This window comes from Sturnira hondurensis, unplaced genomic scaffold (assembly GCF_014824575.4).
Source record: "Sturnira hondurensis isolate 20B ecotype Veracruz unplaced genomic scaffold, ASM1482457v3 Scaffold0006213, whole genome shotgun sequence".
Lineage (NCBI taxonomy): Eukaryota > Metazoa > Chordata > Mammalia > Chiroptera > Phyllostomidae > Sturnira > Sturnira hondurensis.
Genome location: NW_028078844.1, coordinates 442,975 through 515,063, shown reverse-complemented (window position 1 = coordinate 515,063; position 72,089 = coordinate 442,975). Strand labels below are relative to the sequence as shown.

Genomic DNA, 72,089 nt, shown 5'->3' with positions numbered 1-72,089 from the left:
TGAGAGGTAAGAAGTGAGATTAGAGAGGAAGAAAATGTCAGAACACGTGGGGTTTTGTAAGCCATTTCAAGGATTTTACGGTACTTCTGCACTGAATAAGATGGGAAGGCATTTTGATATAGAGAGATCTGATCAGATCACTGGGGAGAAGTAGGGAGGGGCCATAGTAGGACGGTGCTGGGGGTGCTGGTAAACAGCCAAGGACAGCATTGGCTGAGAAGCTGAATGCCTCTGGAGTGCATGGAATTACGGGCCAGAATATTTAAAATGAGACGAGGACATAGACTAGCTCTGGGGCAGGCACTGTTCCTAGAGGATGCCTGGATGAACATGCTGCACCTGCCTGTGTTTCCCAAAGGATGATATTTGGGAGGGACGTGGGATGGGAGAAGAAACTCTAGGTGCCCCCTAGGATCAGGCTGGCGTGGCAGAGGGTGGCGAGGTCATTTTTCTTTGGATGTTCTAGAGGGGTCAGGCTCTGAGGCAGAAGCCTGCCATGCTTCCAATAATTGTGTATCTTTTGTATCTTATATTTTTTAATTTGTAAACTAACCTGATAGAAATAAGATAAATAACAGAAAAGATTAAATTAAAGATTTTAGCCTTAACTGATAGGTTTCAGTGATTACAGCTAGAACTCAGGAGTTGAAAAGATTTCAGCCTTAGCTGATAGGCTTGAGTGATGAATGCAGGTGGAAAGCTGTTATTCCAAAATTGTGTAGCTTTGAATAAAGATGACTTTCCTTTTCCACCAAACCTCTGCCAAGACTGTGGCAGTGGGCAGCAGGCCCCACTTGCTGTTCGTTAACAGTTTAAGTATTTTGAGCCGAGAAATGACATGATTTGACTGAAATTTTAATAAAATTAGTGTTTAGAAGAAACTATAGGGAGAAAAAAATGCAGAAGCAGAGAAACTGTTGGGAAGGGGAGAATCCCCCCACCCCATTAGTTCTTATGGCAACACTAATAATAAAATAATAAAATGGCATAAGGCCAGAGTAACAGGAGGAAAATACAATCTAGTGCATGCCCAAAGGAGAATCCAGATACGATGTTCAGACAATAAGATGAAGCTCAAAGAAATTATCAAACCAGGCACTTTTTAAAACTTATTAGACAAAGAAACAATAAATTTGCAAGAAATTGACAGGACAAAGAAAGTTAGTCCTCATTAGAAAGGAATCTAGGCAAGGTTTTATCTTATCTAGCACATTAGTAAAAGAGTTACAAGGTTTGTTTACACAGGGCTTTTCAACTCTGGATTTTATAATGCTTGACATAAGGTCGTCTCAGTCCTTCACCAGTGGGGAGGGCACCTATCTTGGGAGAACTAGTTTCTGCATTTAGAGAGACAAAGGGATTGTCTCTACCCTCCCACTCCCATTGCTTCTCAAGGGATTTTAATTCAAACGAATCTATATGCCATTGTTGGGATATCTTGGGGTGACCTGTCTCAGGCCTCAGTAAGATGGTAGGGGACTATTGCAATAATTCAGTCAAGAAATAACAGTACCTTGCTACCAGAGTAATAGCAGATGGAGGGTAAGAAATGGTCCAATTTTAATAGAACTTAAGGATAGAATCGATAGGATTTGCTGATGAATTGGTTGGATATTAGCCGAGATAAAGGAAGGCTTCAAGCATGACTGCGAGATTTCTAACCTGAGAAAACCAGAGCATAGTGGTGTAATTAGCTGACATAGAGAAGAGGTTAAGGGAGGAAAGTTCTTCATGGGGGATGATTCCTGACATCAGTCATTCCATTTAGCATGTGTTGTTAATTTGAGAGGACTAGTAGACATTCAAGTGGAGATGTTGAGTAGGTAGTTGGAAAAAACCACTTTGGAATTCAGGCTTGCTGTCCTAAGAAATGTCCAAACCAACAGCAACAGCAACAAAAACAAAACAAAAAGAAAAGAAACATCCAAACCTGTAGAAACTTTTATTTGAGTTTATTTGAGCCAAAATGATGACACACCAGGAAGCAAGATTTCAAATACTCTGGCCAATTAAAATTTTGCAATTTTTTATACCTTCGAAATTAAGGGGGGAAACATAAACAAGATTCTATGGATGTGGGAAAAGGCAAGGCAGGGAAATTCCTATGATTATAGGACAGTTAACAAGATTAGGTACCTTTTTGAGGGCGGTTCCTAGGGGTTTGGAAAAGGGTATTACTTCTGGCATTTCAAAGGTGTACAGATGCACAAGAACAATAGACTGGGTTTGCTCAAAAACTTTCTAGTAAAGAAGTTGTAGGCCTGGGGTGTGACTACCTACCATGACCTTCCCACTTTGGATCTTATGATCAGTTCACCCTTGGAGGTTACTTTCAGTCACGGACCTTGTGTATATACTCCTGCTTTCATCCACGGGCTAGAGGCCTCAACTGGAGATATGAATTTGTGCCTCAGCAGCATACAGTTATATAGATATAATTTCAAGTCAGGAGTCTGTGTCAGATCCTGGAGCAGAAAGAGGGAAAATAGGTTTGAGGACTGATCCCTGGACATTCCAACATTTAGAAGTGGGGAACGAGGACAAACCAGCAAAGGAGACTGAGAAAAAGCATAACCAAGAAATGTGTCTTCGAAGGCAATAGAAGGAAGCATTTGTAGAAGGAAAGAGTAATATTGACAAGAAAGCACTGCTGATGGATCAAGTAAGAAGAGGACTGAAAATCGACCAGAACATTTAGCCACAGGGAAGTTATGGATGATCCCGACTCATGGATTTTCAGTGAAGTAATGAAGTGAAAGTCTGTAATGGTTTATAGAGAGAATGTGATGAGAGAAATGGGAGACAGAGTATGCATAACTCTTTCAGATCTTTTTCTGCAAATGAGAACAGACAAGTAGAACAGTAGCTGGTGGAGGAGGGATGTATTTTTTTTTCTTTTCAGGAATGCTAGAATAGTTTAATATTTGTAAATTGATAAATATTATTCAGTATGCCAATACTGTAGAAAAGCCATATAATACTATTAATTCATATAAAAAGTATATGACATAATTCAGTAATCACTATATTGATAATAAAAACTGAAAATAGCAATGAAAGGAAACATAAGAAAGTCCAAATCTCTATAAAAATTTATTTCAGCCAAACAGAGGATATACCTGGAAGCAAGATCTCAACAAACTGAGATAAATGCTCCTAAAAATAAGTTTGGAGTTCCTTTTATGCATTTGAGATTAAGGAGGTAGTGAAAGGAAGATTACCAGAAGGTGGGAGAAAGCAAGGTAAGGAGTGGATCACAAGACAGTCAAACTCTTGAGGGCAGTCACTTGAAGACCAGCTTACAGGCGCTGTCTTGAGGATGGTATTAGAAGGAGACGTTTCAAAGGGGGCATTGCAAAGGTTTGCTAGGCTTGGTGCATAAAAACAATGAACAGGGCTTGTGTAAGGCAAAATAAGCTTTTTAGTGAAGTAGTTAGAGGTCTAGTTGTGACAACCCACAATGACCTGCCTCGTTGGGAATTTATGATCAGATCACCTTGTGAGGTAATTTTTCATGGTAACACACTACTCAAAATTGACAAAACCATTTTCTAAAAATTTCCAGAAGTTTTTCTGAATGGTGAATGGTAAAATGTCTAAGTGATTTTCATTAAAATTGGTAACAAAGTAGTGATGCTCTCTTGCACATCTATTTTATTTATTAAAATAAACTACTTTATTATTGTTCGATTACAGTTGTCTGCATTTTCTCCCCATCACTTCCCCCACCCCAGCCAAACCCACCTCCCTCCCTTGCTTCTACCCTCCCCCTTCGTTTTGTCCATGTGTCCTTTATAGTAAGTACTGTTCCTGAAAATCCTTCACCCCACTGTCCCCCACCCTGGCTATTATTAGATTGTTCTTAATATCAATCTCTCTGGTTATATTTTGCTTGCTTTTTTTCTTTTGTTGATTATGTTCTGGCTAAAGGTGACATCATATGGTATTTGTCCCTCACTGCCTGGCTTATTTCATTTAGCATAATGCTCTCCAGTCCCATCCACCTTTTGCTGTCTCAAAGGGTAGGTGCTCCTTCTTTCTCTCTCCTGCATAGAATTCCATTGTGTAAATGTACCATAGTTTTTTGATACACTCATTTACTGATGGGCACTTAGGTTGCTTTGAGCACTTGGCTATTGTAAATTGTGCTGCTATAAACATTGGGGTACATACGTTCTTCTGGATTGGTGTTTCAGGGCTCTTAGGGTGTAATCCCAGCAGTGGAATTGCTGGATCAAAAGGCAGTTCCATTTTTAGTTTTCTGAGGAAATTCCATACAGTTTTCTTCAGTGGCTGCACCAGTCTGTAATCCCACCAACAGTGTACTAGGTTTCCCTCTTCTCCGCATCCTCTCCAACATTTGTTTGTTGATTTATTTATGATGGCCATTCTGACTGGTGGTGAGATGGCATCTCATTGCAGTTTTAATTTGCATTTCTCTGATGGATAGTGATGCTGGGTATCTTTTCATATGTTTCTAGGCCCTTTATACGTCTTCCTTGGAGACTTGTCTGTTCAAGTCTTTTGCTTGTTTTTTAATTGGGTTGTTTGTGTTCCTGGAGGGGAGTCGTGTGAATTCTTTATATATTTTGGAGATCAAACCCTTGTCTGAGGTATCATTGAGAAATATGTTTTCCCATATAGTTGGTTTTCTTTTCCTTTTCTTTTTATTATATTTTATTTTATTTTTTGGAGAATCTTTTTTTTAAATAATTTTTTAATTTAATTCTTGTTCAAGTACAGGTTTCTGTCTTATATTCCCAACCCTGCCCGCCCCCCGCCCCATGCTTCCCACCTCCCTCCCATTTCCGCCCCCCACCCTTAGTTATTGTCCATGTGTCCTTTATACTTGTTCATGTGAGTCCATCCCTTTTTCCCCTGTGATTCTCTCCCCTCTTCCCTCTGGACCCTGTCAGCCTGTTCCATATTTGACTGTCATTGGTCGTATTTTGCTTGCATGTTTGGTTTGTTTAGAATCCTGTTAACGGTGAGATCATATGGCATTTGTCTTTCACCGCCTGGCTTATTTCGCTCAGCATAATGCTTTCCAGTTCCATCCATGATGTTGCAAAGGGTAGGAGTTCCTTCTTCCTTTCTGCAGCATAGAATTCCATTGTGTAAATGTACCATGTTTTTTGATCCAGTCATTTACCGATGGGCATCTAGGTTGCTTCCAAATCTGGGCTATTGTGAATTGTGCTGCTATGAACATCGGGATGCAGAGGTTCTTTTGGATTGGTGTTTCAGGGTTCTTAGGATATACTCCTAATAGTGGAATTCCTGGATCAAAAGGCACATCCATTTTTAGTTTTCTTAGAAAATTCCATATTGCTTTCCATAGTGGTTGTACCAGTCTGCAATCCCACCAACAGTGAACTAGGGTCCCCTTTTCCCCACAACCTCTCCAGCACTTGTTTGTTTCTTTGTTTATGATAGCCATTCTGACTGGTGTTAAGTGGTATATCATTGTGGTTTTAATTTGCATCTCTCTGATAGCTAGTGATATAGAGCATCTTTTCCTGTGTGTCTGGATCCTCTGTATGTCCTCCTTGGAGAAGTGTCTGTTCAAGTCCTTTGCCCATTTTTTAATCGGGTTACTTGTCTTCTTTGAGTGGAGTTGAGTGAGTTCTTTGTATATTTTGGAGATTAAACCTTTGTCTGAGGTATCATTGGGAAATATGTTTTCCCAAGCTGTTGCTTCTCTTTGTATCTTGATGCTGTTTTCCTTAGTCATGCAGAAGCTTTTAATTTTGATGAGATCCCATTTGTTTATTCTTTCCTTTATATCCCTTGCTCTAGGGGACATATCAGTAAAAATATTGCTGCATGGAATATCTGAGATTTTCTTGCCAATGCTCTCCTCTAGGGCTTTAATGGTTTCACGGCTTATATTTAAGTCTTTTATCCACCTTGAATTTATTTTGGTGGATGGTGTAAGTTGGTGCTCAAGTTTCATTTTTTTGCATGTAGCTGTCCAGTTCTCCCAACACCATTTGTTGAAAACTCTTTTCCTTTTAATGCATTTTCTTAGCCATACAGATGCTTTTTAATTTGATGAGGCCCTATTTGTTTATACTTTCCTTTATTCTCTTGCTTTAGGGGACCTATCAGTGAAGAGGTTGCTACATGGAATGTCTGAGATTTTCCTGCCTATGTTTTCTTCTAGGATTTTAATGGTATGATGACTTATATATAAATGTTTTATCCACCTTGAATATATTTTTGTGAATGGTGTAAATTGGTGATTGAGTTTAATTTTTTTTTGCATGTAGCTGTCCAGCTCTTTCAACACCATTTGTTGAAGATGCTATTTTTACTCCATTTTATGCTTCTTCCCCTTTTGTCAAATATTAATTGACTGTAGAGACTTGGGTTTATTTCTGGGCTCTCTGTTCTGTTCCATTGGTCTATGTGCCTGTTTTTCTGCCAGTACCAGGCTGTTTTGATTACAGTTCCCTGAGATACAGTTTGATATCAGGTATTATGATCCCTCCTACTTTGCTCTTCTTTCTCAAAATTGCAGAAGCTATTCATGGTTGATTATGGATCCATATAAATTTTTGAAGTGTTTGTTCTATATCTGTGAAATATGTCATTGGTACTTTAATAGGGATTGCACTGAATCTATAAATTGCTTTGGGTAGTATGGCCATTTTGTTGAAGTTAATTCGTCCAATCCATGAGCATGGTATATGCTCCCATTTGTTTGGGTCTTCCTTAATTGCTTTCTTCAGTGTTGTGTACTTTTCTGCATACAGGTCTTTTACCTCCTTGGTTAGGTTTATTCCTAGGTACTTTATTTTTCTTGTTGCTATATTGAATGGGACTTTTTTCCCCCTGATTTCTGTTTTTGATATTTCATTGTTGGTGTAGAAAAATGTCTTTGATCTCTGAGTATTGATTTTGTATCCCCGCTGTTTTGCCAAATTCATTTATTAGGTCAAGTAGTTTTTTGGTGGAGTCTACAGGGTTTTCTATGTACACTATCTTGTCATCTGCAAACAATAACTGTTTTACTTCCTCCTTTCCAATTTAAATGTCTTTTATTTCTTTTTCTTGTCTGATTGCTGTGGCTAAAACTTCCAACACTATGTTGAATAGAAGTGGTGAAAGTAGGCATCCTTATCTTGTTCTTGATCATAGTGGGAAAGCTCTAAGTTTTTCTCTATTGAGTATGATACTGGCTGTAGGCCTCTCATATATGGCCCTTATTATGTTGAGAAATGCTCCTTTTATTTCCATTTTGCTAAGTGTTTTTATCATAAATGGGTGCTGTATCTTATCAAATACTTTTTCTGTATCTATTGATATGATCATGTGATTTTTGTCTCTTGTTTTGTTTAGATACTGTGTTGTGCTTATTGATTTATGAATATTGTACCATCCTTGCATCTCTGGGATGAATTCCAGTTGATCTTGGTGTATGATCTATTTAACATATTGCTGGATATGGTTTGCCAGTATTTTATTGAGGATTTTAGCATCTATGTTCATCAGCGATAATGGCCTGAAGTTTTCTTTCTTCATTATGTCTTTATCTGGTTTTGAGATTAGGGTGATGCTGATTTCATAAAAAGAGTTTAGGAGTTTTCCATCTTCTTAAAATTTTTGGTATAATCTGTGGAAGATGGGTGGTTAGCTCTCCCTTAGATGCTTTGTGAAATTCTCCTGTGAAACTGTTGGTCCAGAGCTTTTCTGTGTCAGGAGCTTTTTGATTACTATTTAAATTTCATCAGCTGTTATTTGTCTGTTCAAGCTTTCTGCTGCTTCTTCACTGAGTTTTGGAAGATTATATTTTTCTAGAAATTTGTCCATTTCATCTGGGTTTTCAAATTTCTTGCCATATAATTATTCATTGTAATTTCTTACAATCCTTTCTTTTTCTGTGGTATCAGTTGTAATCTCTCTTCTTTCATTTCTGATTGTGTTTATTTGGGTCCTGTCCCTTTTTTTCTTGATGAGCCTCCTTAAAGTCTTGTCAATTTTGTTTATCTTTTCAAAGAACCAGCTCCTGGGTTCATTGATCCTTAGAATTGTGCTTTTAGTCTCTATGTCATTTAATTCTGCTCTGATCTTGGTTATTTCCTTCCTTCTACTTGCTCTGGGTTGTCTTTGTTGTTGTTCCTTGAGTTCTTGTAGGTATAGGGTTAAGTTATTTATTTGAAATATTTCTATCTTTTTTAGGTAAGCCTGTATTGATTGCTATAATTTCCCTCTCAGGGCTGCCTTCGCTGTGTCCCATAAGTTTTGGATTGTTGTGAGTTCATTTCCATTTGTTTCCAGAAACTTTTTGATTTCTTCCCTAATTTCATTCTTGACCCATTCATTGTTTAATAGCATGGTATTCAATCTCCATGATTTTGAGTGTTGAGGGTCTTTTCCCTTGAGGTTGGTTTCTAGTTTCAGTCCCTGTGGTCATAGAAAATGCTTGATACGATTTCAATTTTCTTAAATTTTTTGAGGCTTGTTTTGTGTTCTATCACATGAGCTATCTTTGAAAATATTCCATATGCATTTGAAAAAATGTGTATTTTGTTTCTTTGGGATAAAAGGCTTTCTATATATCAGTTAAGTCCATTTGATCTTTGGCATTGTTCAATTCCACAATATTTTTGTTCATATTTTGTTTGGAAGATCTTCCCATTTTTGACAATGGGGTGTTAAAATCTCCTACTATAGTAATGTTGCTGTCAATATCTTTCTTGTGTCCTCCAAGATTTTCTTTATGTATTTGGGTGATCCCATGTTGGGTGCATATATATTTACAATGTTTATGTCTTCTTGATGGATTCTTCCTGTGAGTATTATGAAGTGACCTTCTCAGTCCCTCTTTACGACTCTTTTTTTGAAGTCTCTTTTGATTGATATGAGTATTGCTACCCCAGATTTTTTTCCTGTCCACTTTCTTGGAATTTTTTTTTCCAGCCCTGCATTTTCAGTCTGTGTAGGTCTTTTGTTCTGAGGTGTGTCTCTGGTAAGCAGCAAATGTGTGGGTCATACCTTCTTATCTATTCTGCTATTCTGTGTCTTTTGATTGGGGCATTTAATCCATTTATGTTTAAGGTTATTATTGATAGGTACTTATTCATTGCCATTTTTTTGTATCTGTGTTTCTCTTTCTTTCACTGTTTTTTTTTTCAAGTTCTTAAAGCAAACCCTTTAGTATTTCTTGCAGAGCTAGTTTGGAGGAGGTATATTCTTTGAGGCTTCTTTTGTCCAGGAGCTCTGTATTTGGCTTTCCATTTTAATTGAGAGCCTTGCTTGATAAAGTAGTCTTAGTTGCAGGCCTCTGGTTCTCATTACTTGGAATATTTCTTGCCATTCTCTTTTGGTTTGGAACATTTTCATTGAGAAGTCAGCTGCTAGTCTTTTGGGGGCTCCCTTGTATGTTACTTCCTGTTTCTCCCTTGCTACCTTTAAGATTCTCTCTTTGTCTTGGACTTTTGCCATTTTAATTATGATGTGTCTTGAAGTAGGTCTCTTTGGGTTCCTCTTTTTTGGGACTATCTGTGTTTCCTGGATTTGTGTCACTTTTTCTCTCATTAAATCAGGGAAGTTTTCCATCATTACTTTTTCAAACAGGTTTTCTATCCCTTGACCTTCTTCTTCTCCTTCTGGTATCCCTATTATATGGGCATTATTATACTTCATGTTGTCCTGAATTTCCCTTAATCTCTCTTCATTCTTTCTGAGCCTCTTTTCCTTTTCTTGCTCATTCTGGGTGTTTTTTTCCTACCTTGTCCTCCAGCTTGCTGATCCCATCCTCTGCTTCATCGATTCTGCTTTTGATTCCTTCTACTGTGTTCTTCAGTTCAGAAATTATATTCTTCATTTCCTCTTGTCCCTTGCTGACAGTTTCTATTTTCATGTTGATATAGTTTTCAGTGAGTTCATTGTAGTTTTCCTGTAGATTTTGGTAATTTTATGTGAGCTCACTGAGCTTCCATTGAGATGACCATTGCTTTGAACTCAGTATCTGATAGCTGAGTTACCTCTATTTCCTTTAGCATTCTTTCAGAGGCTGCCTCCTTTGCTTTCATTTGGGGATTGTTTCTTTGTCTTCCCATTGTTTGTGATGCTCTTCTTGTTAACCTCTGCTTCTTAAATTGATCTATTCTGACTCCCTGGGTTTATGGTGTGAACTTCTATGGTAGAAGACCTGTGAGATTCAGTGGTGCAGTCTCCTTGATCTCCTGAGCTTACTCGTCTTGGGAGTCATTTATGTTGGCTCTGTGTTTGTCTTTGTGTTTTGATTGTTGTTGGTCTTTCTTTGGTGGGTCCTTTCTTCCAGCTGATTAACTGAGGGTCACTCTGTCCACCACCTCTTGTATTCTGTTTTGCTGGTGTGGGCAGGTTGTGTTGAAGCTTGTTCTTCTGTGTGTACAAGGTTTTGAGGATTTTCATTTGTTCTTGTTCAGTTGTTTGTTCTGAAATAGTTGTATTTCCAGATAGGTCCTGGGTTGATTTAGTGTGGCTTCCACTCCTTCCTTCACTTTCTTTTTGTTATCTCTTGGTGGTTCCTTTGTTGGTGGGTTTCCTCTTTCAGCATGTATACTGGTGTTCACAACTGCCACCTACTCTTTCTTGTGATTTGTGGGAGGGGGAAGGCAAAATGATTTAAGATAGCAGGAATGTATTCTATGATATTTAAAGTATCAACCCATAGAGAAGAGATAGGTGATCCTTTGACTATATATAGTGTTAACCATGATATTCCACCCAGCTAGCCACTTTTTAGAAAGGGTGGAAAAAAGATACGACTTTTGTTGGGGGGAAGGATTGTGACTTGGATCTGGAAAGCAGTAAGCTTGTGGAAGGTTAGATTATGAGGTAAAGTGAGAGCAAAGGATAGAAAACAGGTGTGGTGTGTAAGAGAATAGAATTAACCACAACAGTCATAAAGTTCAGGAAACAGAGATGTGGGCTAAGATCTGGGAGAGGTGCTGTGTAGCATTTACAATTGTTTGGAATAGCAATTATTTACAATAATATTAGAGCAACAATTATATGACAGAATCTATGTGATCTTGATAACAATAATAGGAAGAATAGGACCTAGAGTGGTGTGCTAATGAAACACAAATGAAGTAAAAGACTGTAAATTAAAAATACACTATGAAAAAGAGAACAAGGGAAACCAGTCTTGCAATTTAAGCAGCCAAGCGAAGAAGACTAAACCTAATGAAGAGAAATACAAAAATACTAATGAAATGAAAGATGTAAGAATAATAAAAATAATAATGCAAATATACAATAACTTTCAAGTTCTCTGTAGTAGCAAAGTGAAATTTGTCTCATTGTGTCAGCTGTTGGGATGCCCTTGCTTTGGGTCCAACTCTGCACTTTTTACAACTCCAGGTTTAATTGTCTCTCTTGTGGGAATTAAAGGAAGAAGGAAGGCAGAAGAGATAAAAAATGAAGGAAAGGAAGAAGGAATAAAAAAAGAAAAAAGGAAAAAGAGGAAGAAGGAATTAAAAGAAAAAAGTTACTTAAAAAAAATAAAAAGCCTTCTGCTGGCTTCAAACTAGCCAAGCCAGTTCTGTTGGTCTTCCTGGCTGCAGCAGGCTGAGGGGGAATTAGTTTTGCTTTTCTCTCTTCCTTAGTGGAACTTTCCCAGTCCCCAGCCCAGTTCCTCAGTTCACTGCCGGGTCCTAGTGCCCTTCTGTGCCCAGTCTAGGCCTTCAGTCCACCAGTTGCGCTGTTCTTGAGGTGCACCAATTAGGGGCAATTCACACCTCTCCCTCTCTCACTCTTTGCTGTCCTAGATGCTAAGGACTCTCAGTACCCTTCAGGCTAGTTCAGCCTCTCCACTGAGTTAAGTCTTTCTGGGGATTTCTGACTCCCTGAGTCCTGCAGTTCTCCTCTGTGGGGGTGTCTCTGCCTTCCTTTTAGAGAGCCAGTTGGCCCTGCAGGGCAGGGGTGCCACTATGGCTGCCACTGTGGATGCAGGTGCATGACTCCTCTGCTGCTTCCCAGGGGGTATAGGGGTTGGGTGTGTGGTGCCTCTGGGTGGTGGTGTCAGGCATGCTCTGTCCCTGGCCTGAGGGTGTGGCAGGAGGAGCAGCCGCCAGTCCTGCAGGTCTGGGTGTGCACTTTCCCTGGGGCTGTGGACCTGTGCCCTCGGCTGGGCATCCACCGGTCCTGCAGCTCCTATCACATGCATTAATTTCAACATTATTTTTTTGAGAAGGGTTTTAAATACAAGTGGAAGCTTATTTAGAAAGTCACAGAGGTAGAAAAAGTGAGCCAGCTGGGCTGCATGGGCTCAGGAAACAAGTTACAAAAGCAAAAGAAGGGCCCTTGGAGCTTAGGGGGTTGGAGAAGGAACAAAAGTATACTCCATAGGCAGTTACCAAGTCCAGGGAGCAGAATTGTGCTCTGTAAGGAGCCTCAGAGTTCAACTGCAAAAATCCAAATGCTGGGAGACAAACTATGACATTGAAGTTCTGGTAAGTCGTCATAACCTAAGAACCACTACTACAATCAGCATATAGAATATTTTCATCACCCCAGAGTGTTCCCTCACACTTCTTACTGCCAGGTTCCCTCATCTCCAACCCCAGGCAACCACTAATCAGATTTCAATCTAAAGAAAAGCCTTTTTTGAGACTTCCAGTCAAGATAGCAGGGTAGCCAGACACGGCTTACCTCTTCACACAACCACAACAAAACTACAACTAAAACATGGAGCAACCATCACTCATAACCAACAGAAATCAAGTTGAATGGAAGTCAGACAACTACAGAATTAAAGAAACCACATCCATCCAGATTGGTAGGATTGGCACAGATATGGAACAGGCAGGTCCCACATCCACGTGTGGTGGATAAAAATTCAGGAGTGATGTCTTGGGAGCAGTGAGCCCCAAACCCACAGCAGGCCCCTCAGCCCAGACTTCCAGTATAAAGAAGATGAATTCCCACAACTTCTGACTGCAAAAACCAGTGGGAATTGAGTCAGTGGAAGAAACTTCTAGAGCCCCAAGCAGTTCCCCTTAAAGAACCATTATGCATTAAAAAGAAGCATTTTATTGGTAAAATAGGAACATATATTAGGTGCTGGGCTAAGTCCTTAATGTGTATTACCTCATTTACTCCTCACATCAAACCTTTGAGGTGGGAACTGTTATATTCTCAATCTACAGATAAGGAAAATGAGGCTTCAGAAGTTAAACGATTTGTTCAAGATCACACAGCAAGTGATGAGGCAGGGATTCAAAATCTAACTCTGGAACCTGTAACCTTTGCTATTATAATATACTACCTTACCTTGATCACATAATTAGATAATCAAAGTATTTAATGTATGCAAAAATGCTTAAAGCCCTTTACACAGGTTATCTTTACCTCATCACAGGGGTATCATCCATCGACAAAGGGCATCCAGATATAAAGAGAAAGGCACTAAGATGGTTCCTCAGGGCTCCCAGAGTTCCAGTCCTGAGTTCGGTGTGTCTTAGTGGCTGTGGTAATTCACTTAATATTTTAAGCCTCAATTGTCTTAATTTATAAAAATGATTGTCATTTAGATCCATCTAGCTAGAAAATTATGCAATTTCTCATTTTATGATTTTTTGGATCTAACTTTCTCTCACATGCTGGCTCTAAGCATTCTCCTATAGGAGACTTGAATTTTCTACCCTTGCTCCCCATTGCTAAGTGCCTTGAGTTCATATGTGAGATTATCAAAAAGTATAACATGCCTAGAAAAATCTGTGAATAACAGAAAGAGAAATATTTTTTCTTTTGAGAGTTGTGCTTTGTTTTCTTTTGTTTGGAGTAGGTAGCACATTGACATTGTCCAAATGCAGTATTCGTGGCAGTACACTTACCTACCACCACAAGCCGTACACTGAGGAGTCTGGCTCCCTTCCTGGCCTCTGTCTGCCCTATTCCCCATGCCCCTGTTTTTTCTTTATTATTTGTATTTCCAGTGCTTATCTATGCAAGTTTGAGCAAAATAAATATAAATATTCTTATTTTCTCCCCCCATTCTAACACAAAAGATGATACATTATTTTCTATATTATACACTTTGCCTTCTTCACTGTATCTTGGAAATAAACCTTCATCAGTACACAAGAGCTTCCTTTCCTTTATTTATTTTTAGCTGCATATTATTCAATTGTGGGGTAGTATAGTAATCTCCCTTATCCATGCAGGATATATTCCAAGATCTCCAAAGGATGCTTGAAACCATGGATAGTACCAACCCCTATATATACTATGTTTTTTCATATATATACCTTGTCACTTATGGCTTCTCTTTGTTACCGGATGGGGGCCTGGCCCTGAGTGGCTCTGCCTAGGGTCAGCTGTAGCATGTGGGTTCTTGATTTTGTGTAGGAAAGATTTCACAACAGGAGTCCAGGTGACTATGAGGACACATTTATCAAAGCCAGGACAGTGAAACAAGGAAGGGCTTAGCATAGAAGAAGCAACAGGAGAGCCTAGGCGGGGCTGCCTTAGCTCACTGGGAAGTCAGAGAAAAGGGGATCTTTGGGGACAGGTTCAGGGGATTAGCCTGGGAGAAGCTGTGAGCTGCCCAGTGCCTTAGAGTTTAAGAGATGTGTGCTTGGTGGGGAAGAAGTGGGAGAATAAAAAGGGACAGGAAATGGTGCTGACTGCTCCCAGACAGAGAGCACTTACTTTGAGTCCTTTGTCTTGAGGCTTTTATTTTTTTTCTTGCAGGCAGGAACCTTAGGCAAGGTCTTAGGGGAGGATTTCATCAGAATAGTCATCAGTTCTCCCGCTGTGCCCTTTCAGGGTCATGGTCGCCACTTATTGGTCAGTGACAAGGCAGGGGTCATTAGTCATTGCAGTTGGCTCTGGCCTCACCCACCTTGTTTTGCTTCTTTTCTGGGCCTGGAGCTAAAACACAACTGAGGCCTAGATGTTATCTCTAGGAAGGTAAACTTGTGTCTGGATGTAAAATGCTAAGCCATTGTGTTCAGCTGTCAGTCTCAGTTTCCCTATTCTGCTTGCCAAGAAATTTCCCTAGCTTCTCACTGTCCTGCCTCATCTTTGCCATACAGTGATCCCTCACTTATCAAGAAAGTTACGTTCCAGAGATCCTCACAAAAAGTGAAAATCTGAGAAGTGGCGGTGTTGTATTTATTTTATTATTTATATATTTGTTAAGGCTTTATAAATGAGAGGTTTTCTTAGGCTTCGCCGAGAAAGAAATACCAATCAGCCATAAAATAGGCAAAAAGAGCTTTATTGGGGTTTGTGTACCCAGGCGAGGTTCTCCCGGTCTACAGGATGAGGCCGGAAGAAGTCACCGGCAAGCAGGAAATGTAGTGGGGTTTTCTTTGCGTTGGCTCCCTGTGGGAGCTGGGGATTGGTGCCCTCTGAACAAAGAATCAATACAGCATTGGTGGTCTCTTCCTCCGACTCAGGTTACTGTGAGGATGTCCGGCTTGGCAAAGTCGAGCTGGAGCTTTCTCCTATCCCTGCCCACCCTAACAATAAACCCTTCCCACACGCCTACAAACCTTTCCCACTCTCTTATTAACCTTTCCCACACTCTTATAAACACCTCACATGCTCTAAAACACTTTCTACACTCTTAAACCTATGTAATTTTAACAATATATAAAATTTTATATGGTTACTCACCAATGAAGTATACTACAACTTGAATGATGAAGATCATGAATTATGTAGCTGTGCAGTACTGATATGATGAAGGTGATGACGATGAGATGAATGTACTGCACACCCAAGAAGAGCATTACAGCTCTTCTGAAGGCACCACTTCATCAGGCGCTTCATCAGGTGGTGCAGTATCCTTGTCCTGGGCTGTAACTTCTATTTCCACTAAAGGCATGGGCGTAACTGATGTCTTCATTCGAGTGATGAACATAGTTACGGGGAGCTGCTGGCACTGCTTTTTATCCGCAGAGGCAGCTTCTCCATGCAGAGAAACTCTCTTGAATCCAAAGCGTCTCTAAAATTTGTCAAACCAGCCCTTACTGGCACTGAATGGGGTTCGTCTGGTGGGAGATGCACTGGATGGTCTTGCTTCTTCGTCGTTGTCCTCATCTTCATCCTCGTCACCATCATGAACGTCCATGCTTTCCACAAAACTGTCATAAAGTTTCTTGGCCTTTGTCCAGACAGTGTTGGTATTCAGTAAGATATTCATTCCTCTTCCTGCAGTCATTTATCCACATGGCTTATGCAGACTCCATCCTCGCAATTGCCTTATTGTGGGAAGTGACCACCCTCTTTGCAGTCTTGTTAAAAGTCATCGTTGCTATAGACCTAATATTCTTCTCATCTTTCTTTACGTAGCGAACAGTAGATTCATTAATCCTGTAATGGCGACGTACAGCCATGTACTTTTGCCTTCCTTAAACATGTCAAGAAGTTCCATCTTTTCTTTGATGGTAAGCATGTCCTCTGGCGCTTGGGTTCACTACCAGAAGCTTTGGAAGGTGCAGAATGTTTGGGTGGCATTGTAGGGCTTGAAATAAATTCAGACTTTTACGAAAATTTCACAAAAACGCAACACCACAGAGCAACACTACACACAGCGATCAGATGTTAATATTAAGTGGAAAAGCAGAGATGCTGAACTTCTGGGCACAATGTGGGGGAGCAAACAGATGGATGCTATGGTCACTGAGCCAATCAGAGCCCAAAATACAGAACACAGTGCTGTGGTTGGTTGCCTTCCATTCCATTAGCCAATAGTGTGCCTGTACAATCTCACATTGGCAAACTTGCGCAGGCGGTAGTAGCCTGTTTCATTTCCGTTGTGTACAATATGGTATTCATCTGCTGATGAAATACATACTGTATTTTATTTCGGTTTAATATTTTTAATATGTTTGAATTAACACTTTTTATATTGTTTTAAACTTTTTAGGCAAAAATAATTAAGATCATAAATATTATATAAATACCTATATACTGCAAAATCCCATGATATAGCAAAAACTTCATACAGTATTAGATACATATATTTTAAAAAACCTGTGATACAGTGAAGCTGCAATAAGTGAACCATAATATAGTGAGGGAGGACTGTATCTGAATTACCAGCATCACTATTCTTGCAATTTGGGGCCATTATGTAAAGTAAGGGTTACTTGGACACAAGCACTGCAATACCGAGACAGCCACTCAGATAAATGAGATTGCTACTTGCTACTGACTGGCAGGGACCTGGCAGGGACTGCGTACAGCACGGATACGGTGGACAAGGGGGCCATTCTTGTCCCAAGCAGAATGGAGTGGAAAGGATTGAGATTTCATTATGCTACACAGACAGCACCTTTTAAAACTTATAAATTGTTTATTTCTGGAATTTTCCATTTAATATGTTTGGATCTCAGTTGACCATGGGTAAGTGGAACAGCAGGAAGCAAAACTTGCAGATAAGGGGGCATTGTTTGTTGTACCATAGCTTGCTTACCATATTTTTCAGACTATAAGACTCACTTTCCTCAAAAAATTTGGGAGAAAAATGGGGATGTGACTTATAATCCAAATGTAGCTTACCTGTCTTGTTTGGAGGGAGGGGGCAATGGCCTATGTTATTTATGTTATTAAATATTTTACCACATTTTGCTTCAAAAATTTTTTTCCTATCTTCCTCCTCTAAAACCCAGGTGTGTCTTATGGTCCAGTGCACCTTACAGTCCAAAAAATTCAGTAATCTCCTCACAAAGGACACTTGAAAGTCATTTCTAACAGTTTCTATTACAGGCAATGTTGCAAATAACACCATGCACCCATTACTTTGTATCATGCCCAGCTGTATTTATAGAACAAATTTCCAGAAGTGGCATTCCTGGATTAAACAGTAAATACATTTGTAATTTTTATAAATATTATCATATAGTGTTCCATAGAATTAGGACCATTTTACACATCACATAGGACAGAGGTGTGAAACTAATTTTCACCAGGGGCCACATCAGCCTCACAGTTGCCTTCAAGGGACCAAATGTAATTTTAGAACTGTATAAATGTTACTACTCCTTAACTTTAAGGAGTTGAAATTACATTCAACCCTTTGAAGGCAACTATGAGGCTGATGTGGCCCCCAGTGAAAATGAGTTTGATACTGCTGACCTAGGAATATTTCAGAGCACCTCTTGTACATAGCTTCACCAAAATCAAGTTATTTAACATTGGATTTTTAAATATTCTAATAGAAAAATCATATGCACAAGAATTTTAATTTTCATGAAGGTGGAGCTTTAAAAAAAAGAGTTGAGAAGTTGAAATGCTGGTGAACATTTTAAGGTAAGTTTTGATAGAAATGGATTTTTCAAAGCAGAGTCCAAGTCTGAAGCTTTGCAGCAGACTAGTACTCAGAAATTCCTGTAAACAATAATTGTCATTGAGACAAAACAGAATTTTTGAACTCGAAGCTTTATGTCATCTAAGTTCAAGGAAATTCGGCAATTGCTCTGTAGTTACTCAATCTTAATCTAGAGATCAAATGCTGCATTCCTGGAGACTAGCCTTGAGCGGTCCCACAGCACTGTTAACTAAATTTTCTTTATTGTTAAGCTCTGGTCTGGCCTGTATATTAATAACTTCTAATTAATAACTGTGTGTTGATAAACTCCAGAGGCAAAGTAATACATGGCTACCATCTTGGACAGAATCATAGAGTAAAAATAAGTATAAGCAAGATGAAAAACAAACAGAGGAAATCCATTTTCATATTGAGTGAATGAAATTCATGCATACGCACCAGCAACAGCACTACTTTCAGATTCAAAGAAATGGAAATGTGTACCATTTTATTTTTCCTCTCAAGTCTAAAGATGAATAAATCCACCTGTGGGAAGAATGTAATGTAGAATATACATTGTATCTGTTGTGTTTATACGTTATAGAAACTACTATATTAAAGGCCATTCAGTATAATTTTTTTGATAACACCCCAAACCTCATTTTATGTAAATATAAACTGTGTCCTAGTTTATTCATCAGTAAAATAATAATGATGCTGCTACCTACCTCATAGTGGTTTTGTAAAGATGAAGTAAATCAAAAAATGTAAAGCACCTTGGACAGTGTTTGGCACAGAGTAAGCACTAAGTAAATGTTAGCTATTGTATTTATTCTCTTGCTAGTAAGAAATTTCATGTAACTGAAGAATCATTGGATGTAGTACCCATGGTAGGCACTGTAGATATTGAGGAAAGTCTTGAAAACTTAATTAAGACACACTTCCAAATGGCTCACTATCAAAAGATAAATGGAGTTGAAATTGAAAATATTTAAACTGAACAATAAAAAAAATATTGCATTTCAAACTCCGGACACAACCAAACATACTTTTTAGAGGGAGTTTAAATACTTAGTGAAATTAAAATACTACTTTAAAAAAACAAAACTAAAAATTACTGGGCTAAATATCTAGATCAAGAAGTTAGAACAGGTAATCTAAATTACTTAGAATTAAGAACGTCATAAAGATAAGTAAATAAAATTAGAAAGCAAAGATACAGCACAGAAGATCAATGTTTGAAGTTATTATTTGAAAAGACTAATAAGGTAAACTTTTGGCAAGATTGCTCAAAGAAAAAAAGAGAAAATGGAGAAAATAATATGGGAAATATAAAAAGCAATTTAGCTATAGATATATCAGAGGTTTTCTAAAAGAACATGGATAGATATTTGGAAAAAATTATGCCAGGAGATTTTGAAATGTTAGGTAAAATATACCATTTTCTAGAAAATTATAACTTTATAAACTACCTTGTAAATAAATACAGAACATAAAAAAAAACACTGTAAGTATGACAGATAAATAAAGGGAGACAACCAAGCATTCATCTTGCCTTTCCTATACAGGCTCTGCTTCAGGATGTTGGAAAGAATATGAGGGTAAGCCTGTCTTGATAGAAGTAGTCTACACAGTGAAGAAGGAAGGGCAGTTAGAACACTAGCATTTTGCACAGCCAAGTGAACTGTTCATAAGGAGTGGCTAGTATCACAAAAAGAGTCAACCAACTATTAACATTTGAGGAGCATGTTAAAAAGTTAACAAGTACCTGAGAAGTAATCTTAAAGAAATGGCACCCGAAACCCAGCAAGCCACTTGATCAACTTCTTATCAGCACATGATATTTAATTGTAAGGTATGACAGAGGAATTTATAGTATACAAGATTCATGAAAGTTGCATGTATCAAAGAATGGTTCCTGCAAAGTTCTGGAGACTGGTTATGCATTCGCCAGGTGCAAGCAATGGAATACAAAAGCTGCAGAGAAAGGTGTGAGGCAGGACCAATGCTCAGTGGGCAGTAGAAAGAGCTGGAAGGGCATTGTGTCCAGCTAAGCAGTTTGTTTTGTTCTCTTAATATATGGTGATGGAATGGCATTTAATTGTCATTTCAATGGTAATGGAGTATCACATAAGGGTTGTGGAACGTCATTCAAGAATTTTCATCCAGAAAGTAACATGATCAAATCAGTATTTTAACTGGATCAGCCTACTGGCAGTGTGGAGGATGCCTTAGGACAAGATAGGACGGGAAAAGAGACTCATGGACATGGACAGCAGTGTGGTGATTGCTGTGTGGGGAGGGGGATATAAGGGGATTAAATGGTAATGGAAAAAATATAATAAATATTAAATTAAAAACAAAAAAAGAGAAAAGATACTTAGAGAAGCTATATTTAAAAAAATAAAAATAAAAATTTCAAGAGCTAAAAATAAAGACTGAAAATAGGAAAAGCAGTGAAGACAAAGATAGCACTTTATGAAATATCAATTATAGTTTTAAAGTTAGAAAACTCATCAATATTATCAGCCATATTAACAAATAACCTGGGGGTTCAGTGAGTAATTTCTTGGGATGAAATATACCTAAGTCTAATTTCATACTCCTTTGAAAAATTTAGATAATGATAATTTCCGACTTTATCCCTAAATTATAGGCACACTTCATTTTATTATGCTTTATTTTTTGTGCTTCACAAATGTTGTGTTTCTTACAAACTGAAGGGAAGACCTTCTACCAATAAAAAGATTGACTTATTTTATTGTAATACTTGTTTTATTCAGGTGGCCTGGAACTGAATCCGAAATCTCTGAGGTATGCCTATATATGGATCATGTAGAAAGTTAAGCATTTACTATTAAATGTAGAGTTGAAAAATGTATGATATATTAATAATATAATATGTAAAATTTAATGAATAATATATGTAAATATATAATAAAATAGAGATGTTCCTCAATTTATGATGCAATTACATCCTGATAAACCAATTATAAATTGAAAATATTATAAATTGGAAATGCACTTAACCTACCAAATATCACAGCTTAGCTCATTTGGTTTCTACTGCATGCATATCACTTTCCCACCATCGTAAAGGAAACGCTAGAAGTCAAACCATTGTAAATCAGGGATTGTCTGCGTAATAAAAATAATAAAATAATCGTTTCTTGTGCTTATGCCTTGAACTTGGGACAAAGAATACCTAGATTTAAATTTTAGATTTGCAACTTACTAGCAGTATGATTCTAAGAAATTCACAACTACTGTGCACCTCAGTTTCCTCATAAAAATAAGAGGCCAGGGATTGCTTTGTTCACTGCTGTGTCTCCAGCACGGGCACAGTGATTTTACAAACTGCTGATATTTATTGATTAAAGGCTTTCATTACTTACAGGCAAATCTATTTTACAAAGTTGCTGTGAAGAAATGAGATAAAAACTGAAAGTTTCTAAGATAGTTTCTAACAAAGACATTATTAAATAGCTGCTTTGGGATAGGCACTATGCGAGGAGCTGGGAATATGAAGCTGAATAAGATAGCATCCCTACTCTTGGGTGCTTCCATCTAGAGAAGCTACACAAAGTATATGTGATGGAGCACCGAGTAGGTGCTCCATAAACACTGCGAAGCTCAGAGCAGGTGCTCAATAAGCATTGAATCTGAATTTTATGTCACTTTAAAGTTCATAAAACACTTTCATGAACATTATCATGAACATTTTTGAAACAACAGATACTGTAAGCTTTACAAGAATAAACAAAGGCCTTAGGCATTCAGCAGAGGAAGGAATGATCTACTGGGATGCACAGGCATGACTTCATGGGAAGGAGAATTTGAGATGAATTCCAAAATGTGCATGAATTTTAATAGGAATGAAAGATGGAGAAGTAGGAGTTTTATAAAAAACAGAAATATAGCCCTGGCTGGTGTAGCTTGGTGGATTGAGCGCAAGCCTGCAAACCAAAGGATAGCGGTTCAATTCCCAGTCAGGGCGCATGCCTGGGTTGCAGGCCAGCTCCCAGTAGCAGACGCACAAGAGGCAACCATACATTGATATTTCTCTTCCTCTCTCCTTCCCTTCTCCTCTGAAGATAAATAAAATCTTAAAGAAAACAGAAATATATAAGCAAAAGCTTGTTCTCAGTAATTCCATATTGCTTTTTATCTGTGTTCATGAACCACATGTTTATAAGTCTCCTCTGGAATGCTGTTGCATGAATATTGGTAACTACGATCTTTGGAATCAATCTTCACCTATCTTTGAAAATCTGGAGAACATTCTTTCTATCTCTTATTTTCATATATGCTTCATGAATTCTGATGATTGGTAGTGGAAGTTACATGACATTAGTTTATTCCCAAATACTTATGGACCCCTTGCCCTGTGCCTGGAAGTGTGCAGGCTACTAAGATGAACTGTGTATATAAACAACTGTTCTACAAAGCATAAAGCTGTAAGTGCCATAACCAAGTTGAAGCTAGAAAGGAGGGTTGAGAGGACAGGGAACATCTGCATTTTTTTTCAGTATTCTTCCTACAATTATTTCATCTGACTTTGGAGACTTCATCCTATAAAAACATTAACTGTTCTTTCACAACATCCTCTTTTGCAATATTTGTCTGGGTTTGTGTCCTTTCCAGCTTGAACTTTTTCTCTTTATTCTCTGCTTGAGGCAATTTAGGGGTTAAGTCACTGCCTTCTGTCATTAGATTAAATGTCCACTGTACATTGTCTGGAGAGACTTTACTTAAGTCTATACTTTCTTGTTCTGAGTAGTATTTCAAATATCTGTTCTTGATTTTAGCATATTTGCAATATCCACTTGATTTTGGCCTTTAGTAGCCTTAAGACTAACCTTAGGAGCAGTCTTGAGTTTCCTCAGGCTTGTACTGTACTGTGCTTCTCCTATCCTAAGTTCTAAGGGTCCTGAAAGACTCCTAACCAAGAAAGCAATGGGCAGGGGCACTTCTCAGGGCGTAAAGCTCCTACCTCCTATTTCTAGGCGCCCTTCCTTTGCCTCACTGAAAAAAGGAGAAAAAAAAAAGACTAGCCTTAGGAAGGCCCAGGAAGTTATCTATCATTGTTAGTGACGCACTAGACCGGTTGTGCGTTTTGTTGTTAGTCTAACCCCCAGAATGGCCCTGAAGGATGGAACATCTTATCCATGAAAGTGTTATGGAAACTCTGATCCTCTAAGAGAAAAATTTATCCAAGGTCTCAGAGCTCAACGGAGCTCAAAAGTGGTAGACCTTGAATTTGAACATTGCTAATTTTTGACCTCAAAGCCCATGCTCTTTCCATCACAACATACTAACCATGATAAAGTGTATTTTTAAGTACACTTTCTGGTTTTTGTAAAAGTCTTTTTAAAAATCTCAGTTTATCAAAGTTTCTTTTTAAGTCTCAATAAGTTCAAGTACTCAAAAAGCATTTATTTGCCATTCAGGCCTAGAATTACTACCTGCCTCCTTCAGTATCCTGAAATTTATTCGTTGTGATGACTTATAACTTTACAGTCATAATTATTCCTCAGGGTAGTACACCTATCGGCATTCTGAGATTTCTGAAGTTTCCTACTGTCCTTGTTTGACAATGACCATAATTCCTTGAACTTCAAGATGACAGAATCTATCACGTCTTGTTTTCTTTTAATGGTGGGCCGGGGAGGAGGGAAGCGCGGAAAAAAAGACAGTGGGTTAGTTAACTGGGGGTTGTTTTACTGTATCTTTCCGTCAGACGTTCAGTTATCTTCTAAAATTTATTGTTTTGCGTGGCAACTCTAAACGCTTAACAAAGCTGCAAGGTTAGGACAAAACCTGGTCAGTAGGTTAAAAAAAACAAACAAACTCAAAATAACAAAGTACTTAGCCCCGCCCCCTAAAACACCAGTCCAGGAGGCGTGTGACCGGGCGGGGAAGGGCTGTGCTTTCGCCGCTACGGGATTTATAGCGCACCCGGAACCTTCACGGAGCCGTCGTCACGCGGAACGAAAGGGACCTCTACGGCACCCCAGCCTTCCCGGACTCTGGTCCAGGCCCAAGGGCGTCAGGCGCCGGCCCAGGTATCGGCCAGCACGCAGGGAACCTCTCGCCGCCACCTGGGTGCGGTCGGCCTGCGTCCCATCCGGTAGTTACTAGACCACCGGCCATGGCCGCCGCGGGGGGTGCCCGGCTTCTGCAAGCTTCCTCTGTGGCCCTGGGCGGCGCAGTACGTCGGTGGCTATTCCTCGCCGCCGGAGCCCGCGCGGGAGCCGGCAGCTTTCTGGGAAGCCGGGGGCCAGGCCGGAGCGCCGAGCTCGGCCTGGCAGGCTGCGCGCCTGCGAATCGGCCGTTGAGCCTGTCGGCAGCTGTTCCTTGCAGGTGAGGCGCTGGCCTGCGCGTGGGTGCTTAAGGGTCCCTTCTCTGGGGGATAGCCCCCACGCCTCGGGGCAGCCACGATCGCCCGGCCAGATTTTTGGCCCAGCTGTATTTTATCCAAGGCCTGCTTTGTCGGGCGCACGCGCCCAGAACCGCCCGCCTCTAGCTCCTCCTTTTCCGCGGCGCTCCCGGAGACCCTGTTTTGTCGCTGGGCGCCCTCACTGTCTTCCTGATTTCCCGCCGCAAAGTTTCCGAGACACTGACGCGGGCGGCAAACGGGGACCCAGGTTGCCCTATTTTCCTTTCCCAGGGCCTCAGGAAAGCCGGGCGCTTTGTTGCCACGGTTGTCCTTGTGGTTTGGCTGGAATCTAACCTTTGCTCTTCCAGGAACCTGCAGTGACCTTCCTAAGATGCACCCCATTAAGATCCCGGCCGGGAGGTTTTTTTACAGAGCTTTGGCCTGCAGTGTTAGGACATCATGACTGCATTTCTTTGTCAGGGTAATACTTGGTTAGCATACTCCCACTCTTCCTTCGTGCTTCCCTCTGTGCTCTGGTCTAGTTGATTCCGCGTTAAAAGCCCCTGCGTTGGAGTGGCTAGGCAGGGTTTTGAAATGGCTTTGGCACTTACTGTCTAACTTCCTCAATCCCTGTGAACCTGTTTTTCCACAGGTAAATGGATATAACAATAGTTATAGATCTCACAGGGTTATTTAAAGAATAAACGAGAGAATACAGGTAATGCAGGTAGTCTTGTGCCTGGCAAATAGCAGGACTCAGTAGATGTTACCTGTTAGCAGCAGTAGCTTCTAGGCCTCCAGTGCTGTTTTGTGTTCATTGTTGAAAGAGATGTGAAAAAATTTACCCTGAATATGTCCAGGTTTTATATATTCTTGGGCATATTTGTTTTTCAACGACATAATCTTAGCTCTAATAGAGATAAAATGTACTCATTTCAGAGTATAGCCACATACTGGGGCCCCATATAATGCAGAACCACTCTTTGACCCCCTGCTGGCATGCATTAATAGGAAGCTAGAACTGGAGGGAGGGAGAAGCATTTGAATTCTGCCTTTTCCAGTTTCTTCTTGATGAAGTAGCTGAGAAAAGAGTGTAGGTTTTATTCCTCTTTCCCCCTTAATCTTTTTATATAGTGGATGCTCAATAAATTTTGTTGCATTAACTGTGAGGAGAATAATGGAGAAGGCAAGCTGAATTTATTTGTCTCTATTTTCCCTACACTTTTCTGCTTTTGAGCTCCCTCCAGGCAGGTGCCTTATTTTCTACAATGGATGCTTCCTTGAAAAATTGTTTTAGAAATTGGGACATGTATTGAACAGACTTGTGGAACTAGTATTTAAATCAACATAAATGCTTTTGTAAATGGAAATTAAATCATTGAAACTTATTGTTTGGATTTGGGTATGAAGTTGTCTTAACAGGAGGCATGTTCGTTCTATTCCCTCATAACCCTGCTTTCCCCCTCATGGGCCAAGTTTCTGTTGATGGCCTTGGGCTTCCTGTCACAGACTTTGGAGCCACAGCTAGTATTATGTGAGATTAGTGCAGTCCAATATGATCACCAGTAACCACGTGTGGCTATTTAAAAGAATTAAAGTTAAATAAAATTAAAGAATCAGTTTCCCAGTTGAACTTTTAAGTACTCAGTATTTGGTAGCTGCTCTACTGACATTACAGGTATAGAACACAAAGAGGCCAATTGGACAGAGCAATCTAGAAGCTATAGTTCTGACTTTGAAGTTTAACTCCAAAATACCATGACACAATACTTTATATTTTGTAGTGATTTAAGTTTAAAAAAACTTTCCATGTATTTCACTTGATTCTTGAGAAAATCCTGTGAGTTAGGTAAATGGTAGTAAAAATTCCATATCAAGTTGCTGGCAAAACTAGGACTAAAATTCATGTAGTTTTTGAGTACCATAATAGTTGACAGTGCTTTAGTCCAAGGGGTCATTTGGAAGAGTTGAGGTGGCTATGAAAGTAGGGAGCCCTAGGTGGGGGGCCCTTTTCTTGTACCAACTGCCCCAGGCTACTCTGTGTGGTATAAGGGTGGGCGTCAGCAGCTGTAACTCCCCTTCCTGAACTTCACCCTAGCAACCCCTGGCAGGTTCGTTAAAATGTTGGCTGTGGTTGAGCAGAATAAATGGCAATGTGTAAGGGGTAACAAGTGAGAAACATGGTTGTTTGTGGTATTAGCTGATTTATTGATGGTAGACTTGGAAAAATCACAATGATTTCCTAGTGTTACGAAATCCACCATTCCTTGGGAACAACTAGAAGCTTTTTGCTAGTTAGAATTGAGGGAGGAATCTACAAAACCCACCAGCACCATTTGTTAGTAGTGAATGGTTAGAATGGGTAAAGTATATATATAAAATGCTTTAAGGAAAAAAGTTTCCACAAACTTTCCTTTAATTTTCTCAGCAGCTTGGGGAAGTCACTGTTATTCCCATTTTACACATAGGAAGTAAGTGGCTTCCAGAGGTCATCTAATGAATGTATGTCAGAACTAGGGCTAGAATGGACATCTGATTCTTACATCCATCTTTTTCAATTACAGAAGTACCTTTCCTTTTTCACTTCTGCTTCTTCTCCTGTCCTTTGGTAAACCTGTTAGTACTCTTACTCTGCAGGGTTTTTTCCTGGGGTTGTACACCTCTAATGCATAGCAGGCTTCTTAGCAACAAGAGGACTGAGACTTTAAAAGTCATTAATTGGTATTTGTTGAGCCCTGCTCTGTGTTATGTATTTTGCATACATTTTTACCGAGGAGTCTGAGGTAAAAGAGAGTTCGAATTACCTCTCTGTACCTCAGCTCTGGGGTGCTCTGGAAGAATAGCGACCCCAAAACCTCTGGCTTTCAGTAGTGAGCACAAAGGATGGGATTCTTTGTGTTGTACTTTTACCAGGTGTGTGTTGATGTCAACTCTCTAGACTGCTCTGCTGGGCTTGGATCCACATTTCCATCTGGCTTCTGGACATTCTCATCTACTTTTTTCTATTTAAATTAAAAAGGTCTAAACTCAAACTCATTTCCATCTTCCCCAAAGCTTCTTCTCCTCCTCTGTTAACCCCACCTTACTGCCCCAACTGGGGCAGTAAGTCTCCCCAGCTAGAGACTTCAACATTATTCCTCCCCTCTCTCTCAATCCATTTTATATTGATGGACACCAGAACCTTTTAATTCTATCTCCTGAATATCTCTTAAGCCAGTGTCCTCTACATCCTTGTGCTGTTCCAATAACTTACAAAGTGGTCTTCCTGCTTTCAGATTATCTTCATTCTCAGCATTCTACCTGGAAAATCATGAATAATATTTAGAATACTTCTAAAGCTTTTTTTTTTTTTTTGCTATGAAAAAACTTTGGAGAGCACAGGCCCTTTTGAGGGACTTTCACACATATTTTTGGTAATTTTTAATTAATGGAATTTTCCTTTTTCATTGTAGGGAGGCTACTATCTGACAGGGGCTTCAGTTGCCTTATTTGTGAAATGAACTAATTTGGTAATTTGCAAAATATAGTTCTGGAATTATTTAATTCTAGGTTTTACTTACATTAAAATTTTCTTTGATGTGGACTATTTCAATCTGCTGCCAGTTGTGAAAATTATAACTAATCATTTTAAACTGAAGTACATATTTTCAATTGTGAGGTAAAAATTAAAATGATCGATGGTGGAGATCTAGTTGCTTGTATAAGTTGTTTTCTCAAATTTTGTTGTGATGTTTTTGAGAAGGAAAAGAAATATAAGTCAGCTAGTTGATAAATAATATATTATCTTATAATTTATCTTTATAAGATAAAACACATAAGAAGATATTATAGTTATCCTCCCACAGATTTAAACAAATAAACAAACAAACAAATAATGTTTTCTGGTCCCTAATACACGGTGTGGCCCAAGATAAGATGTTGAAATGCTCAGAAATCTGTCTGTTGCCTGTAAGCAGTGATCCCATCAGACACAGGCACAGTTGTCTTATTAATGGCAGAAAGATTGACTTTTCTAAAGCTCAGCACAGCCACGGTCTAGTCTTTTAGAGACACATTCATAGAGGCATTGTTTTTCTGATTGCTATGTGAGAGCAAAATAGACTTTCATGAGTGAAAATGATTGCTGAATATTTTCACATGACTGTGACCCATGACCATGACCACTAGGGAGACACATGATACATAGGGAGATACTTATAGCCATGGTAGTGATGTAATTGTCATTTCTTTTAAGGTGGCAGAGCTCTCCTAGTGGGTGGGCAGATAGACATGCCTTTTGTTTGTGGTGTCTTCTTCCCAAATGAACTTTGGAAAGAAAAGAAAACACTGTAAAAGAGCACGTTTGCTTGCTTGCACATGTACACATACACTGACCACTGTTTCTTTGACCTTACAAGTTCTTAGAACAATTATTTTAAAAAATTTGAAATTACTGAAAATAATAAAGAACTATTTCTTTTGAAATTTCTTTGGTATCTTTTGAAGTTACTGAAAATAATAAAGGACTATTTCCTTTTCCAGCTCAGAAGATAAAATAACAGTCCACTTTTTAAACCGTGATGGTGAAATATTAACAACCAAAGGAAAAGTCGGTGACTCTCTGCTAGATGTTGTGGTTGAAAATAATCTAGATATTGATGGTTTTGGTGAGTACAAAAGATTCCTTAAAATTTTTAAGTGAAACTATTGAATAGGTTTCAACTCTGTTATTTGCCAATCATTGTTTCTCTAACATCCATGTTTCTCTCTCTGGAGTGAGTTTAAAAAATGAATGGCTTATTTAGGTAAAGAACTCACTGATAATTTATATACAGGGTATATTCTATAGAATTTATGTATAATTGATCTTCCTGTGTGAGATCATATGTAACTACACTTTAAACTAACCGTAGTTTCCCCGGTACTCTTTGACAAATGAAAAGTAGTACATAACACTGTAATGAAAAATAGACTAGGATCAGCTAGATTATGGTTCATAATCCTCAGAACTATAGTAGCTATAAAAAGCAAGTGCTTCAGCCCTGGCTGGGTGGCTCAGTTGGAGCGTCATCCAGTGCACTAAAAGACTGGGGGTTTGATCCCCAGTCAGGGCACATACCGAGGTCGTGGGTTCAATCCCTGCTTGGGACTCATGTGGGAGGCAACTGATTGATGTTTCTCTCCCATATGGATGTTTCTCTCTCTTTCTTCTCTCTTTCCATCTCCTCTCTCCCTTCTTCTCTAAAATCAATAAACACATCCTTGGGTGAGGATGGAAAGAGAGGAGAAGAATTTTTTATTCTAAAAAATTTTAGAATTTTTTATTCTAAAAAATAAAAGGCAAGTACTTAAAATACAAGGTAGCTATTATTAATTACATAGTTATTAATACAGGTATACTGTTCATTATATACTATGGTTCATAAACTAACATTGTCATTTACTAGCCATGAGACCTGGAGCAAGCCACTTTAACTTCTTATGCCTCAGTTCTTTGTAAAATTGGATTATAATATTTCTAACCTTGTGGGATTGTTAAAGATTAAATGGGATATTGGAAATAAAGTGGTTAGCACAGTGCCTACTGTGTATGAACAGTAGAATTTATGGTATTTTAACTTGACCTGCTCTCATTGTCCTCCTGTCCCACCTTAAAAAAACTGGCAGAACTACAGTAGCTATAAAAAGTAAGTGCTTTAAATATACATTAGCTATTATTATTAACATAATTAGCAATACAGGTACACTGTACATTATTGAAAATTTAAAAAGTACAGTAAAAAAGACTTCCCATGATCTCATCACACAGCAGTAACTATTGAAAGAATCCTTTTTTCCCTGGTACAGCAGAAATATAGAAAATTTAATACCAACACCATCTTCAGTAGGTGGCTAAGAATTCTGCATTCACTTATGCAGACTTAGCAGAGAGCCTTTAAATATCAAGGATCCTGAGATGTCCATAGTTTTGACATATAATCTTGAGATAAGCTAAACTAGGACCACAAAAGGTGAGTTAAGCCTAATTCACTATCTAGGATAAAGATGAAAAGAAATCAAGAAGTCTGAAATGTTCCTTACAAAGAAGAGGTTATTGTGACAACATGGGGGCAGCTATTTTATTAATTCCTAAAGCTGAATACAGGAGACCCTTTAAATATCGTTTGTTGTAAGTCGTGTTCACAGATGCTCACCACACTCAAACAAGGCTAAGTATGGAGTCTCTGTACAGTTTCTCTCTGGGTGATCTCATTCCTTCCGTGACCTCAAATCTTATCTAGAGGCCCATAAACTCTTAACATTTATCTAGATGCCCATAAACTCTTAACATTGTTAGCTCAGACCTCTTCTCTGACCTGTGGACTACAGACCCAACTTCCCTCCTTTACACCTGTTCTTGGATATTGCACAGGTATTTTTTAAGTCAATATACTTGAACAGATTTTGATCTGAGCTGTCCCGCTGACCCCCAACCTGCCCTTCCTTGAGCCTTTTGTGTCAGTTATGAGAATCACTGAGCTGTTGAAGCCTGAAACTAGAGAGCATCTTATTCTTCCTTCTCCCCCATCCCCTACCTCCAGTCCATCAGCAGCTCCTGTCAGTTGTGGCTCCAAAGTATGTTGTCTATTCAAAGTGCGTCCTAGTCTCTCTATCCCTGCAGTAACTACTTGGGGCTGGCTGGTCACTGTATACCCGGAACTGTGGATCTGCTTCTGTTCTTGAGCCCCTCCCTGATTGGGGTGATTTGTCATAGTACACATCAGACATGTCTCCTGATTAAAAACCATGAATAACTTCCCATTTTACTTAGGCTGAAATCCACATTCCTTACCCTAGCCTAAATGGTTCTGCATTATCTGCTCCCCGCCACCCCACCCCTATTCTACTAGTTCTTTTTCTCACTTAGGCCATGCTGCCCTTTTCTCGAGAGCTGAACTCACCCAGAATTTTTACCTTTGAGACTTTATATACACTTTACAATTTTTTTCTTCCTGGGATAGGTCTTCCATTGCTGTCTGGAAAATCCTGTATCTGTCTAGTCTCAGTTTATGATACTTCCTTAGCGAGGCTTTGCCCAACCACCCAATCCCAAGTACAGTTTCTTTTATTAGCCTGAACCCATTATTCTCCATTACAGCATCCTGTTAATTTTTTCATAGAATTTATAAATTTGTTAATTATATATTTTTGTTTACTTGTGCATCTTTCTCCCGAGAGACTGCAATGAAGGACAAAATCATTCCTGTTTTATCCCTTATTGTATATGAAGTGAAGTAATGAATGAATAAATGATTAAAAAGGAACAATTGTGAATTTTGGAAGGAACACAAATTGATAAGCATTCTTTTCTTTTATGTGGTTTTAGAGTGTATTATAATATTATGTCACCAGGGGGCAGTTATACCTCTCTGATCAAATTTACCTATTTTATTATCTCAGACTTTCTTTTTCTCTTCTGCATTACCTGTATCCCTCATATGTCTGTTTGGAGGGAAATTACTTAAATTGGGAGATCCTGATAATGTGTATATGAATCTATATTTATTCCTATTGCGTTTATTGACTTCCTATTGTTATAATGTATTTCTGGCTATTCTAGATCAAAACTTTATTTTATGAAACTAGATTTTATATTAATTTTTTAAAATATATTTTATTGATTATACCATTACAGTTGTCCTATTTCCCCCTTCATTCCCCTCCACCCTGCACACCCCTCCCCCGCCATTCCCCCCTTTAGTTTATGTTCACGTGTCTCAAGGTCTTTAGATTCTGTATTCCCATACTATTCTTGCCCTCTCCCCTATTTTCTACCTATGCTACTTATTTTCTGTACCTTCTCCCCCCTTCTCCTCCTCCCACTCCCCTGTTGTTAACCCTCCTTGTGATCTCCATTTCTATGGTTCTGCTCCTGATTTAGTTGTCCTCTTGGTTTGCTTTTGTTTTAGGTGTGGTTGTTAATAACTGTGAGTTTGCTGTCCTTTCACTGTTCATATTTTTATCTTCTTTTTCTTAGATAAGTCCCTCTAACATTTCATATAATAAGGGCTTGGTGATGATGAACTCCTTCAGCTTAACCTTATCTGAGAAGCACTTTATCTGTCCTTCCATTCTAAATGAAAGCTTTGCTGAATAGAGCAATTTTGGCTGTAGGTCTTTGGACTTCATGACTTGGAATACTTCTTTCCAGCCCCTTCTTGCCTGTAAGATCTCTTTTGAGAAATCTGCTAACAGTCTGATGGGAACGCCTTTGTAGATAACAGTCCCCTTATCTCTTGCTGCTTCTAGGATTCCCTCCTTTGTTTTAATCTTGGGTAATGTAATTATGATGTGCCTTGGTGTGTTCCTTCTTGGGTCCAACTTCTTTGGGACTCTCTGAGCTTCCTGGATTTGCTGGAAGTCTATTTCCTTTGCCAGACTGGGGAAGTTCTCCTTTATTATTTGTTCAAATAAGTTTTCCACTTGCTGCTGTTCCTCTTCCCCTTCTGGTACCCCTGTAATTTGGATGTTGGAACATTTAAAGATGTCCTGGAGGTTCCGAAGCCTCTCCTCATTTTTTTGAATTCTTGTTTCTTCATTCTTTTCTATTTGGTTGTTTCTTTCTTCCTTCTGCACCACTCCATTGATTTGAGTCCCAGTTTCCTTTCCATCACTATTGGTTTCCTTTGCATCTCTCTTCATTTCAATTAGTTTAGCCTTCATTTTTTCCTCTAATTTGTGACTAAAATCAACCAGTTCTGTGAGCATCCTGATCACCAGTATTTTGAACTGTGCATCTGATAGGTTGGCTATGTCTTGATTGCTTAGAGTTATTAGCTTTGGGGCTTTGAGTTCTTCTTGAGCCATAATGTTTTGGTCTGTTCACGCCTGTTACATATGAGGGGCAGAGCCTTAGGTGTTCACCAGAGCTGGGCAACTTAGTCGCTGGGTTGTGACGCTGTATGTGGGGGTGGGATCAGAGAGGGGCAATGGCGATCCCCTCTGCTGCTTCCCACCACTGGGGCCTGTGCCGTCTGTCTCACTGCTCACTTCTTCTCATGGTTTATCTGCATGCGAATGTGTGACCGTGGTCAGCCTGCCGCCTTGCACCCTCACTGGGTCCGCCTGTTGCCACTCTGCGCCTGGGATCCGCCAACTGCCACCTGCGCCTGAGTTGGTCTGGCTGGTTTTTCCTGGGCAACCCTGCTCTGCCAGCCGCTGGCTCCGGCCCCCTTACCGATCTGGCTGAACCATTCCTTGTTGTCAGACGTCCGTGTGGTTCAATTTTCTGTGTTTTGGTTGCGTTTTTGTTACTAAAACTTTGTTGTCTTTAAACTTGGTTGTGCAAGGAGGCACAGTGTTTCCACCTACACCTCCATCTTAGCTGGAAGTAAATTTTATATTTATATGTAGTTTCACATTTCTAATATATACTATTCATACAAAGCTATCCAATGGATTTTTGTTTGGGAAAGGGGCTAAGTGTCAAGGTGACCTGTCTGTCTTGTCAGCATCATAATAAATCTACAAAATGATCTTAATGTGACATACATGTGCACTCTTGTTTGCATATACACACACACACAAAACAGCCTTTTCCTGCTGGCAGATACTCAGAGTATATGAAGTAGTGTGCAAATACCTAACTTTCTCTGGGAATTAACTTAATGGCAAGAATTTCTGAGCATTTGTACAGAAGCTTAATATTACTAGTTTTTTTTAATTCAGTAGGAAAATGTTATTCATTATCTACTTTGAAATCATCCAGTAACCATGCCTTAGTTATACTTAGTGTAATTTTTAAATTATACGATTTGAAATTGTGCAGATTAACAATATTACGTGTGTTACTCTAGTAAAATTAGAACTGCTGTGAAAACCCAAAACTGTTGTCAAGAATCTCATGTCAAGTGGACAAGCTGTGCAAACTGCAGATTTTACATTTGTTACTGCAGCTAAAGCAGCACCACTTTGGCTGGTAAACAACTGTCTTCCATTCCTTGTTAGTGCAGTAGGACCTGTGCTGTTTGCAGACATCTGAATGCCCGTGTAGTTTTGTTGACTCTGGTGCTGATATTTTAAACTGTGATTTGATTATCATTTAGGACTTTTAAAGTCTTTAACAGTTTCAGCCAAGCATTCATTATATGATAATGCTGAAAAATACACCTGAAAATGAGTTATTTTGGAAGTCAGAAATTAGATGTGATAAAATGGTATAAAGAAAGCCAAAAACCTGTCATGATACATATTATTATTATTATTATTATTAATGCAGGAGAAAGAACTCTGAATCGTTAGCCAAAATGCCAACAAAATAAAAGCAGTACTAAAGCATACATACCTGTAAATTCATGAAAATTGTATAAACAGGCAAGGATGATGGATAAAACATTGTTGCTTGGGGCTGATATGAATATGGGTGTAATGTATCCATAAGTCAGATTGTTGTCTGTGCTAAGGCATGCATTATTTTTAATTATTTGAAAGGTGGATATAGTAATGTAGAAATTTTTACTTCAAATGTTTGTTCTACTGGAGTATATTTTAAAACAAAAATGTGAGGGATTTCAGCAGCTCCAGGTGTAGAAGGGTGGTGATAGTGGCAGCGAGGGCAGCAAGAAGGTCACCCAAACACTTGGATTCTCACGTCTGTGCAGGGATCTAGCCTCCACCGTGTGGAGCAAAAGGGCAAGGACCACGACCACCGAGAAGTGCTGCCACCTTGCCACATCCAGCTGTCACAGAGTCAGAAGCTTAAAGAGACTTTTACCATGATTGATCAGAACAGCGCTGGTTTTGTTGACAAGGAAGATTTACTTGATCTGTGTGCCTCCCTGGCAAATATTCAGCAGTTGAGTATCCAGATGCTATGAAGAATGAGGCTCCAGGTCTCATAAATTTCACCATGTTCCTCACAATGTTTGTTGAGAAGTTAAATGGCACAGATCCAGATGTTATTAGAAATGCTTTTGCTTGCTTTCATGAAGAAGCAGCTGGCAGCGTTCAGGACAATTACCTGAGAGAGCTGCCAACACCAGCGGGAGATCGGTTTACAGGCGAGGAAGTGGGTGAACTGGGCAGAGAAGCACCTATTGACAAGGAGGAAATTTCAACTACATTGAGTTCACGCACATCCTTAAACATGGAGCAAAAGACAAATACGACTCCAAAAGAATTCCAGATTCCAGCCACATGTTGTAATCACTTTGGGTATTTCTGAGACTTTCTCTTAGAACCTATTGCATACCCTAGCTTTACAGCTTTTACCTTTTTTGTGGTATTTATTCAGCCGTTTGGGGCACATGCATCTCAATAATCAGATTGGAAATGGGACTTTCTGTCATTTCATAATAGAAAATAAGGGTAATTTAACTTAACAGCCCCCTGCCCCCAGTAATTGCAGTCTACACAGAGTCAATATATTTTTTCCAGAGGAAGTTATTCACTCAATTTTTCCAAACCGTAGTTAAATTTTATGATAAAAACTTGAAACAAAAAATGTGATATGAGGATTATAGATTTATGAACTATGAGAACCCATTTTCCTACTTTACATTTGTTTCATTGAGAAAATAACTCAAATTATGAGATTTAAGCAATTTTCAAAATCTTCGAGAATGCATCCCTCATAAAATGCAGTCACTTTGTGCTTATATATGTATGTGTATCTGTATATACAGATACACGAATATTTGCATATATGCATACATACATTCATGCACACATGTATGTATTTCCCACATTAATTTACTTATAAAACCAACCACTAATAAACATGCTAAAAACTGACAGCCACCAGTGTTTCTCTGGACTATGTCTAAGCAATAAGCATAAGTCACATAACCTTTGCACTTTCAGTTCCTGTCTTTCCACATGTCATTTTATTATTGTACTCATATTCTGACGAGCTGTCAGTTTTAGATTGAAGGCTATGTCACAGTAACTTTTATACCCCTTTCCCTTTTATAGATTGCTTCCCATTGCTTGTTTTGTAGAGTGTTTTCCTTTGTATGTGATAAGAATAAAGACAACAAATATTCCCAATTTTACGAATAGGTTTTATTCTCCAAGATCATTTTCAGGTCAGCTACTTGGCATTTGCAGTTTGCTTTCCCATGAATATAGTGTTACATATGGTGGCAAAATTTTCAGGCCAACCTACAGAACCTGTTTATTTGTAAATAGGTTAATCACTGCTTGCAGTTTGGTTTTGTGAGAAAATGCATCGCAGCTTCTAATGTAAGGTCAAGAACACCTTCACTTCTTGGACATACCTACTATACACACGCACACTATGTACTACACATACTCTATACGGACTCCTTTTCTCACTTTACACCTTATTCTAGGTAATGGGAATATATGCACCACTAGTTTTATACCATTGTTGGAAAATATAATAAATACTATTTCAAACCTAAATTTTTAAAACTTGTTTCATGACCTAACATATACTCTCTCCTGGACAGTGTTCAGTGTGTACTTGAAAACGATGTGTCTTGTACATCTTTGCTGCAGATTTTTAATCTATAGTATCACTTGTATCGCAGTAGGGCCATCATGTTTCTCTGGTTCAGTGTTAGCCACCTTATTTATACAAGCTAAGTTGACTTCATCTTGAGTTTCAAAGTTTGTTTTATATTTGAGTTTCTTTTTAGTATGAGGAATAAGAAAAACATACCTGGTCTCAACTTGTAGTGGAAAAAGTTTGAAAGGGAGTTTAAAATAAGGAGGGATTATGAATGTGATACATTTATTTAAAGAATAAATATGGGACTAGAACAGGTAATAGGAACTTAGCATGTAGGAACTAAAAGTTAATTCGTATACACTCAGTATTTATCATGTTCTTATTAGAATATGTTCTTCAGCTCTGAGCTTGGCAGCTTCAGCAAGATATGGAAACATTGGCACAGTTCATGAGAGGGCAATACAAATTATATTAGAGAATGAAATAAAACCTTTAGGAAGGTTAGAATTGAACTTTCCTAAGGAGGAGAGAATTTAAAGTGTTTCGAGATTTGGATGGATAGCGAGTAACTCTTCACTTTGTCTGACCAGGGGGTACAAAAAGGAAAGTCCTACGCTTTTCTGTTAGGATTTATGGTCCTATGGACTTTTCTCTCCGTTCAAGCGTGATTAAGACCATATTGTATGCATTCTTCTTCCCCCGTCTTATCTGGCATTGCACTTTTCTGGTTTTCTCTCTACCATTTGGGACATTCTTATTTTGACTGCCTTTCTAGGAGGGGTCTCACCTTGGCTCTTGCTGCCTCTGATCTTTCCTTTCCTATTTGCCCCTCTGGCTTTGTGAAATCTCTTGGCTTTTTTTCTTTTTCATTTTAATCTATCCTTTACACATAACCACCAGTGAGATCTATCCAAAATAAAGTATGCTATACCATTCTCTCGCTCAGGATAGTTTTTCAGCTCTCTGTGACCTGGGGTACAGGTTCACACCCACAGTCTCTCCAGGGGCTAGGTGTGGGAGAAGGGTCACAGCTGTTCATCAACCCCTGGCCAGTGTCATCTCTGGTAACCCACCGTGAAAGATAGTTAACTGAGCCCACGTTATCCACCCAGTGTGTTGGGAAACAAAGTGGAGAACAGTGGGCTTCTAGAACTAGTTCAAGCTCCTTAGAAAACAAATGGTCCACTGCCTCTGCAGCCCCCACATACCTCTTGCCCTGAACTGGGAGTTTTGTTTTTCTCACATCTTCTGTTATACTTGGCTTGCAGGTTTCAGGATTTGTTCTTTTAATAACAAATCTGAAGAAAGTTTCTGGGAATATTTTGTAAGGATTGTTTGACTTACATTTTGAAGACAAAAGGAGGCAGGATTTCCTGATTTTTCTCCTGGAATATTTCCAGAGAGATTTGCCATTTTAGTTTTGAGTTTGTCTGCACTGGGTATTTTTTAAATTGAATTTATTGGTGTGACATTGGTTAATACAATTACATAGATTTTGGGTGTACAATATATCATCTGTTTGCATTGGGTATTAATAAGAGAAACAGAAATCAAGATAAGTAAATACTTATTGAATGCATACATTTAAAATAGTAATACTTTTTTGTGGAGTCATAAAATATTAGAGCCAACAGGGATCAGGAACATTAGAGATCATCTACCTCAGTCTCTTACACAGATGAGAAGAAAACTGGGAGACTTGCCCAGGACACAGCAGTTGGGGTGGTAGGTCTATCTGGAGCCTGGAGCCTTGACCTTAAGGTTGCACTACACCAGTTCTCCTTTTACTGCAGGGGTTCTTGAACTTGATATTATGTATCTGTGTGTATTTTTTTAAGCAGAGAAAGCCCTTTTCTTTTTAAGTAAACTATATTCATTTACCTTTTGTGTGAAATACTTCAAATTTACACAAAAATAGAAAACTAAGATACTTGTTCAAATAACCAATTGGTGTGTATGTATATTTTTATATTATATTTAATATTTAAGTGAGGTGACTTAGATTGAGGGGGAGGAACTAGTTGTTTTCAGCATTGGAAAACTTAGCTGAAGTCATGAACCATCTATAATTAGTATTCAGTAGTATGATCTTAGTGTATTTATTTAACTTCTTGGGTTTAATTCTCTTTATGTTTATAAAAAGAAAGTTGAATTACTCTAAGATTTCATATAACTTTCAAAAATAGTTACCAACACTTGTATAGTGCTGAGTATCTTATCTGCCCGTCATGGTTGCAGGTACATACTCCCAGGTTAAGTCATCCTCCCAACTCCCATGCGGTGTTGGTGCAGATAAAACTGTTGAGGGAGCTGAGGCCTGACGGGTTAAGTGGTCCAAGTTGGTGCCCTTAGTAAAAGTGGAGCTGGGATTGAAGCCAGGGAGTTTGGCTACAGAGCCCATGCTCATTGCTCCTATACTTCACTCTGTGTTCTCTCTCTGCTTAATTCTGTTACATCTTTGAATTAGGTTTTATAAAAATGAACATTTAAGGAAGGCTCTCTTTCTTGTTATAACAAAAGATAAAAACAAATATTTATATTATGAGGAAACAATTCTTACTAAAATGTTTTATTCATTCAGAGGAAAATTAAGGTTACAAGTTATTGATAGTAGTTCTCTTACATGTATTATGTGTTGTTTACTGACCAAAAGATAATCTAAATCAAGCTAAAGTATCTCCTAGGAATCTATAATCTTCAAATTTGTATAATGACCTTTAAAAATTAGTATTAAAAGTAAATCAGAAAAATGATTTTTAAGGTGGAATTTAACGAGAACAATTCTGCACAATTTTTTTTGGTCAGACCCTCCTGGCGGCCACAATTTAAGAAGAGCCCCACTCAGGCTGAGGGAAGGGGCTTAGGACTGCTATGGAAGGAGAGTGGGGGAGACTTGGGTGTCCTCAGCCTGGGGAGGGAAGGATGACCTCAGATATATGAAAATCTATTGTTTAAAAGAAGGAGTCACTAAATAGTTAATACAGTTTTCATAGAAATGGAGTAGAAAGGTGTTTGCCAGGATCTAGAAGTGGGGGGGGAAACAGAGGGAGATTGGCAATGGGCACAAACTTCCATCTATAAAATACTGAAGGTCTGAGGCTCTGAAGCATAAAACATGGTGATGACAGTTCATAACACTGTGTTGTGAAATTGAGATTTGCTAAGAGAATAAAACTTAAGTGTTCTCACTAAAAATGTATAATAGATGTGTTAACTAATAGAAATACTTTTACAATGTATATGTATATCAGATCATCACAATTTACACTTTAAATATCTTATAATTTTATTTGTCAATTACATCTCAGTAAGCTGGAGGGGAAAGGATTGGATTCCTTGGGATAGTTTTGGATTAGTTGGTGGGCGTTTGAGTTGCACACTTCAGCTTGGTGGGAGTCAAAATGCAGAACTGGGTGGCTACTGTGCGGGTGTGGATTTCTTTCAGGAGGTTTTCAAGCAAAGGTTGGGTAACCTGGGAAAAGGATATGCAGAACAGATTCAGTCATTTGTCTTTTTCACAGCACCTGGCATATAATAGGCACTTACATTAATAGATTTAATATGGGACAGGAGAAATATCTCATTGTTTAAAACCAGTGTGACCCTTAGAGTGAACTTATTTGATTCTATCCTGATTAGAAGGAAAGACCAAGGGGGAAGAATATATAACTTATTTGGATGTAGGTTTGGTGGCTTTCTCACTCCTCCTGTATAGCACAAGGCTTCATAAATTGTGCTGGGCTCTCCAGAATCTTTTTGAAATGATATGTGAAAGTGATTTCAAATTGAATGTGTATGGGGGGGTAGAGGATTGTCCCTGATTCTCACCATTATGCAGAAATAAAATGTTATTTATGTATGCCAATGTTGACTCTAAAATTTAGAAATAATTAACTTTGGTTAATTCCTACCAAGTTGAAATTGTGTTTAATATAGAGTGGAGTATGTTCAATGTCTGTTGCTTTTGTAGGTGCATGTGAGGGAACCTTGGCTTGTTCTACCTGTCACCTCATCTTTGAAAAACACATATACGAGAAATTAGACGCAATCACTGATGAGGAGAATGACATGCTTGATCTGGCGTACGGGCTAACGGACAGGTAAGACTTTAGCACCACTTCAGTTGCACCAATAGTCTGGGAAGAGAGAGGTTTGTTAGTTCATGTCTATCTAAGACCAGGCCTGTGTGTAATACAGTTCTTTCTGCAGAGATAGGTAGCAGTTGTAAATTTTGAATATAAAATATGACATTTCTCTGTTTTCACTATCCTGTGGTTTAGCCCTTATGAAACTTTCCTTTTTACTGCAGTAAAAAAGTAGGTTTCTTTAGTTTATTTTTACTCTAGAAATGAATATTTATCACAATTTAATGAGTTGGGACTAAATCTAATGTTTTTTATGGTATTATGGAAGGATAGATTTGATAATTGAACAAAATTATAATGGAAAGTTTTACCTACTTGAGAGAAAGGAATTTTTAAAGAAACTTAATATATAATAGTAAGTATGGTAACATGAATAGTTCTATTTCTAAGTGTACATTAAAGCACATCAGTCAGAGGTTATTCTTGTTATTAATTAATAGGTAGAATTACTCTTAAAAGTGGTAAGATCTAAAGTAGCAAGTGAGTGATATCAAGTGATGCCTTATTCTTAGAAATTATATAATTGTTTGGCTGGGATTAGGGAAAGTAGCTCGTTGCTTTACTGTTTTAAGGGGCAAGGTAATGAGGGCTTCTGTAAGGTTGACTTTGGTGTTTCTAATTTGGTGACCCTAAAGAAAAATAACTTTTTAAAATTTAAAAAATAATAGTAATAATAATAGCTTTACTTCTTATGTATTATGTAGCTATAATTTTGTTAGACCCTTAACAAATTATCTTATCTGAAAAACAAAGTTTCTTTTTCTAGCAAACATGCTTAGGTGACTGGTATTTACTTAGAGGTGAAGAATAATTTGATCCCCTTTGCAGTTCATTTTCCTCTTGGTGGAGGTGAGACTGATACCCTGGGAAGAGGAACTAGGAAATAGTATCTCGTCGAGTCCCAAGCAGAGCAGATCTGACTGCCATCTGTCTGTCCCCCTCACATGTTCAGGTGCCACTGCCTCTGTCAACACCTTTTTCAGAAAGGATAGTTAATACACAGAATATACTCAGAGATTCTGTTAATTTAGTTCTAAGAATTGTTTCTCTTCTAATAGGAAGAGTATATCATAGCCAAGTCCTTGACCTTTTATTAGGTAAACTTTGTATGTGTGTGGAATAAATAATGTTCTAAGTGAAATGAAAAAGAAAATTAGAGGAGAGCTACAGTTAGAAGAGATACACAGATGTCAAAAGATACAAAGCCTAACGTAAATGTGAACTAGCCAAGAACTTTGATAGTAAAATTCAGAAATTTTAGAACACAGAAATGAAGAGTAAGGACTACCTTTTATGGCATGCACAGTAGAGCATCAGCAGTTATTGGTGGAATTAATGGTTGATAGGATGAGAGATTCAGGAATTACCTGTGAATCTGTACTTGATGATTGTTGGTACCTGCTGCCACCAGTTTCCAGGGATAATCTACAGAAAGGCCTCAGTTTCTGTATTTGTTAGATAAGATATTTGAGGGTAAGAACAGCTACTTCATACAGTTGTTGTGTGAAGTACTGCAGAGAAAGCATTCATTAAATGGTAGCTGTTAGCATTATAGCTGTAATATCAATTTATATGTTAGGTACTCACTACAGTGCACAGGTAATTTAAGATTATTTCTAGCCATCAGAGTTACGCAGTGTTATCACCATTTTCTAGGCTGGAGAACGAGATTTAGTTATCAGAAATTTGCTCAAGGCTGCACAACTACAGAGTGATTTGTTTTGTTTTGTTTTGTTAATAATTTTTTTAATTTAATTCTTGTTCAAGTACAGCTTTCTGTCTTATATTCCCAACCCTGCCCGCCCCCCGCCCCATGCTCCCCGCCTCCCTCCCCTTTCCACCCCCCACCCTTAGTTATTGTCCATGTGTCCTTTATACTTGTTCATGTGAGTCCTTCCGCTTTTCCCCTATGATTCTCTCCCCTCTCCCCTCTGGACCCTGTCAGCCTGTTCTGTATTTGAGTGTCATTGGTCATACTTTGCTTGTTTGTTTTGTTGTTTAGATTCCTGTTAACAGTGATATCATATGGTATTTGTCTTTCACCGCCTGGCTTATTTCGCTCAGCATAATGCTTTCCAGTTCCATCCATGATGTTGCAAAGGGTAGTAGTTCCTTCTTCCTTTCTGCAGCATAGAATTCCATTGTGTAAATGTACCATAGTTTTGTGATCCAGTCATTGACCGATGGGCATCTAGGTTGCTTCCAACTCTTGGCTGTCGTGAATTGTGCTGCTATGAACATCGGGGTGCATAGGTTCTTTTGGGTTGGTGTTTCAGGGTTCTTAAGATATACTCCTAATAGTGGAATTGCTGGGTCAAAAGGCACGTTCATTTTTAGTTTTCTTAGAAAATTCCATACTGTTTTCCGTAGCGGTTGTACCAGTCTGCAATCCCACCAACAGTGAACTAGGGCCCCATTTCCCCACAACCTCTCCAGCACTTGTTTGTTTCTTTGTTTATGATAGCCATTCTGACTGGTGTTAAGTGGTATCTCATTGTGGTTTTAATTTGCATCTCTCTGATAGCTAGTGATATCGAGCAGCTTTTCATGTGTCTCTGGATCCTCAACTACAGAGTGATTTGAATTGTTTTGTAATTTGGTTAATTTGGGCCTAATGCCCTTCATTTTTTACTTTTTTGAGCTGCTTCCCCAATCTTAGAACTCAACACAACACCCAATATATTTCCACTGTCAGGTATATATGTCAAGGGTGACTGGAAAAGTATCTTCAAGGTTTGCACAAGCATCGGAATTTGGTGGGATTCATAGTGAGATCAGGGAAGATGACTTGCTGTCTGTCTCCTTCTGCAGAGGTGTAAGACTTTCTACACTGGGGAGACTGTCAAGCCAGAGGCCTTTAAGGAGGCAGAGAAGCAGGGGAGAAAACAGTCACAGGGTGCCATGGCCTTATCTTCCAGGGCCATGGAAGGGATAGTTACTACACAGATAGTTAATATTACCCAGCAGGGGCTCTTGGTGCTACCCCTGCCTGTGTTCCTGTAACACACTTTTGACTTATTCCGCCCTGTTTCACTTACAGCTATTTATGTCTCTTTCTCTTACTAAATTAAAAGTTCCTTGAAGACTAATGCTATCAAATAACCATCTGTCTCTCTAGGGCTCACCACAGTGCTAATTAATTGGTCTAAATTGGTTTGCCTCATTTTCTGTCTTGGAGATGGAGCTTAATATGTACTTGAGTGTTGTCAGGGCTGTGTTTAATAAACAAATAGGAACTAGTGTAGAAGGGGATTGCTTTTTCTGTTAACAATCAGTGTTTCCCGTGGTTGTACTTACTCCCTTACTCAAAAACTTCCCAGCGGGTCCTCATTGCCCACCAGTTAAAACCTGAACTCTTTCACTGGTGTGCAAAGCTGCTGCCTGGCCGTTTTCGAGCCTGTCACTCTTGTTCCTTGTCTGTCCTGTGCAGCAGCTAAGCTAAAAACCCACATCGCCTCAAACGTACCTGTAACTCTGTTACCTTTGCCTCAGATGTCTTTCTCTATCTTTTATGACGTATTAAACCCTGCCCACTCTTCAGAGCCCATTTAAACACCAGCTCCCCCGGACGGGAGTAAGTGCTTTCTCCTCAGACCTTTTGGCTTTCACTCTCCGGCGTTTGCACAAGTGTTAGTATCTACTAATGTGTATCGTCTCTTCTATTTGGTTGAAAGTTCACTCCTTAATAACTCATTAGCAGCTAATCGCACAATAGAATAGGGAGGAACCTGTTTATTATCCATCTTTAGGATGAGATTAGGAAACTAGAGTTTGGGGAGGGGCATTGAGAAAGTGTACACACGGTGTTCATCAGGCTGGATCTCAACCACCGGTCTGTTGGGCTCTAAGGCTCTGATCCCTATTCCCTCCTTTTTGCATCCCTTGGGCGCCGGGCATGTAAGAGATATTCAGAGGGTTGAACTGAGTTGCAGTTCTTTGTACCTCAACTGACGTTCAGTGCTGTGCCTTTAGATCTTTAGTAAATGCTTAGATATATTAATGAAACCAAGACGTGCATATAATAGTCAATCAAATGGAAGACAGTTTGATTGTAAGACTGGCATTTATTTTTGTGTGCCACTAAGAAAGAAAAATACTGCTAGTAAAAATAGAGCACAAAGTTATCATAGCACTTAATCTATTTTGTGCGGGGTAAAAGAGCTATTTCTAATTACCTTGGCATGATTTGTATATCCCCGTTAAAAAATGAAAGCATAAACAAAATTGGTAGTGATTCTGAAAATAAAAAGAAAATGCAATTATAGCTATTCTTTTAATGACAGATATTTGCTTTATGAATATCAAATTTATACTTCTACAAATATCAAATTTATACTCTGCTACGTTTCTGTATCTTTAATTTTTTTGTCTTGCAGTCTTTTGCACTAATTTTGACTGGCAATTAAATTCAATACATGAAGTAGTAACATACTTGTCATCACTCATTTGAAGAGACACCTACATGAATATTATAGCGACGTTTGCAGCTCGGTTATGACCGCCACATCACAGTGATTGTGTGATGTCATTGATTTTAAGATTTATTTCGATTTTAGAGATGTTAAAAGTGTGGGGAAAATATGTGTCTGATAGTTTATGACTTCCAATTTCTTGTTTTAAAGCCTTTATAGTCTATATGATTTTAATGACCTGGGAATTGATTAATCATTTTCTTTAGCAATAGGCATTGCTAAAACCTGTTTTCTTCTTCACTTTTGTGCCTCTGATTATTTTATTTCTTGTCCTTTCACCAAAAAGCAATCATTCTGGTGAAATAATTAGTAGATGATGGACACTAAAGACTAAAGTGAAGCTTTGGTCCACTAGGCTTTTTGTTTTTCGTGTTCCTGTTTTGTTACCCTCTAGTTGAGTAGAATGTATCTTTTTCAACTTAGTAGAAATTTAAAAGGTAAATGAATTTCTAACTTCTTTGGGTAAGAAACTGTTCTGTATAGTGGCATTGTTTTATAAATAATAAATACTTAATATTAAACTATACCTCTTGCTTTTTCATGCAGGTCACGGTTGGGCTGCCAAGTCTGTTTGACAAAGTCTATGGACAAAATGACTGTTCAAGTGCCTGATGCCATGGCTGATGCCCGACAGTCTGTGGACATGGGCAAGAACTCCTAGGATAGAACAAATAGGAATATTTTTTAAAACTTTACCTATTTTTATAATTATTACTTAATAAAATTAAATGAGAGCATGGATGAATGGGTTTATTATTATGACCAGCTTTACTACTTTAATTCACCTTGTATAACTACTAAATTTTGTAGTTCAAAAGTATGCAGTCTTTCTTTTCATTAAATTATAAAAAGGAAATCAAATATCAGAAAGGAGTATGATAAAATGTTATCTGTTTTACCTTATATTTGTTTAGCAACATTAGCAAAACATTGTCATGTGAATCCTATGCCTACTTGCCTATAAAGTGGGTTTGAAAAGGTATTACCCTTGTGAGCTGTGGGTGAAGGCAGAGATGTAGAATGGCTTGTCAGGGCCTTACAGCAGTGAGTTAGCAAGTCTGTGCTAGAACTCACATCTTGTTAATACAAATCAGACGTTCAGATTAAAACTGGAGAAATTGTGAGTATCTTATTTATAGTAGTAATTAAGTGTGAATAGGTATGGAAAAAACTATTGCTTTGTGAACTGATTGGTTTCAAAGACCGCTGTAACCTTATACATAAATATTTCAAAATTTTGATTCAGTGAAAAGTGTAAGTCTGAGCACAGGCAATATAGCAGAAGAATTGGAGAAATAAACAAAAAATTAGGTGCCTATTCTTTTCTATCCGAAGTAGAATGGACTATCTTTGTAATATTTTTAAAATAATGCTGATATATAAATCCCTGCCTGTAACAGAATAGAGAATTTATGGATTAGGTTTTCCCTGTCCTGAGTTGCACAAGGAAATGAGCAAGCATTTGAACTGCACAGCCCAAAAGCAGCTGCCTGGGCTGCAGCGAGCTCAGCAGCGTGCACAGGCCCGGGGAAGAGGGGGCTTGGCTTGATCACCACAGATGACCAGTGTGGGGTGGCAAACGTTTATCTTTACTGTGAGTAAACTGGTAAATGATAATAAAGCCGTATGCAGTATGCTGTCGGAAATACAATATAACCAACTAGCTTGGACTAATCGTGGGGAAGGGCGGGACAAGTAAATGAAAGGAAAAAGTAAACTGTAAGACCTTTGAGTTAGCTTCAGGTCTATCCGTGCAGTTTGATCATTTGTACAAATACTTAAGAACAGTACTTGACCTACAACATTGTGTTCTGTCCGTTGAGGAATACGGAGATGAACACGATAAGGATACCCTCAGGGAGCTCACCTTTAATTAATAAAAGATAAAATATTTGTTTGCAAAAATAATTTGCTTGAACTAAGCTGACTGATTTGCCAAATAGAATATGTTAAAACTCATTAATGTGTAAAAAGTGGTTAGGAAAAATTTAAGGTTTCTAATGTTCATTGAACATTTTGTAACCATTGAGTGCCTTCTATGTGGAGAGCGCTATGCGTTAAAGCACTTATTTCAGTTCTCTTCATTAGCTTCAGTATTCTCCGTGTATTCTGCCGTGGATTACCTAAACTCTCCTTTCCAGAACTTTCATGATGACATTCAGTGTAAACATTCTGAAATTTAGATTCTAAGTTCCTCACATTTCAAATTAGGAAAGTTTATATGAAGGAAGTTTAATTGTATTATTTAAATAAAATCTACCAAACATTAAATATCCTAAATTGGTTTGTATAAAGATTATTTGTTTCAGTTTGCAAAAAAAATTATTCCACGTTTAATGGTAACTATTATCTGTTGCTGCAAACAAAGTACCCTGAAATTTAGTGTCTCGAAACAACAGTAATCTTTTATTGTCTCCACTTCTGTGGGTGAGGAATTCACAGAATGCAAAGCAGTGATGGCTCTTCACTGCTCCACAAAATCTTGGTTCTAAGTGGGAAAACTTTACATGGAGGGCTTTTAGTGAGGGGGAGGCGGGTGGGAATAGGGGGAAAGGTACAGGGAAGAAGAAGCATAATTGGTAGGCATTAAATAGGTGGGGAGAGGTCAAAATGGTATAGGAAGTAGGACTCAAAGAACCTACATATACAACCCATGGACATGAATTAAGAGGGCAATGCTGGAGGGTTGGGGGTGTGCAGGGTGGAGGGGAGATAAAGGGAAAAATTGGGAAAACTGGGGTAGCATAATCAATAAAATATACTTAAAAAAAAACTTGAAAGGCCAGATGCTGGAATCCCCTGGAGACTGATGATGGTTCCCTCACAGGACTGGCATGTTGATGCTGGTGTCAGGTGGGGGGTCTAGCAGGGGCTGTTGACTGGAACACCCACAGGTGGCCTCTGTGTGGCCTGGGCTTCCTCACAATACCATAGCTGGGTTCTGAGAGTCCACAGTGTGAGAAAGGTTGCATTCCCGGCATGCATGTATCCTTTAATGACCTAGTCACAAAAGTTTCACAGTATCACTTCTGACTTTTTTTCATTAGAAGTGAGGCACTTAGTTTGGCCCATCACAAGAATAGAGGGGTGTCAAAAATTTGCATTCATGTACTAAAGCCCCACAGTAACTGCTATTTTTAAGTTAAGTTACATCATTGCCTATGAAAACTGGTCTTTTAACTAACTTCTAAGCTTTTTAAGGACTAGATTTCATCAGGATGGGCAGGGTAGGACAAAATGGCGGTTGAACTACAACCAAGAAAAGATGGCTGACATCAAACCAGGGAGCTGAAACGGTGGGCTTTGCCAAAACATATCCACATAGCAACTTGAGCCCAAGGAGAGCCACCAGTGATATATTGCCCCTTTGTTCAAAGGGGACCAATCCCCAGCTCCCACAGAGAGCCAACGGAAATAAAACCCTGCCATATTTCCTGCCTGGGTGTGACTTCCCCAGCCCCCCTCTGCAGACTGGAGAACCTAGTCCTGGTGCACAAACCCCAATAAAGCTCTATACTGCCTGACTTTGTGGCTGATCGGTATTTCTTCGGCAGAGCCTAGAAAACCTTTCATTTAATGCTGAAACCTGGGAGGAGTTGTTGTCTGCTGAAGACCGCTCCTCTCCCTACTCCCCGAGGAGGCCTCGTGGCCACCCCACCAGTCTGGACTAAGAACCAGGGTAAGTGCCGTTGCTCTTAAGTTTCTGGTCCCTGAGCACTGATTCCGGACCCAGTCTGCTGGGAGAGACTGCTCCCACACCAAAACCGTAGTGCTGCGTCAGGTGACCCTTCTAGGAGAGGCTGCTCTTCCCTGCTGGGAGGTTCTGGGCACCAGAGGAGACGTCCCTGGACCTAGACCCCCATTTTGACCTGACCAGATCAGCAGATTGGGTTGAGGGACGCCAATTCCCATCTGCTGCTCTTCATGGGACCAGGAATGGGAGGGCAGGAGTCCAAACTAGACCCTAAGTCACCTCTAGGGTGCCTTCTGAAAAATTTGCCAGCAATTGACCCTGGCCTCCAGAAAATGGCTGATTTTTCCACCCACTACGGCCTGGTCGTTATATTAGCTCAATAATCGTGAAACCTGGCCTCCTGAAGGCACTTTCAATTTCGTCATCCTTACTGACCCAGATAATTTTTGCAGGTGGACTGGCAAATGATCTGAGGTCCCCTAAATTCATGGCTTTTGGGCCTCGCGTTCTCGCCTGGATCTGTGCACCCAGTGCTCCACAGCCCAAGTTCTCCTCTCCTGAGGGAACCCTAAACCCATCTGGCCTCCTAAGCCTACTGCCCCAGAACCTCCCTCCTTTTCTGATCCCCCTGAAGACCTTGCTTCCCCTCCTTCTCCCCCTCCTTATCAGTTCCCAACAACAGCTACTCCAGTCCCGGCCCTCCCCTCCCAGCCGGATTCTCCCCCTCCCTCTGAAGACCTTTCTTCCCAGGTTAGCTCACACACTCGCTCCTGTCTGAATCTAGTGTCCCTAGACTCCTGCATTTGCCTCCTCCAGGAAGTGGCGGGAGCAGAAGGTGTCATTTGGGTCCATGTCCCCTTCTCACTAACTGACTTCTCTTCAATTGAAAAACACCTAGGCTCATTCTCCAATAACCCTACCAATTTTATCAGGGAATTCCAGTACCTAGTCCAGGCTTATGACCTCACATGGCATGACCTGCACATCATTTTAACTTCCCCCATGACCCCGGACGGGCACAACCGTGTCCAGACTGCAGCTAGGGCTCATGCAGACCAAACCCATGCCACCAATCCCTTCATGCCAGTAGGGGCTGAAGCCGTGCCAGAGGTGGAACCAGACTGGGGCTACCAGGTAGGACAGGCAGGTTGGAGACACCAAGAACAAATGGTCAAGTGCCTGATAGCAGGTATGCACCAATCTGCCCAGAAAGCAGTCAATTACAATAAGCTCAGACAGGTCACCCAAGGCCCCGGAGAAAATCCGGCGCTGTTTCTCAACAGACTAACTGAGACAATGGTGCTCCATACCCACCTTGACCTGGCTTCTAACACTGGGGCCACTGTCCTAGCTACTCACTTTATCTCCCAGTCAGCCCCAGACATTAGATGAAAACTAAAAAAGGCCGAGGATGGCCCCCGAACCTCCATCTGAGATCTGGTAAATAAGGCATCTAAGGTTTTCAATAACCGGGAAGCAGAGGCTGAGGCTCCCCACCAGGCTCACCTACAGCAAAAGGTAGCGCTGCAAACCCAAGCCATGCTAGCGGCCCGGTGGCTGGCAGCAAACACTGGCACGGGGGTGAAGCCTAAGTCCAGGCCAAAGAACACCCCACCAGGGCCCTGTTTCAAGTGTGGCAAAGAAGGGCACTGGGCCCACCAGTGTCCTCAACCTAGGCCACTAATGAAGCCTTGCCCCTATTGCTGACAGCTTGGCCACTGGAGGGATGCCCGTCCCCTTAGAGGCTCGTCCCTGGTGCCTCTACACGGGAGACCAGCTGATCAAGGTGTGGACTCTTCCCTGGCCATGCTGGAACTTCTCGGACTCCTAGATGACTGAATCGTCCTGGACTCGAAGACCCCCATCACCCTCGCTGAGCCCAGGGTAACGCTGCAGGTAGCGGGTAAGTCCATCTCTTTCCTAGTGGACATGGGGGCTACCTATTCTGTTTTACCATCTTTTTCAGGACCTCTTACTCCTTCCCAGATCTCAGTCATGGGGGTTGACGGGACTCCATCTCGCCTGTGGCAAACCCCCCTGCTTAGCTACAGTCAGGACGGCTTTCCCTTTTCCCATTCATTCCTTGTCATACCCTCCTGCTCTATTACCCCTTCCTCCTCTCTTATCCTCCCGTTGTTGGAAAACCCAACTCCATCCAGCTCCACCCATTTCCCCTTCCCTTGTCAACCCACAAGTATGGGACACTTCTACCCCAACTGTGGCTTCTCATCACCCCCTGGTCGTCATCCGCCTAGAACGGCCCGATATTTTCCCATCTCGACCCCAATTTCTTATTTCCCATGCAAACTTAAACAGATTATGGCCTATCATCACCCACCTCCTAGACCAGAAACTTCTTGTCTCTGTTAATTCTCCATACAATACTCCCATTCTCCCAGTCAAAAAACCATCCGGAGCCTACCGCCTGGTCCAGGACCTTAGACTCATCAACAAAGCGGTCATCCCTATCCACCCTGTAGTCCCTAACCCCTATACTATTCTCTCTCACACTCCTCCTAATACAACCCACTTCTCAGCCCTAGACCTCAAAGACGCCTCCTTCATTATCCAACTTCACCCAGAGTCCCAGTTTCTTTTCACCTTCACACGGACAGACCCTAACACTGCTCTGTCACAACAGCTTACGTGGACAGTCTTACCACAAGGGTTTAGAGATAGCCCCCATTTATTTGGTCAGGCTTTAGCTCGAGACTTAGCCTCCTGTGACCTAGGCTCCAGCAAGGTCCTCCAATACATAGATGACCTCCTTCTCTGCAGCCCCACTGCAGAGGGGGGAGTCCAGACAACATAGTGCAAATCTCCTTAACTTCCTCCCCCCCAAAGGATACCGAGTCTCTCCTGACAAGGCTCAGTTGTCAAGCCAGCAAGTCACCTACTTAGGTCTCTCTCACCTACCTCACACAGCCTTACAGTGGACCACACTCAACTCCTCCATAATCTCCAACCATTTATGACAGGAGATCAGATTCTATCTTTCTTGGGGCTAGTTGGATTTTTCAGACATTGGGTCCCCAACTTTGCCCTACTTGCCAAGCTGCTGTATAAATCGGCCAAAGAGACTCCTACTGGCCCCCTCAGGTCCCCCAAGCTAGTGCAAAAAGCCTTTACCATCCTGGAGGACACTTTGTTACAGGCTCCCTCCCTTAGTCTTCCCAATCCCTCTTGCTCTTTCCATCTATTCACAGATGAGAGGCAGGGAATTGCGGTTGGAGTCTTGGCTCAGCTGGTAGGCCCAACATACCACCCAGTAGCCTACTTATCAAAACAGCTTGATCCTACCCTACGTGGATGGCAGCCATGCCTCCAGCATTAGGGAGTGCGGTGGAACTCGGGAAGGAAGCCCTCAAACTCTCTATGCCAACCTGTTACCGTATTTTATTCTCATCACCTTACGGATCTGCTATCTCATCATGCTGTCTCTCTGTTGAGCCCTTCCTGAGGGTGTAGGGATCTATAGGAATTCCACCTCCTGTTCATCAAGGGGATGGCTCTGTCTCTCCAGCTCTCACTGCGCCTCAACCCTCCTTCCCACCCCCACTACAGATATAGAGCCTGCCCACTCTTGCCCAGAAGTACTAGACTTCCTTGGTCGGCCTCTAGACCGTATATCTGACAAGCCTCTCCCTGAGGCACATCTCACTCTGTAGATGGAAGTTCAGTGCTCGGAGCTGATGGCCAAAGACGAGCATCCTATGTGGTAGTAACTTTGACTGAAACCCTTGAGGCCAATGAGCTCCCTGAAGGTACCGCCTCTCAGAAAGCTGAACTCATAGCTCTCACCGGGGCACTTACCCTAGCCCGGGGTAAGAAGGTTACTATCTACACAGACTCCAAATATGCTTTCTTGATTGTTCATAGCCACTCAGCTTTGTGGAAGGAAAGGGGCTTCCTCGCTACTAAAGGTTCACCCATTGTTAATGCCTCCCTCATTGCCAAACTTCTCCAGACCACAAATCTGCCCACTGTCATAGCAGTGGTCCACTGTAAGGGTCATCAGGCCTCACAGGACCCTGTTTCCCATGGCAGTGCCCGGGTGGATGCTGTGGCTCGAGAACTCACCACACACACCCCACCACATCCCATCTTTTTTCTGATCACTGATAATTGCCCTGCCTATTCCCCCCTGAGAGTACTCCACTCTCCTCTGGCAGGGTGGACACCCAGGAAAGGAGGGGTGGGTCTTCCTCAAAGGAAAAATAGCCCTACCCCAAGAATAGGCCACTGCACTTCTCTCTGAAATTCACCAATCTTTACACATTGGTCCGAAAGCTCTGCTGAGGTTTCTAGACCCCTTGTTTATTCACCCCACTCTTTTCCAAGCCATCAAGGAAGTCCACTCTAATTGTACCATTTGCTCCAAGACATCTGCCCAGGGAGGAATGAAGCCTCAGGTCCCGGGCCATCAACTACGTGGACATCTCCCGGGACAGGATTGGCAGGTCGACTTTACACACATGCCTCCCCACAAGAAATTCCACTACCTTTTAACCTTTGTTGACACGTTTTTCAGGTTGGATTGAGGCCCATCCCATGACAAGAGAAACAGCAGATATGGTAGCCGACTCCCTCCTCAACCACATGATCCCACGGTTTGGGCTGCCCTCCTCTATCCAGTCGGACAATGGCCCAGGCTTCATCTCCCAGATCGTCCAGCAGGTCTCCTCCTCCCTTGGCATCACCTGGAAGCTGCACATCCCTTATCATCCCCAGTCTTCCGGTAAAGTAGAACAGGCTAATGGTATCCTGAAAACCCACCTAACCAAACTTACCATAGAAACCAGAAATCCTTGGCCCTCTCTGCTCCCTCTGACCCTCAATCAAATACAGGCAGCCCCATGGGAACCAACAGGACTTAGCCCTTTCGAACTACTGAATGGCCGCCCTTTCCTTATTAACCATAACATGCCAGTATATACTCCTCCTCTGGCCTCCTATCTGCCCTATCTCTTTCTCCTCCAGCATCTTCTCCATGAACATGCTGACAGTTCTTCCTCCAGTGGGGAGGTGTCTGGAGACAGGCCCAGCCATTCTCCTACAGCCTGGAGACCAGGTATTACTCAAGGAGCTCTGGCCTGGACTGCTCCAGTCCAAGTGGACGGGACCCCATACTGTTATTCTAACCACCCCCACAGCAGTGAAACTAGTGGATTAGCCAGTGTGGGTCCACCTCTCCCACCTTAAGCTGGCCCCTGCCTCAAGAAAGTGGTCAGCGCAGCTCATAGGAGATACCTGAGTCCGCTTTACTAAAATACCAGGTTCTCCCGATGAAGTCTCTACAAATCCTCCTTCTTCTCCTTCTTGCTTACCCATGCCTGTCAAAAACCCCTCCTAAACTACAAAGCAAATACATTTAGAGGTTCTGTGTATGTGAAATATATGACAAAGATGGATGGGTAATTTTTCACCCTATCACTTCTTCGGACTGCCCTTCCTCTGGTTGCTCTACATCCATCCTTCTCTCTGCTCCCAAAAGTAGCTTTAGAGGGCCAGATGGCTGGACTGCCCCATACAGATGGCATGCTCTCTGCTTCCTCTATTATTGGATGGATGGTAATTGCAAACTCTGGCCAGACATATATGGAGGCTGCCCCTACTACTATTGCAAATACCATGAATGGAGTCCTCTCCAGTTGTGATGCTTTACCATTTATTACCCATGGGACTCCAAATGGGAGCACGGAGTGAAGGGAAAACTATACCAAAGCCTCTCATATTCGTGTCCCCAGAGTTCCATTGAAATATACTGAACTCTTGTTCCAGGACCATGGAATACAACCCTATTGACTAATACCATATTAACACATGAACAATCCTTGCAAACACTGATCCGACAAGGAAAACAGGAGAGTGCCCCTTTCTCTTGGCTAAGTCTCATACGCCAAGGAATTCAACTCTTCAACATCACTGATATAGGAAAAGTCACTGTTTCCTATGTGCTTTTCTTGACTGCTCCTCTATTGTGGCAGTTCCCATACCCACTCCTCTCAAGGTCATAAACTCCCCAACACCTCTTTTCCTAAAAGATGTACCTCTCTTTCAAAACATAGTGAACAGTCCCAAAGTATGTTACACTACTGCAGGCGCTTCCTCACGCAACCAGACCGTGCAGATATCAGAAACCACCACCAGTCTCCCAGGTACGTTTTTCTGGTGTAATGGAATGCTGCTGGGGACAGTTAACTCCTCCTCGGCCTTCCCCTGCTTCCCGACCATGCTGACCTCACAGTTTACGCATTATGGAGAAGGAGAGCTCAGGGACAAACTAACTAGGCATAAAGAAAAATGAGCTGTCTTCCTGCCCAAACTAGTGGGTCTAGGCAGCGCTGGGCGAACACACAGACTCCAAGCCACTCGCCAGTTACAGGCTGAGTTGGAGCAGACCCTTGATGCCTCTGCCACCTCTCTAGCATCTTTGCAGAGACAGATAACCTCAGTAGCCCAGGTTGCCCTCCAGCACCGTGGAGCTCTACTAACAGCAGAAAGAGGGGGAACATGTCTCTTCCTGCAGGAACAGTGCTGCTTCTAAGTGAATGAGAGCGGCACAATAGAAGAGAATGTTAATACCCTACAGAACCTCAGGGGCAAATTACGCCGAGACCCAACCACTCTCAAAACAATAACCCCGTGGTGGCGTTCCCTACTCTTTACCACCTTGGCCCCAGTCCTAGGGCCAGTCATAATAATCTGCATACTATTAATGCTTGGCCCCCGTTTCCTGAGATTCCTCCAGGAAAGAATTCATGAAGCCTCCCGGGTTACCTTTAACCAGATGCTGCTTCAGGCCCAAACCTACTCGCTCCTCCTTGACGAACCGGAAATGGCCGACCTTTAGCCCCTCTCCGCTATGCCCCCCCTGACAGCAGGAAGTGGCCAGACTGAACACAGTGCCCCTTATCCTATCAAAGAGGTCGGAATGTCAGGATGGGCGGGATAGGACAAAATGGCAGCTGAACTACAACCCGGAAAGGATGGCTGACGTCAAACCAGGGAGCTGAAATGGTGGGCTTTGCCAAAACAGATATCCGCATAGCAACCTGAGCCCGAGGCAAGCCACCCATGATATATTGCCGCTTTGTTCAGAGGGCACCAATCCCCAGCTCCCACAAAGAGAGCCAACCAAAATAAAACCCTGCCACATCCCCTGCTTGGGGGTGACTTCTTCGGCCCCACTTTGCAGACCGGAGATCCTTGTCTGGTGTGCAAACCCCAATAAAGCTCTATATTGCCTGACTTTGTGGCTGATTGGCATTTCTTCCTTGGCAGAGCCTAAGAAAACCTTTCAGATCTCACTGTTGTTTGTGTTTTGAGAGATTCTTGTGTCTTTATTATGATGGTTTGTTTGTTTATTCTGTAACTCCCAACAGTTTTCTTCCTGACAGTTGATTTAAATCAGAGGGAATAGTGGTGGGCTGTCTTTCAATGCTGTGTAATTTAGTTTACATTTCTCTGTCATTTTGCCATCAAGAAAGGTGTCTTCCTTTAGTATAATATTCATATATATAATTGTTGGTTATGTGCTGATTAATATTGTCTATGGTTTTCACAGATAAAACCAACCTTTAATTACATAGGTAATTCAGAGCTATGGATGCTGGATTACTTTTTAAAGTGAGCCATTCTAAAAATTTTCAAAACCTTTGCCTAACTTTCACTGTGAAAATACCATCTAATTTTTGTCTTAAAAGACAGTTTTTCTATTTTCTTTATAATTATTTAAGAATCATGTGGCTGGTGATTCATGTGGTTTCCATAATGGTCATTCAGCATTCATTAGTTACATTTCACTTGAAAGATTGTTTTCTAATGGAAACTTAGACTTATTATATATGCTTTCCCATATTTCTTTTTTTCCTTTTTACAACTTGTTTAATTGCTTTTTCTTCTTTTAAACTACCTGAAATATTGTGGTAAACATTTTGTAAAAGGCAAAAGATTTATGCAATCTGAAGAGAAACCAGAGTATAAGGTAAACCACATTTTGGATCAGAATTTGTTAGATTGCTTTCTTCTTTACAGGAAAACTTATCACTCTATAAAATAAAATAGGAATAATGTGTTATATGTGCATTTAAAATAGTATTTGAAACCTTACTCTAAGTGTAAAGCATTCAAAAACATTCAGGTATAATGTATGAACTTTATTTACTATTGGAGAAATATTTAATAATAGAAATAAGATCTTGGTGAAGCAATGAAAGGATTCCTTTAATGTGTCAATACATCACATGATATCGATATTTTTATCAGATTTTTTATGTTTATAAGTTTTTAAAGACTGAAAAATTAGAAAAACATCTGGAAGGAGGAAGGCATGCTCATTGGCAGATGAGTACATGTGGCCGTAACAGGACAGACAGGGAGCTGAAAGATAATTAAAATCTACCAGAGACGACTGAGGAGAGAAGTTGGCAGGAAAGATCTTTACAGCTAGAGACATTACTTTTGCAAAAACTTAGTAATAAATCATATAGTCAATGTTTGTCTCTTTGACTCCCATTTGTTTATCTTATTGTCTGGATGTATTATTTGTCATTTACTTTTAGACTTGATTTGGTAAAAGTGTTATAAAATTAAGCAGAGCCATTGTGTCTTGCTGGCTCCCTTTGTCTGCCGGTCATTTCTGAAACCATTAACACTCAGCCTGATTTATCCCGGCCTGATTTATCATGATCACTGCCTTGTCTGTTCTAGTACTCTGCCTCAGACAGCCCTTTATAGCATTTACTACATGTGTTATATGTAACATTACATAAAGTGCACTGGCATTTTCTCCCTGATAGATTAAGCTTTTTAAGAATGAGGACTTGGTTGTGTTCAACTTGGTCACTGCAGTGTCTATCATAGTATTTAGCCCATAGTAAGTATGCAATATACTCTTATGTCATGAATTAATCAAACCTGGTCTTACAAGGAATATGCTTCTCACATTTCTCTGTGTGGCAGTCAGCTGTTTGTGGATGGGACTGTCTGAGCTCAGTGTAGGCCTATATACTGAACCTGCATCCTAACTCCAACTTGGCAGGAGTCAGGATGCATAGAAGTGTTTCCTTGAGAGATCAGGTAATTTCCACTATATTAAAAAGGACTGTGTTCAACTTGTCATAATTTTTTTAACATCTTGGATGAAATAACTTTTGAACGGGCTGAATGCAAATCCCTTTTCTGGTCTTAGATCTTGTAGGTTGTTGACTCTTGAAATCTGAATGCTGAGGTCCTATGGGTGGCACATGGACTCCCTTCTCTTGAATCACGGGACCCTGTCATAACCATGCCCCCAAATGGGGGTGTCTTCATCTTAGAACTATCTGGTATCATGTACTTCTGATAGTCCCTTGCAGTTCCTCCTCAGCACAAGGCTTCTTCCTATTGTTCTTAATGAGGATTCCTCAAGGCAGTGAAAAAGGGATGGGTAGTTAGCACAAATTATCCCAAACCAACAAGGCAAAGGCAGAAATATAGAGATGCTCTTCTTAATAGTTTTGTTTTAATGTTCTCTGTTCAACAGGGTGTTGTTTTTTAACGGAAGTCCAAAGACTGAATGAGCCTCAGAGTAAGCTGAGAGTTGAGGGGCAGCAGGGGATTAGAGCACTGTCTGAACGGGGCCGCCTAAGGATCATCTGATGGTCTAGGACTGGGGCATTGGCAAACTGTATCTCGCGGGTCAGATCAAGGCCACCACCTGTTTTGTGTACAGTTTTATGAGAAACACAACCATGTTCATTCATTGCTTACTGCCTGTGGTGTCTTTCCTGCTACACCATTTGAATAGCGACAGAGAGCACAGGGCCTGAGACATGGGGAGGGGTGAAAGAAGGTTTACAGTTCTTAGGGAAACTAATTAAATAATAGAAGAATAAACTCTGTTTCGTGCACTCACAATTGTAAACCTGCTTTTGCCCTACCCTGTAGTTACTATTTGTGACCACTGCTCTAGGGAAGGTAACTAATTTAGTACTTATTACTAATTAGAACCCAGTTCTTCTAAAGTTAGATGTTCAGTGACAGAAGATGGATAAATTGCAAAGGATTTCTTTCTTTTTTTTTTTGTAGGCAAGGCAACTACGAGAATTTCGGTTTCCTCATCTTGCAGGGGGTTACTCAGTTTTGTGTTTGTCTCTGGTCATACACAGCATTTTTCCCCCACTGTGTGTGTACCAGTGTCTCGTGTTCTTAGAACCAACTTTGCCTCTCTGCTGGTCTCCTTGTTAATGAATTAAACTTTTAACACATGCTCACTATGTATGAGAGTCCTTTATAACTCATAAGAAATTACACAGTGACCACTTGAGGCCTGGCTGTGTCTCCACATTTATGTCACATCTTGAGTTATCACTTAATTCTGCTCAGCCTCTGGTTCAGTAAAGATCATACCCAAACCTCAGCCAAACTGCTCTCACCCATATGGTAACATCCACTGGACAAAGTTATTTAAATTAAAAGGTGTGTGTAAAGTAAACACTTCTGTTAACTGCAAAGCACTACATGATTGTTGGTTGTTGCTTCTTGACAAAACCTAGACCTTAGGTATTAAATCAAACATAGAATTCCTATTATGTATGAACTGCAAACTGATACTTGATTCTTTAACTTCTTTATTCATAATAGTTATTTTTAATAAGCAAATGGATAAAAAGATTAATTTGAAGTCCAACTACCCATCTGATGGATGTACTAAAAATGAAAGTGCTTTATTATCTTATGTTAGAGGAATATTCTGTTGATGACGTACATCAAATCCTCAAAAAGTGCTTATGGATGGAAAATTTCCAAGCTATAATAATTACAAAAGGAAGCAAATACCAGAATACAGCTATGAATATGATCTGGAAATAAGTCATTGCCTTTTTATTGAGGGAAAAGGGAGTGATACTTCCAATAAACTAGAAGAAGGGAAATGTCTTGCTGAAATGAATATATAAATTGTTTGTCATACTTTTCAAACCATACGACACATCTATGTTTTAGAGGAATATAGGAAAAAATTTTTGAAGCAGAAAATGTGATAACATATTTAATAACAAACAATATAATGTTTCACCAATGTAAATATAAACAGAACTCAACAGCAGCATTAATAACCATTATTCCTCCCAAATTTTGGGGGGTGGGAAGAAAGTGAGTCTTATAGTCCCCAAAATGCAGTACTTTTTAGAGCAACATCAGTTCTTTCAAACCACACAGTTCTTTTTAATACTCCCAAACTGTTTTTTGGAAACTTATTTTGAAAGGGATAACTACTCTACCAATGATCCGCTTACTCCCCACTCACTAAGTTGAGGCATACATAAGAGTTCAAATATATTTTTGTAATCAAGCTCAAAGAATATTTTACACATTTCTTGACAGCCCAATCTAAATTTTTTGAAGTATGATCATTGGACACATCTTGTGCAATACATAAACTATTTTTTGAGCAGAAGTTAAAACACTGTGGGAAAGCTTTAATAATCTCAGGAGGGTTCCATTCAGTCTGTTATGGTGAGGTACATACTCTGGCTATTCAGTTTTAAGCTCTATATTATACAACCAAATTCTGGTAATATTCTGATATATACAGTGATTTCAAGTGATGTAGCCTACCTAAGGTCATATTTGAATTACAAAATCAAAAGTGATGCTCCTGTGGTCTTGTTAAAAAGTCCATTCTCCATTCAGTATTCCAAATGCCTTCAGCAGTATCTGGCACACAATAGGTAGTTAATCAATATTGGTTGATTTGTTAAATGAAACTCCTATGAAAAAACCTTTTTCCTTTGCCCACCACTGTGCCCTGAAATATTTCAGGGGTAAAATAGCAGGGGCCTAGGAGGATAAAATCTTGCATTAGAGTTTTGAATTAAATAAGTGTAATTATGTGAAATGAGTCTGCTAAACCAAAGAAAGAAAAGCAGAAAGGTTCTATAACAACAACAGCTTCTGAAGTTAAAGTGTTGGATTATAACTCTTATCAGGATGATGAGGAGACAAACTTCCAAATGCTTTTTAATTTTTATTACTTTTGCCAGACAGATGAACTCTTGAGGAAGACAAAATGACTGCTTCTCTTAAAAATGCTGCCAGAGTTGACTAACCAAAGTTTTGATGTAAGTAGCGGTGGAGTGGATGTACTTTGACCTGGCACCCACCTCTACCTGCTTCTTTGTACCTGTGTGTCCCAGAGTGCACTGCCAACTGAGCACTCCTCTGTGGAATGGAGGGGGGCTTCCTTCATGGAGAGAGCAAAAAGAGGGTGGCCTCAGGAAGGTGCCTCTCCTGTTCTTCTCTTCCTCCATGAGGGATTAAAATGTTTGTCTAACTGTTGCACCAGTTCTCAGCCAATCAGCTGGTTGCGTTTGTGCAGCAATCATGCACAAGCTTGGAGCTCTTTCATGGGCCCAGTGAAACCCCATCCTTTGAGGGGCACAGCCTCATCTTTATATGGTTAATGTGCACACCTCAGAATATCCATTACCAAGCTCAGAATTCATGCCAAGTGGTAGGGTAACAGAACATATCACAAGGCATCAGATTATGAAACCACCTGTTGGCGCTCATGTCTCCATTATTACACAACTTTTCTCATGCCACAAGTAGTTTTGTGGACTGCCTACAGCCTTCCAAACCGAAAGTTATTTGGAGGGAGAGCAAAGGAAAAACTAAACAGGAAATAAGTAAGCCAACAGTCATCACCTAATGCAACTGCATAGAAAAGTTGGAAATACTTTAAGTGTTTTTAAAATGTTTGTAGATACCAAAGAGCCAAACCATCTGGGTGAAGCATTCCATTAGTCTTACTTTTTTGTAGGGGCATTAATTTTGAACTGGAAAAACCTCATCCCTGCCCAAGTTAACATACTATGCACTTAACACCTCATTCAAAGCTCCCAAGCATGTTAGGTTCTAATTAGTAATAAAACTTAGAAGTGCATGCTATTAATATTTTTCTTTTAAATATTTGTCCATGAGGCTTGAAAAGGAGAGGAATTCTTCCATGCTCCTTGGAACTCACAAACCCTGTCAAGATGCAAATTCTCTCCTACCTCCTCTTCCTCGCCCCTCCCCCTTCACATCTTTCCATTTTACATTGACCCACCTCCTTCAAGCACCCCTGATCTGATTCTTTGGCTGGTCCGCCTACCCCCGCTCCAACCCTGCCTTGTCACCTAACTCTACCTGTGTCTCTGTCCTCCCCTTTGTGTAGCGTAGTGCCTATTGTGGCATCCTTTCCAAGGTATCTTCTTCCTCCAACCAAATACTAATACTGAGTAATTAGCAGGAGAGAACTTATTAGTAGGACTCATTCGGATTTGAAAGAACTTTTCAATTTGGTCACTCAATAAATGGGAGGAGATGAAGCACTACAATTTTGAATAAGGAGGAGACATCCAGGATGTTTAGGGTCAGTCCTTGAAGACTCAGGAGTCATCCGTAAGGTCATGTTGGGATGGAAATAAGACCATGCCCCATCTGGGGAAGGAGGATGAGAGGGTGGTAGCTGCTGCTATTCCATTTCAGCAAGTTGCCAAATACTGTAGGAAGGCAGGCCAGTATTTTCAGACTTGTTTTCAAGAGAATGTAGGACCCAAATTTTCCTGTGAAATACAGTTGTTTTATGTTTGCAAGAATTCTTTAGTTTTTCCTTAATATATGGGGTGAATAAAACAGTCAACTGCAGATATAGTGAGCTGCCACCTCGCAATATCTGGTCTAGAGAATCCCTGAGAAGTGGCTCAACTGAGTCCTAATTATTAGGACTTTCATTATACCCAGAAGCCTCTGAAATGTCACCATGGCTGTCTTTCAGTGAATTTGACTTTAGGGAATGGTTGATTCACCCAGTAAGGGATTCTCTGGGTTCAGGAGGCTGGCCAGACCTGGAGTGAGCCTGTAGGTTGACCACGGATTGGAGTAGATCACCAGGCCCATTTATGCTGATAGCCTGATTCTGAGGTGACCTCTAGGCTACATGGGTTTCTGATGGGTCTGTATACTCTCTGGCCACCATGTGAAAAAGGCCAGGTGTGTCATCCAACATTTCACCAAGTCTTGCTTTAATAGATCTAAGAAACCTTTAATAAGCCTGGATTAAAAGTACCCTTTATTGGATGATCAATCTGAAAACAAAGTAGATCATTTCACATTCATTCCACAAGTGCAGCCCAAGCTCCTTCATCTGAATGTGATGATCTTGTAAAATAGGACCCCTGTAGTGCCCTGCATACCTGGTGTAGTTTCATAACTGCATTTGCTTAGACTGAGCCTCGGAGCACCCCCATGCTCCTCTAGGCCTAATTCTTGATGCCCTTTTTGGCGTGTCTGGGAAGTCAAGTCTGAACTCCCAGCAGGTGCTCAGTGTCCCCTTTCTAGGTCCCCCAGGATATAGTTTCATCTTAGCATGTATTATACTAGAGCGTGTTGAGATTGGCTGTTGATGTTTGTCTCTGCCACTAAGCTAGAAGCATGTCCCATAGGTCGCACTGCCCAGAGCCTGGTGCCTAGCACACAGTATGCAGTCAATAGGCGCTTGTACTAAACACAGGACAACAGAGTGGGCACCTTCATGCTAGGGGATGAGCCATGTGAATGCTAAAAAAAAACAAACAAACCAAAAAGCTAATACAAATTCCGCACCCCCCCAAAGGGTAATCATGTAAAGATCTAAATATCCCAAACTCAGGAAGGAGTTATAGATATGTTACTTGTCCCTGGCTTGGACATTTTTTTGGAAACATTTAAATGTGTTTCATAGTTACTGCCATCTAAGTTTTCTTTTGTCTTTTACCCTATTTTGGAAGGGCAGAGACTTCTGATCTAAGATGTGTGACCTTGGAAGAGGAAACAAGGGAGGATGGAAGATAATATTCATTTATTCATTTAACAAATGGATATTTATTGAATATCTAGTAGGTGCTAGGGACTCAGCAAAGAATAAACAAAACAATTAAATTCCTGCCCTTAAAGTAGTAGCTTACTTTCCAGGGCCAGTGGGGGACATAGAAAATACTTGAAAATATGGTGTATTTTAAGTGTTGCTAATTTCTTTGGAGAGCAGCAAAGCAGAGAGGAGGGATGTTGGTGTTGAGTGGCAGAGAGTAGGGACTGCCGTTTTAAATGGGGTGGTCTCTGAGGCGGAGGGCGTTTCAGGGTAGACAGGGCCTAGGGAAGCCAGGGAGCACTGGGAGGGGAGTCAGAAAAGTCAATGAGTGGAGAAGGGAAATTTCCAGATGCTGCAGGCTCTGTAGGCCACAGAAGGAACTTGGCTTTACTCTTGTGGGATAGAAGCCTCTGGAGGGTTTTAAGAAAAGCAGTGTGATGTTCTGACTTATCATAGACACAGCTTTCTGAGCTAGGTGTTCACATGAACTACTTCATTCAATCTTGTAAAGTACTCTGTAAGATATGTGATGTTATTTTTCAGGAAAGGACTATACAAGATTTTCCAGAGTCAAATGTGCAGTAAGTGAGGGAGCCAAAAGACAACCTCTGTAAGCCCTGACTTTGTCCTCTGTAAAATAGGGGTGATACGTATAAACACTATACAATTATTGTGAAAGTCAAATGGTAAAAAAGGGCCGAGCAAAGTGCTTGAGGAACTTAATACATGTTCTCTTTATCACAAGGTCATACACACAATAACAAAGTCAACATGACAGAACACCTCCACCTTCATGAATGAAGCCTAAACTAGGCACATTCGTGAGCCTCATATGTTGTTTCCTTTTCTCTTCTATCCTCCTGATATCTTTTGGTTCAGTTTCCTAATCTATATGTCAAGCCTATGGGACTGCTCTCTACGGCGATGTCCACTGAGAAAGCTCTTTATTGGTTTTGCATTGCCCTGGATCTCCGTCACACTAGCCCTTTGGCGACCAGTCAGGGTTGTGCACACTGGGGAGCATCATCAGTCTCCAGTGGATTATCTGGGGGGGGGGGTGTGATGATAGATTGGTCAGATTAACGGCAATGTCACAATCACGTTTGTCAGTGGTGTTACAGAAGGGCCATGCAGAAATGCCCAGAGGAAGATCTCAGAGTTTCGGTAGATGGATGCAAAAGACAAAATGTCACTGCTTCCCAGCAATGCTGGAGCGATGCTGCCTCTTACGTGTTAGCCTTACTACTTTATAAGTATCTTCTGACCTTTACATTCTCTGACAGTTGTGGATCTTTAAAAAAAGGATTCAAGAATATTACCATTATGCAGTTGCCTAGGAACAGGGCCTAAAATACACCTGGCTTTAATAGAAGAGCTAAAATGAGTTTTCATTTTTTGGCATTGTCTCTCTCTTTTCTCTGCTTTCTCTTCCCCCCGCTTTTTCTTTGTACCAACCATCAATTGCAATAGAATTTCTCACTAATCCTTTCTGAACAGTTTGAAACCAAGATACTGAACTTTGAGAGAATTTTTCCATCATGGGAAGCTTTAGCAGCACTGACACTGTGTTTTGAAGCCCAATCCCTAGCCCACTTATATGTAGCATGTAAAGAATCTGTATTGTCAAATCACTCACCACTTGCTTTCTGAGGAAGCTTTGGCCAGCGCTCCTGAGAATGTTAGAAGGAGGAGGCATTATTTGTTTCCTCATCAAGGCATGTTCTAGTACAGTTTTCCAAATAGGTACAAACATAATTTTCTGACCCATAAAAATTTCTCTTCACCACCCTAACCCCTGTCCCAGGATTCTCCATTTCTTCTACTTTTGTTGATGCACTCTTCAGTTGGTCTCTTCCTTTCTAGTGCATGTTGCAAACATAAGCCCTCATAACCACATAAAAAGAAAAGAAAAAAGTCCCTGGCCAGTGTGGCTTGCTTGGTTGGAGCATCATCCCATAACTGAAAGGTTGCAGGTTTGATTCCCAGTCAGAGCACATACCTAGGTTGCCAGTTTGATCCCTGGTCTGGGTGTGTACAGGAGGCAACTAATTGATGCCTCTATCTCAAAATGATTTTTCTTTCCCTTCCCCTCTCTCTAAAAGCAATGAAAAAAATTGCCCCCAGGTAAGGATAAAAAAAGAAAAAGAAACAGTGTAAAGGGAAAGCAGAATATATTCCATCTCTCTCATGTCAGCTGTTTGATCTCTGCCAGGGGACATAAACTGATTTGCAGCAATGCCTCTGGTGGCAAAGGCCACACACTGTCTTATTTGTTTATGAGTCCAGAAGTCCCAAGTCCAGGTCAGTGTACCAACCCCTATTGACTGTTCGACGTTTTGTGGGAAGTTCAAGGACTCAGCTCTGCCAGAGGAGGAAGGAGGATACTTGTGTTCAGATAAGAACTGGTCAAGAACTAGTTCCTGTTGCCTGGCATCATCTCCAGGCTGTTTCCAGACTTTCCTGATTATAAAAAATACCTGATGGCTTGTTCAAATGAGTCATTCAAAGCCTGTCCCCTGAAGACTGATGCAGCAGGTCTGGTGTAGAACTTGGAAAGCAGCTTTCACAAGCACCCTGGGTGATTCTTAGTGGGCAAGTTTACTAAACCACAGGCCTTGGGAACACACAGGGTAGAATCCAGGAGCCTCAGGGCAGCAGACAAGGCTTCCAGTGACCTTGCTTCTTTCTTTCTGTTTCTTTCTTTTAAAGTATATTTACTGATTATATAATTACAGTTGTCCCATTTTTCTCCCCTTTATTCCCCTCTACCCTGCACCGCCCCTCTCACCAGCATCCCCAGCCTGCTTAGTTCATGTCCATGGGTCATACTTATAAGTTCTTTGGCTTCTCCACTTCCTATACTACTCTTAACCTCCCCTTGTCTATTTTATACCTACTATTTATGCTTCTTATTCGCTTCTTTTCCCCCATTTTCCCCCTTCTCATTCCCTACTGTTAACCCTCCATGTGATCTCCATTTCTATTATTCTGTTCCTGTTCTAGTTGTTTGCTTAGTTTTTTTTTGCTTTTGTTCTTTTTTAGGTTCAGTTGTTGATAGTTGTGAGTTTGTTGTCATTTTACTGTTCATGTTTTTGATCATCTTCTTTCTCTTAGATAAACCCCTTTAACATTTCATATAATAAGGGAATGATGAATTTGGCAATGATGAATTTCTTTAACTTGACTTTTCCTAGGAAGCACTTTATCTGCCCTCCCATTCTACGTGATAGCTTTGCTGGATAGAGTAATCTTGGATGTAGGTCCTTGCCTTTCATGACTTTGAATACTTCTTTCCAGCCCCTCTTGCCTATAAAATTTCTTTTGAGAAATCAGCTGATAGTCTTATGGGAACTCCTTTGTAGGTAATTGTCCCTTTGCCCTTGCTGCCTTTAAGATTTTCTCCTTATCTTTAATCTTGGGTAACATATTATGATGTGCCTAGGTGTATGCTTCCTTGGGTCTAACTTCTTTGGGACTCTCTGAGCTTCCTGGAAGTCTATTTCCTTTGCCAGATTAGGAAAGTTCCCTTGCATTATTTTTGCGAATGAGTTTTCAGTTTCTTGCTTTTTCTCCTCTCCTTTGGCACTCCTATGATTCGGATGTTGGAACGTTTAAAGTTGTCCTAAGCCTCTCTACACTTCTTCGAATTCTTATTTCTTTATTCTCCAAATATTCTCCTCTCCAAATCATTGATTTGAGTCCCAGTTTCCATCCTTTCACTGCTGGTTCCCTGTATATTTTCCTTTATGTCACTTTGCATGGCCTTTACTTCTTTCTCTATTTTGTGGCCATAATCAACTATTTCTGTCAGCATCCTGATTACCGGCTTTTTGAACTCTGCATCTGATAGGTTGGCTATCACTTCATCACTTAGCTCTATTTTTGGAGCGTTGTTCCGTTCTTTCATTTGGGCCATATTTTTTTTTCTTGGTGTGCCTATTACAGTAAGGGGCCAAGCCTTAGGTATTTGCCTGGGTTGGGCAACACTCTTTGCTGCATTGTGGCACTGTATGTGGGGGAGGGGTCACAGAGGGAACAGTGCTCCTTGGTCAGCTCTCAGCAATCTTTCAGTCACTGCCCCTGCTACCCAAAAGCAAACTGGACCCTTCTGGTGCTGGTTCATGGGTGGGTGGTTTTGTGTACATTCTAGGGCCCTGTGGGTCTCTGCAACAAACTCTCCTGTGAGGCTGGGAGTTTCTCCTGCTGCCACAACCCCCACACGGTTTTTACAGCCAGAGGTTTTGAGGCTTTATTTCCCCTTCACTGAAACCCTGGGTTGTGTGGTTTGTCTCACTCTCCAATTGTTCCCCCTGGTTTATCTGCATGCAAATGTAGGACCACCCAGTCTGCCCACTGCTGCCTTGCCTGCCCTGTGTTCTAGTCACTACCTTGCCCCATGTCCTCTCTACCCCGGCTGCCCATCTCTGCCCTTCCTACCAGCCTGGATGAATTCTTCCTTAACTCCTTGATTGCCAGACTTTCATACAGTTTGATTTTCTGGAATTTTGGTTATTTTTTTGTTTTTACATTTGTTGTTGCCCTTTGGTTGTGGGAGGAGGCATAGTGTATCTGCCTATGCCTGCATCTTGGCCAGAATTTTCTGCTTCTTCCTAATCTCTTGCTCATACTTTTGGCCTAGACATGACACCTATATGTACCCCACTGGGTGCACAACTCCAGGGCTTTGCCTGTGGCTCCACAGACTACTCTGTGGTTGCACACTCTTCTTACCAGGTTCCCTGTATTTTTGGGGGTTTTTTTAGTTTTTTTTTAAATCAAATTTTGTGTCAGAGTAATATATACAAATAGTATTTTTTTCCAATTTTTAAAATTTAATTCTTTTTCAAGTACAGTTTTCTGTCTATTACTCCCATCCCATCTCACCCCCGTGCTCCCCCCTCCCTCCAGTTTCCTGTGTTTTAAGATTCAATTCAGGTATCACTTTCTTGTGTTTTTGGAGCGGTCTGCTCTTGTTTCTGACACAGAAATAGCACCTACCCAAATTTATTGCAGTTATTGGTTTCTTTATTTCACCTCTACCTCATACTTCTCAGTTTGAATGCAAGAGACCTTGTGTGTTTTACATTTGTGTATGCTTCACGCCGGAGTCTGCAAGAGGACCTGGCATATGATAGGTACTCTGCAACTGGTGATTAACTGCTGTCTGCAAAACACTAGACTGTGAACTTGAGAGCTGGGTCCTTCATCTCTGCAACCTCTAGCCCCTCATTCACTGTCAGTCATTTGAACATTAGCTGAATGAATCATTGAGAAATCTGACTTTATAACCAGGCTTGGGTGCCCTCAGGGCTCTTAGTGGAGGGAGGACTAAGCAACCACAATTTTGAAAGTAAAAGAGGAGCCAAGTTGGGGAGAACCATGGAAACTGAAAAAGGAGAGAGGAAAGAAATATTCAGGGAGGAGGATGCCGGGTGGGCTGTGGTAGTGAAGGGGGTGAAGAAAGTATTGAGGAAGGAGTAAGTGCTGATTGTTTCTGAGCAACTGAGTTTTTGTTGGTAGTTTCCAAAGACAGCCCAGGGGTCGCCGGGGCCGTTTTCACTATCCGCCCTCCCTATGGGCCTACACACAACCTGACCCAGAGTGAGCGCTGACACACTGCCCTGCGGTTTGTGGTCTAGAGTGCCAGGGCCCCATGGCTGGTTCCACTCTGCTGACCTTTTTCTGGGGCAGAATGCTGAAATGTTTTATGCTTTCAGTCTCCTCATTTATAAAATGTCTATATTAATAGTCCATCATCATAAGGCTGCTGCAATAATTAAGTATGATAATTCGTACAAAGGACTTAATATAGTGGTAACACCTAGTAATTAGTTGTAGTGCTGGGCATTGGGCACAGTATATATTCAATAGGAGAGTGGCTAAGAGCACAGGCTTTGAAATAAGGTGGGTGTAGTTTAGAGACCTAGCTGTACTGCTTCAGGCAAGTCACTTCTATGAGTTTCAAGTGTGAAGTGGGGGAAATAGCTACTACTTATTGAGCACTTACTGGAGGCTGAGTACTTTGAATTCATTAGCTTGTGTGAACCACACACTTATTCTATGAGAAGAATGTTACTCCCCCATACCCATCCCCCAATTTCAACAAGTGTCAACTCCTAGTGATCACTGTTTTCTCTATAATCCCCCCTCCCATCTCCCTACCTTCCACCCACACCTGAGTAGTTCCAAGCAAATGCCAAATAGAGGTTCAATTCACCTGTCAACATATTTTATATCAACATATTTTATATGTTGTGCTTTATATGTTTTATAAACATATATTTTATATGTTTATATGAAGCCACTTTGGTGGCTTCACCACATCTGGATTTATTCCAGTCTAAGTAAACAATCGTGGTTCTGGACAGGAAGCATAGTTCAACACCTTGTCTGTTGTTGTCATCCTTGTCTTTCAGCTTCCCAGCCCCCTGATGAGCTGATACCGTTCATGCTGCAGGGGGTGCTGGAGTTAGAAAAAGAATGAGGCTAAGTATCCCGCTGGCCTAGTGTGAAGGCCTTGGACAGACAGGGAATGTAACAGAAACTCTCTCTTTTGCCTTGGCCTTGTGCAGGTAAACTGGATGAGAATGCCTGGGGTGACTGTTCCAGGTCACAGTCAAGACAGAATCATCCTGTATAAACCTGCTCCCCACACCTAAAACTGTCCACATGGCTCAGTGCCACAACTGCTTAGAAGAAACCAGGATCTCTTCTAGAGACTGTTCTGAGGCCATTGAGACTTCTTTAGAACTTGTTTCCTTTAAGTAACAACAATGAGCTTTCAAGATGTTGCACAGGCAGATTGGCAAACCAAACCAAATCAACCAACCAACCAAACAACAACAAAAAAACCAAAAAAAATATTTTGACCAAATTGTCACTTGGTCCTGTTAAATCAGGCTATCATTCTGGCTAACTTATCAAAAGTTCTTCACATTACAAATCTAAAAGAATTCTAAAGTACCCAAGCCCTCTGGTAAACAGAAAACTGTCCTGAATATTTTTCCTTCTCACGGACACAGATGTCTTTGCCATTCTGAGACTAATGTGTTGTTTAGAAGCTCCCCTTTTCTTTTTTCTCATAGCTCATGTTGCTACTGATGCAATTAGCTGTAAGTAGGTTGGTTCTCTGCTGCTCTAAAACAAAGATCAATCCTTGTATAAAAGGAAACACAGTCAAGCTGCAACTTCTGAATTCTCTCTGTAGATTACCACTGTTTCCTCTTGAGCAAGATTATAACCCTGGTGAGATCTCCTAATGTGTTCTTTTTGATGGCTATAGGACAAGTGTAAGGTAAGCTTGGATCCAGAGAGTTTTATTTATTAACTTATTTTTGGTGATGTTACCAAGATTCCTACTGCAATATAATTTCTAAGGGAGGCAGTGTTATGTAACCATTGCCCCAGATGAAAGTCACCTCTGGTCTTTCTGCCTGCAGGAAGGCTTCTCTTTCCTCCTTGATAATGAGCTGGAGATTTTCAGTGCCCAACAGGCAAGTACCATACTGCTTTGTCTCTGTTACAGAAAAGTCTTGATGTTAGCCCTTGGCGTGAAGGGAAACCAGTACGCCTTTGGAAGGAAAGCCTGCTTATCTGGGCTCTGCCTAAAGTCTGGCAGAGGTTTCTACACCCCTGTGCCTGCAATTCAAAGCATCTGAAACAACTAGGTGATAAAGTTCTCATCTAGATGGGTTGCTGAAATGTCTGTTTCCAGATGCCATTAATAGATGTATTTACAGCAAGTCTGCTCCCACTGCCTCTCCGCAGTTCTCTGAGGGGTGTGTTTGAGCTCAGTTTTGAAACTGATGGTCTTCAGGACTTGGATTAAATTT

The 72,089-nt window shown here is 40.4% G+C and overlaps 1 protein-coding gene across 1 annotated transcript; it reads left to right on the top strand.

Moving 5' to 3' along the window:
• The first annotated feature begins 24,176 nt into the window (after nucleotides 1-24,176).
• On the top strand, nucleotides 24,177-47,339 carry FDX1 (ferredoxin 1). The gene is made up of 4 exons (XM_037047685.1): nucleotides 24,177-24,622; nucleotides 29,160-29,284; nucleotides 41,042-41,171; nucleotides 46,235-47,339. The coding sequence occupies exons 1-4, from the start codon at nucleotides 24,411-24,413 to the stop codon at nucleotides 46,347-46,349; spliced, it is 582 nt and encodes a 193-aa protein (XP_036903580.1). The 5' UTR covers nucleotides 24,177-24,410; the 3' UTR covers nucleotides 46,350-47,339.
• The last annotated feature ends 24,750 nt before the right edge of the window (nucleotides 47,340-72,089 follow it).

What these genes read in the sequence shown, in the direction of transcription:
- FDX1 (XM_037047685.1), top strand. Translation starts at nt 24,411, where the DNA reads ATGGCCGCCGCGGGGGGTGCCCGGCTTCTGCAAGCTTCCTCTGTGGCC. An exon ending in TCGGCAGCTGTTCCTTGCAG is followed by an intron (nt 24,623 to 29,159) that starts GTGAGGCGCTGG and finishes TTCCTTTTCCAG; the next exon opens with CTCAGAAGATAAAATAACAG. An exon ending in TCTAGATATTGATGGTTTTG is followed by an intron (nt 29,285 to 41,041) that starts GTGAGTACAAAA and finishes TTGCTTTTGTAG; the next exon opens with GTGCATGTGAGGGAACCTTG.